This window comes from Pituophis catenifer, unplaced genomic scaffold (genome assembly GCF_029215685.1).
Source record: "Pituophis catenifer annectens isolate HBS135680 unplaced genomic scaffold, rPitCat1.0.hap2 SCAF_2, whole genome shotgun sequence".
Taxonomy (NCBI): Eukaryota; Metazoa; Chordata; class Lepidosauria; order Squamata; family Colubridae; genus Pituophis; species Pituophis catenifer.
The window spans coordinates 21853029-21925117 of NW_027256882.1; the positions used below are offsets into that span (position 1 = coordinate 21853029).

The following is a 72089-nucleotide window of genomic DNA, read 5'->3' on the forward strand; positions in this document are numbered from 1 at the left end:
TCTACCCCCAAAGCGACGCTACAGGGCACTGCACACCAGAACAACAAGACACAAGGACAATTTTTTCCTGAATGCCATCACTCTGCTAAACAACTAATTCCCACAACACTGTCAAATTAACTACTAAGACTGTATTACTATTCTTCTTATCATTCTTCCTAGTATCTATTTCTTCCCACTTATGGCTATATCCATGTTTCTTGTATCTTTACAACTTGTATAGTTTTTACTGTTTCCTAGTATGATTTGATTGCTTATTAGTATCCTATGACTATCACTAAGTGTTGTATCTTATGATTCTTGACAAATATATTTTATTTTCTCTTTATGTACACTGAGAGCATATGCATCAAAGACAAATTCCTTGTGTGGCAAAATCACATTTGGCCAATAAAAATTTCTATTCTATTCTATCTTCCATTCTTAGAAACTGCCGGGAAAGGTTCCTGCAGTTTTCTTGGCAAAGTTTCTCAGAAGCTGCTTCCCATGGCCTCCTCCATAGGGCTGAGAGAAAGTGACCGTTCCAAGATCACCCAGTTGGATTTCTGCCCAAAGCTGCTCTACAGCTCATGATATCCTGGTTTTTTAGCCTGATGCCTTAACTACTAGACCAAACTGGCTCTACAGCAAAGTCTTTGTCTGTAAACCAATTTGTTCTTCAATGTAGTTTGGTCTCTCATTCAAGTGTGCTTATGGCAAAATTCTACACACTCAAATAAATCACACATTTTTCTCTATCCTCAAATAGCAAACAAGAAACGGAAATGAAAACAGAATGTTTTTTTAAAAAAATAATTAACTGGAATTTGAGAGAAACACCCATCAAAATCAACAAATATTCTTTTGTATTCAGGTCTGATCTTAGGAAAATAATGTAACATTTGGGAATGAAAATGAATCCCAATAGGCTAGCACTGGGAGTCAAAATAGAGAAGACCTGCACAGCCACCATTTACTTTCCCTTGATGCTCAGGTAGCTGGGCAGGAAGGACACCCAAACACTGTAGAGGACCAGCATGCTGAAGGTGATCAGCTTGGCTTCATTGTAAGCTCCTGTAAATATGTCACTCCCAAGACATGGATGGCTTTAAAGCTCAAAACCAACACTGAATTGCAATCAGAAGCTGCTAATGATGCCAATGCAGGGCAGCAGCCATTCCTATTCCTTTTCTAATTATTAAAATCATGGCTATTTATTCCACTTTGAAAAAAGCTTATGAAAGTTCCCCAGGACTGTGGAGAAAATCCATTCTTTGATTAGTGCAATAGATTAAATCAAGTTTATATAGAGAAATATGAGCCAAAATTTATTATTTCCTTAGAACAAAGATTTGGAATTTGGAATTCTTTTTCTTTTTGGTGTCTGGTATTCTCAAACTGCCTCCTTCTCTTTTTTTATGGGATACGTTTTCCTCCCTGTTTTTCTGTATTGACATTTAAACAGAATAACAAAATAACAGAGTAATAAAATTAGAAAATACTTTTCAGGTCTTCTAATATTTTATTAAAAATCATTTTATATTTTATATCTACTAAAAATAATTTTATATTTTATTTTGACATCACATGTTCTTTTGTATTGAGGTCTGATCTTAGGAAAATAATGTAACATTTGGAGAAGAAAATGAATCCCAGCAGACTAGCACTGGAAGCCAAAATGGAGAAGAGCTGCACGGCCACCATGTACTTCCCCTTAGTGCTCAGGTAGGTGGGCACGAAGGACACCCAAATGCTGCAGAAGACCAGCATGTTGAAGTTGATGAGCTTGGCCATTCCTTAATATCAAAGAAGACATTGTCCTCATGAACATCTCCCCCTGGTCAGTTTCTGGAGCAATCAGCCCAACCAAGGTCCACCTGAAATAGAGGAGCCGCTTGACTATTCCTGGATACTGGACTCCTTCAGCTGGGAGCACCGGGTTGAAGAAAGGAAACTGAGTTTTATCTCTCTGGATCTTAGAACCAAAACTGTAACTGATCTGAAAGGAATGGAAGATGGTGGGATTTTATTTTTAAAAAGCAGAATGAAATTGCTCTCATTTCTATGAATGAATAAATAAATAAATAATTTTATTTCTATACCGCCCTTCTCCCGAAGGACTCAGGGCGGTGTACAGGTCTTCATTACTGGACCCAATGAAAGGCCAAGCTATGCCTATCATGGGAGACGTTAAGGTATATGATATTTCCAAGAGTCTGTGAAGAAAAAGACTCTTTTTTTCTGGAATCATCTACCCTCCCGCCTTCCCTGTGTGTATATGGTATCTGGTAAACTGTTTTCCTTCTGCAGAATGAAGTCTGTCATAGTAGCAGATGGGCTTCCCTTTGTCAAGTTCCTTCACAAATCATCGACAATAGCTTTCCATACACTGGGAAGGAGGCAAGGTCTGAGCAGAGAGAGAAAAAGTGAACTTATTATCAGAAATTTTTATGTATTTATTTTGTTTTTTGTGTTACTGTATATCCCACCTTTATTATTTTGATAAGCAACCAAAGGAGCAATCAAATCTAATGCTTCTTCTTTCTCCTATTTTCCTCACAATAACAACCCTGTGAGGTGAGTTGGGCTGAGAAAGAGTGACTGCCCAAGGTCAACCATCTGGCTTTTATGGCTAAGGCAGGACTTGAACTCACCGTTTTCCAGTTTCTAGCCTGATGCCTTAACCTGTACACCAATCTGACTCTCTGTTAAATAAAATTTAACATTTAATATTTCAATAATATTTACTTTTATTTGCAAAGCCTCTGGCCCTTCCTGACCTCCTGGAAGGAATTTCAGTAGAGGAACTACCCCCTTTCCCCCCTTCCATTCAATCATCAAACCTTCCATTGAGGATCTGTCTACTGAACGAGTCAAAAAGAGGGCTGTGAAAATATCTACAGACCCCTTTTGCCCTGCATAAATTATTATATACCCCTTATGTACATAAATTGTTACAACTTCTACCCCCAAAACGACGCTACAGGGCACTGCACACCAGAACAACAAGACACAAGGACAATTTTTTCCTGAATGCCATCACTCTGCTAAACAACTAATTCCCACAACACTATCAAATTAACTACTAAGACTGTATTACTATTCTTCTTATCATTCTTCCTAGTATCTATTTCTTCCCACTTATGGCTATATCCATGTTTCTTGTATCTTTACAACTTGTATAGTTTTTATTGTTTCCTAGTATGATTTGATTGCTTATTAGTATCCTATGACTATCACTAAGTGTTGTATCTTATGATTCTTGACAAATATATTTTATTTTTTCTTTATGTACACTGAGAACATATGCATCAAAGACAAATTCCTTGAGTGTCCAATCACATTTGGCCAATAAAAAATTCTATTCTATTCTATTCTATCTTCCATTCTTGGAGACTGCCGGGAAAGGTTCCTGCAGTTTTCCTCCCTGTTTTTCTGTATTGATATTTAAACAGAATAACAAAATAACAGAGTAATAAAATTAGAAAATACTTTGGAGGTCTTCTAATATTTGGGAAAACACCTACTAAAAATAATTTTATATTTTATTTTGACATCACATGTTCTTTTGTATTGAGGTCTGATCTTAGGAAAATAATGTAACATTTGGAGAAGAAAATGAATCCCAGCAGACTAGCACTGGAAGCCAAAATGGAGAAGAGCTGCACGGCCACCATGTACTTCCCCTTAGTGCTCAGGTAGGTGGGCACGAAGGACACCCAAACGCTGCAGAAGACCAGCATGCTGAAGGTGATGAGCTTGGCTTCATTGAAGGCTGCAGGCAGATTCCTGGCCAAGAAAGCCACCGTGAAGCAGATGGCAGCTAGGAAGCCTATGTAGCCCAGGGCAACGTAAAACATGGTGACACTGCCTTCTTTGCATTTCAGAATAATTGCTCCAGATTGTGAGTGTATATCAAAGTCAGGGAATGGGGGAGAAGTCCCCAACCAAATGCTGCAGAGGACAATTTGGACACCAGAGCAAGAAAGGATGACAGAATTGGACAGGCTTTTCCCTAGCCATCTCTGAAATTTATTCCCTGGTTTTGTGGCCAAGAAGGCTAACACCACCATGAATGTTTTGGCCAAGATGGTAGAAATGGCAACTGAGAAGATGATGCTGAAGGCTGTTTGTTGGAGAAGGCAGGTGACTTTCCTTGGCTGGCCAATGAATAGGAAGGAGGTTAAGAAGGAGAGAAAAGGGGAGATGAGGAGGATATAGGAGAGATCCCGATTGTTTGCTTTGACTATGGGAGTTTCTCGGAACTTAATGAATATTCCCAAGACTAAACATGTTACTAAAGACAGGAACAAAGCAAGGGAAGCTAGGATGATCCCCAAATTTTCTTGATAGGATAGGAAAGTTTTAATCTTCAGCATACATTCATCTCTTTTGAAGTTTGGATGTTGGTCAGCTGGACATTTGGTACATTTTTCAGCATCTAAAAAAAACAAGATTAACATCTACCAGAATGCATGTTGTTCCATCAGATGCATATTTGGAGTGAAACAAGTGGTGATCTGGATGAATATATTTGGGGAAAGGTAATGTGCAGTAACAGACAGTAATTTTAAGCAGTGTAACAAAGAGGGAGTGCTAAAGGAAAATGTGAATCTCTGCAACAAATTCCCAGGACAATTCTGTCTGGCTTTATAGGTTGCATTATTTGCATCCCATATTGCAGGAACCATGTTTTAGGAATGAAGTCCAAATGACTCTGCGGCTTTCCCATTAATGACCCATGACCTCCTGTACTGGATTAGTTCAAGAAAAGGAAGGGGTAGAAGGTTGGATTGAAGGACTCAGTGACTGCACTGATTTTTTGTGGAAGGAAGATATAGATGCTGGTCTTTATATGTAAATTGGCTTTTAGGGAAGTTCTATTATTAAAACCTTCTTTGCAAATATCAATGCCCCTTCTTAATCTGGACCAAATAAATAATAAGGTCTTTCTGGGAATATGTTTCCCTGACTGGTGGATTTCCCTGTTTTTAATCTTCCCACCCATGCAACAGGCACCAAGTACTTCTTTGGGCATAATTTTTGAGGATGTATGAAAAAAAAACCAAAGCTTCCGTTTTACAGTCCTTTCTGTTATTCCATCTAGAAGGCAAATGTTTCTCAATCTCATCCTCTTAATAAAAACAAACTCCCTCGTTTATCAAAAGGAAGGGAGGGAGGGAGGAAGGGAGGGAAGGGAAGGGAAGGGAGGGAGGGAGGGAGGGAGGGAGGGAGGGAGGAAGGAAGGAAGGAAGGAAGGAAGGAAGGAAGGAAGGAAGGAAGGAAGGAAGGAAGGCGGGAGGCTCCAAGGGTGTTGCTTTATCTCTAAATGAAGAATTCCAGTCATGTATTAGTCAAAGAAATGGAAGGGAAGGGAAGCATCAGAAGTTTTCAATTTGTACAGAGACATCAAGAAATAAACTAGATATTCACCAGTAAAGGTGAAGAGTAAAAACTGCCACCTGCATTCTAATGCCAAGTTATCATTGATTCCCTATGGTTTGATATCCTGGTCCCCATTCAACCTCCAAAATTATTATCACTCCCTTGAAATCAATTAACCATATTAAAAAGTATTATATTTTTTTAAAAGCAAAGCTTAAAAATACCCACCAAAATGTCATTTTATTAAAATTTCCAGTGTCTGTTATCTTTCCAAAAGTCTGCCAGTTTTCTCTAGTGCCACCCACCTTCCATGGTGGAGATGGTTCCTTCTGCACAAGGATGGCAGTCGTAACAGCAGATGGGCCTCCCCTTCCTGAGGCACCTTCATGAATCCAGGATGGCAGCTTTCCACACACCTAGAAGGAGGCAGGGGCTGAGGATAGAGAAGAAAAATATCCAGAAAATGAATTTCTTTTTTTTTTAAATTATCTTCAAAAAAAAAGGGGGGGGAAATAAAGAAGGATTTAAGGAGCCACGATGGCACAGTGGTTAGAATACAATATTGCAGGTTCCACAGTTACGAATTTGATCCTGACCAGCTCAAGGTTGACTCAGCCTTTTATCCTTCCGAGGTCAGTGAATTGAGGACCCAGATTGTTGGGGGCAATATGCTGACTCTGTAAAGCAGTTATAGAGGGCTGTAAAGCACTATAGAGCAGTATATACCGTGTTTTTCCAAAAATAAGACCCTGTCTTATATTTGTTTGAACCCTGAAGTAAGGCTTGGCCTTATTTTTGGAGCGGTCTTATTATTTTGGGGGGCATGGAGCAAGATGGGGCTCCTCTTGCTGTCTTACCTGATTTCCAGCTCTATCTCCCTAACCTTAACCAGAGGAAATGGCGGGGACAGGCTGTGCATGCGTTTAAATATTTTCGGGGAGGGCTTATTTTATGGAGGGGCTTATTTTAGTGCATGCGCTCAAAAGCCCAATTGGGCTTATTATCAGGGGATGTATTTATTTTCGGGAAAATCTAAGTGCTATTGCTATCTCAATTCAAAATCTGTATATGAAATGTGACGTTTCATATCAAACACATTGAACTGCTTATCTCTAGATCTCTTCCCGTTTTAGGTTTAAAACACATTACAGTTTTAGCTTTCCCTTTAAATTTGGGTATTATATTTCCTTTTAATTTAATACTGAATTCATTTAAATACTTAAATTTATGGGGGGGGGGAGGATGGATTCTTCCCTTTGAATAAGTAAACCACATTATTTGCATGACTGCCTCTGTCTACCTCACTTTGCATTGACTCCATGAATAGTGTTGTTTTTTTTTTAATTTGATTTATATGCCGCCCTTCTCCGGAGACTCAGGGAGGCTTACAATGTGTTAAGCAATAGCCTTCATACTTGTGTATATTTATACAAAGTCAGCTTATTGCCCCCATAATCTCGGTCCTCATTTTACCTACCTTAGAAAGGATGGAAGGCTGAGTCAACCTTGAGCCTGATGAGATTTGAACTTGCAGTAATTGCAGGCAGCAGATGTAAGTGGATGTTAATTAGTCTGCTGAGCCACCAGAGCTCCTATGAACATTAAAGACGATAGTTTTCGAGGCCACCTGAATGAGAGATAAAGAAGTTTGCACTCTTGAGTGCCTAATAAGCTGACATGAAAACTTAAAGACATTTCAAGCAAACCCCCCACCCAGTGTCATTTTGGCACTTTCAGTGGAACTAAAATAAATATTAGTCTCACCTTTTTCAGCCTTTCATGCATGATACTCTTTTGGTCAATGGTAATTTTAAAATCTTGGGATGCCTGTTTTTCTAGAGTCCCTGATTTCAGTCTCTTGAAAGATTTGTTGGGGAAAAGTACCCAGTTCACAATGTCCAGGTCAGCTGTCAGATCTCCTTTCTCATCCAAATATACTCCATCTATGGAATTATTGTGAAACTGAGAGCTTTGAAGGAAGGAGTGAAGCTGGAAAAGAAAGGAAGAGTTTAGGAAGGACATCTGGCATTCTTTGAAAAGATCCCTTGGTCTATGCTGGGAGGGATCTGAACTTTTCTCTCGGGGGTGGGGGGAGGGTGAAGATGAAGTTAAAGATATTAGATTTCCATGCACACCCTATCAGAACGGGCAGAATGGGGTTCTCTGGAACACAGAAACACTCTTGCTTGCACTGAAAAGAGTCAAAGAAGGAGACACATACATAGTATAATGTCTTGCCAAGAAAGCAATTATTAGAAGACATTTGAAAGAATGAGATCAAAGCAGAGGTGGGTTTCAGCCGGTTATGACCGGTTCTTGCAAACTGGTAGTGGAAATTTTAAGTAGTTCGGAGAACTGGTAAATACCACCTCTGCCTGGCCCACCCCCAATTTATTCGCTGTCTCACAGTCTCCCAGCTGATTGGCTAGAAGGAAAAAATCAGGGCTTGCTTTTCAGTGGGAAGATCGCTCAACAAAGAAGAGGGGAAAAAAAGACACCGTGGCTTTAAATTGACAAGCCAAGAAGCCTCCCAACTGATTGGCTAGAAGGAAAAAAATCAGGGCTCACTTTTCATCTGGGAGATCGCTTGGAGAAGGAGGAGGAGGAGGAGGAGGAGGAGGAGGAGGAGGAGGAGGAGGAGGAGGAGGAGGAGGAGGAGGAAAGATGCTGTTGCTTTAAATTGACAAGCCAAGAAGCAGCTGCTGGAAGGAGGTTTTACTTGCAGAAGTGACATTCAGCAGTTCGTTTCTGGTTCAGCTGAACAACAAACTGGATAAGAGAAGGGATTCTTATATGGTTCTATGTTTTTGAAGTTTTGGGGTTTGTGCAACATGAGCTTTGTGTTTCTAAAAGATTTGGGTGATTTCCATTGTGAAATATCCTGTCTTGAATGAGTTTTCTGCCTGTTTGTAAGTGGAGCTGAACTTCCGGCTTCCACTTTCTATTATCTCTAAGCACCGGTAGCTGTTTTCTTCTTATAAAGTTTGCTTTATGCAGCTGGCAGAAATGTGGAATGAGCCTCAGGCAGGTTCCTTTGTTAGCAGCTTGATTTTTCCTTGCTTTCTGAGAGCCTTTTCTTTTGAGTAATATTTTATTTGGGGAAATGAAGAGGGGGGAGTTTGATTCCTTCCCAGAGCAGGTTAGTGGGGTGGGGAGGGAATGGGGATTTTGAAGTAACCTTCCCCTGTCATGCCCACCAAGCCATGGCATGCCCACCAAGCCACACCCACAGTAAAAAATTTTAAAACTCACCACTGGATCAAAGGATGGCTGAACAATGAAGTAAAAGAATTCTGTCTGAAAAAAAATAATAAAAGAGGGGAAAAGGGATCAGAGTGAATGGGAATGAAAATGAAGGGAATGAAATTACATTGGATTTGAATTACAGGATAATTTATCTTTTCAGAAGAAGTGGCCAAGACATCCACTTATAAAACTGATTCTAATCGGCAGCAGAAGTATGTTTGATGGAAAAGAAATACCTGCCAGGCTTTTAGCTTTGGAGCTTCCATCTTCATACCTCTGTTCCTCGCTGATCTCTTGGCTGTGTTTTTATAAGCTGAATTTAAAGCCCTTGCCAGAGCCCAGACGATACTGTCAATAACTGTTCATAGCCAGGCTCCAGTCAATCTCCTCTTTCCTCAGAGCCATCAGTTCTTCTTGCTGTCTGCACCGTCTCCAGACTTTCACTGAAATATCATCCTTAGTGGATGAACATGCAAAGTTTTTCTTTACAAAGGTATGTAAGGCTATATAAAAGCGATTAAATGCCTCACATTTTGCCCATTTCCTTTTTTTGTATCAGAAATGAAAAAATGGTCCCAATGTATTTAAAGGAAACTAAACTATGCATGAATTCAAGGCTGAGATCCCAGTGAGCTGAGGTGATCCAGACCTTTTCTACAATAGGTCCCTGAATATGTTGGAGTAATGCTTGTATAACCTTGATTCCTACCTGGAACGAACCAGTCTCTGAACCGTAAACACAGACATCGATTTTTCTCCACTTGTAATACACTTTGAATTTTGAAATCAGGCGATAGGAATTTAGGGAAAAACGTGGATATTGAATTGCATAAATGCCATCCCTTAACATCAACATTATCCTCATGAACCTCTCCCCCTGGTCACTGTCGGGAGCAATCAGAGCAACCAAGGTCCACCTGAAATGGAGGAGCAGCTTGACCATTCCTGGATACTGGACTCCTTCAGCTGGGAGCACTGGGTTGAAGAAAGGAAACTGAGTTTTATCTCTCAGGACCTTAGAACCAAAACTGTAACTGATCTGAAAGGAATGGAAAATGGTGGGATTTTATTTTTAAAAAGCAGAATGCATTTGCTCACATTTCCATTATTAAACTCTGCTTTTTATTTGCAGCAAGGGACCACTTGCATGACTGAAACATGTCTTCCCAAGAAAGGGACACACCTGTGGGATTTTGTAGGTGCCCAACATGGTTGAAATCTGGATGGAGATGCCGGTCTCAGCCTCTTCCAGAACAGCCACTGTGTTTCTCTGCCTTCCACACCTGTAGTTGGGGACATTGGCTTCCCCGTCTGAAAGCAAGTCCAGCAAAGCCTCTGAAGTCATTTCTACCTTGAACAAGTTTTCGTAGATATTATAACCCAGTGTGAGGTTAGATAAGAGATTCTGGTTGATGTCCTCAGTGGTAAAAATGAAGGGTACAAGTTTCCAATAAAATTTGGATGCTTTACTGCAAGTAGAAAGATATCAGTGTATATAATATTTAGTTTTACTTCCCCAATAATACTTTTAATCAACTTGATCAAAATTATTCTTCCAAACAGTTTACAACATTCCAAATTATTACGATAGAAAAAATAAAATAAAAAACAATAGGAAAATTTGGATATTTCACTTTTTAAAAGGCATGCTCCCAGTTGGTTACACTAACATGGCTTCTATTTCATGCATTGATGTTGAAGTAATTATTTCTTTGTTTGTTTATTCAATTTCTGTAGCCACACATCTCTGGACACTGACAATTGAACATATATTACAATTAAAAATTTTAAATTTTAAAATAAAAACTGTAACAAGAATTACAGCATTAAAACTATTTCATCCTTTTTCCTCTATTTAATGAAAAGAAGGACTAGGGGAGACATGATAGCAGTGTTCCAGTATCTCAGGGGTTGCCACAAAGAAGAGGGAGTCAAACTATTCTCCAAAGCACCTGTGGGCAGGAGAAGAAGCAATGGGTGGAAACCAATTAAAGAGCCTTGGTGACGCAGCAGATTAAAGTGGTATTAAGTGACACCAGCTGCCTGCAATTACTGCAAGTTCGAACCTCACCAGGCTCAAGGTTGACTCAACCTTCCATCCTTTCGAGGTAGATAAAATGAGGACCCAGATTGTGGGGGCAATAAGATGACTTTGTATAAAAAAGAACACCGCTTGGGGGGGCGAAAGCCCTACTAAGCAGGTATATACAAAAGTATGAAGGCTATTGCTTAACTGCCATGAAGGCTATTGTAAACCGCCCTGAGTCTCCAGAGAAGGGCGGCATATAAATTGAACCAATAAATAAATAAATAAATAAATAATCAAGAAGAGAAGCAACTTAGAACTAAGGAGAAATTTCCTGACAGTTAGAACAATTAATCAGTGGAACAACTTGCCTCCAGAAGTTGTAAATGCTCCAACACTGGAGGTTTTTAAGAAGAGATTAGATAACCATTTGTCTGAACCGGTGTAGGGTTTCCTGCCTAAACTGGGGGTTGGACTAGAAGACCTCCAAGGTCCCTTCCAACTCTGTTATTCTATTCTATTCTCTGTCTTAATAAGGGAGGGTGATTTACCAGATAGCTAAAGAAAAGCTGGTTACTACTAGCATTTGTTTATTCTGGATGTGCAATAGGGACCCCAAAATAGAATCAGAAAGTAAGTTAGAAAAAGAAGAAGCTCAAGTTTTTTCTTGTTTTCTCAGAGGTTGGAACTATAGACGTTCGTTGGAAAGAGAGGGGGTCCAATTCAGTGCAGGAAAATTGACTTACTGTGTGAATTTTGTTGAAGGGCTTCTATCAAAGCTCAGTGATTCCCACGTTGCCTTCATCGCAGAGGCTATTCCACTAATGGAATAATCTCCTGGTTTGTAATGAATCTGTGGGTCTACTTCACCTTGTTCCAGAGTCAGGAGGCATTTGGCTTTGAGCATCCCACAGACTCGCTGTGGCCACAAAAGCAGCATAAATAGAAACCTCAGAAACATGACTTGTGCTCCAGATAGAACCTCCTCTGCGGCATCTGCTTTTGAACAAAGATCAAAAGATCTTATATCTCTTCAAACAAAGATGACGAGATCTAAGAAACCAAAACCTCTTCCAAAATAGTAGTTTCAGGTCTACATGCAGAACATCCGTGGAACAAAAACTCAGCTGCTGCTGGTTTTAAAACCAATTCAGCAACATGATTTGTGCTCCTGTCTGAACCTTCTCTTTGGAATCTGCTTTTCTCTTCCATCAAGAGGTAAGAGAATCCAAAATCTCTTCTAAGACAGGAGGTTCAGATCCAGACACAGACCAACAGAGCCCCTGCTTTTCTTAAAACCACCTTCCCAAATTCACTTTCTCTCTGTAGAACCGTTTATGAATCTGACATTTCTGAATCAGATTCAACCCAACATTGACTCTGAGTCCAATACTGACATTAAAACATCTTCTGACATGTTTTTCAGAATTGTCCCTAGGGAATTAACATAAAGTCAGCAAATAAATGGCTGTGATTTGGATAATGGAAAGGAAGAGAACCTGCACTTTTCTGAATCCTCAATGAGCAGGTGCCCAAAGGGAGAACTCTGAGATGTCATTCCAAACTTTGAAGGTGGGACAGTGAAGGAAAATTTGGCCCCAAAGCTTTCCAATAATTTTTTTTTTAAAAGAAAAATGAGAATCAAGGTTGATGTTTAAAGGCAAAGGTAAAGGTTCCCCTCGCACATATGTGCTGGTCATTCCTGATTCTATGGGGCGGTGCTCATCTCCGTTTCAAAGCCGAAGAGCCAGCACTGTCCGAAGACATCTCCGTGGTCATGTGGCTGGCATGACTCAATGCCAAAGGCGCATGAAACACCAATGGAACCTTCCCACCAAACATGGTCCTTATTTTTCTACTTGCATTTTTTACGTGCTTTCGAACTGCTAGGTTGGCAGAAGCTGTGACAAGTAATGGAAGCTCACCCCATTATGTGGCACTAGGGATTCGAACCGCTGAACTGCCAACCTTTCGATTGACAAGCTCAGCATCTTAGTCACTGAGCCGCCACATCCCTTACAGGGTGATGTTTAGAAGGATCATTAATACTGGCATATTTAAAATGGATTTGGTTTGGCTTTTCTTTCCCTAGGAGAATTTGTTGAAAGGTTTTTAGGTAGATTTCTGGCCAGAGAAAGAGCCAGGAAGCCCATGTAGTCAAGGCAAAGATAGAACATGCCAATAGAGTCTTCAATACATTCTAGCATAATATCTCCAGATTGTGAGTATATGTCCGACTTAAGGAATGATGGAGAAGTGCCCAACCAGATGTTGCAGAGGACAACTTGGACAACAATAAGAATGAGAAAGGATGATAGAATTGGCCATACTCTTCCCTGGTTATTCCTATACTCTATTCCCTAGTTTTTCATCCAACAATGCTAAAACACCATAACTGTTTTAACCATGGCAATAGGAATAGCTAATGAGAAGATGTTGCTAAATGCTGTTTGTTGGAGAAGGCAAGTGACTCTCCATGGCTGTGAAATTAATAGGAATGAGGTCAAGAAGGAAAGCAGGAGGGATGTGAAAAGGATGTATTTGTAAACTGCTCAGTATTACCTCACATCATGGGTTGAACAGCATAAAAATTTGATAGATAAATAAATACTGTATTTTTCGGAGTATAAGACACACCGGAGTATAAGACGCACCTTAGTTTTTGGGGAGGAAAATAAGAAAAAAGCTGATTGGCAGCTGGATCGGAATACCCTCAATCAGCTGTTCCCAGAGGTGAATTTTAGCAATAGGTTCCTTGGCTGTGAGCTCTGTGCCTTGCTTTTTTTTTTTTTTTTTTTTTTTTTGCTTTTTTTTCTGCCTCTGAATCTTCTGAAACTCTGTTTCAGAAAAAACTTTTTTTCCTGCCTCTGAAAGCCTCCGAAACAGAGCTTTAGAAAAAAAGCCTCTGAAGCTCTGTTTGGGGGCTTCTTTTCTGAAGCTTCGTTTCTGATGCTTTTTTCAATCTCTGAAACCTCCAACTGAGAAGTTGGGCGGAGCTACATTCGGAGTATAAGATGAACCCAGATTTTCACCCTCTTTTTTGGGGGGGAAAGGTGTGTCTTATACTCCAAAAAATATGGTACATAAATAAATAAAATAGAGGAGATCCTGATTGTTGGCTTTCAGTAAGTGAGTTTTTGGGAATTAAATGATTCCCAAGATTAAGCCTGTTACCAAAAATAGAAACAAGGCAAAGGGAAACTACAATGATCCCCAAACTTTCTTGATAGCAGAGATTCAAACATATCAGTTGATGTTTGAAGGGTGATCCACAGGAAATTTGGTGTATTTTTCAGTATTTGAAAAGAGCAAAATAGCGTTTACCATAATGCAGATGTCAGGATTCCAAATGATGCCCTAATTAAATCATGAGCCTTGAGCCAAGCTTCAAAAGAAATCCAGTTATTTATTAGGACCTTCATGTCGGCATGTTCCAAGTGAAGCCAACTTTGACCCCACGTAATTTACGTTCCAGCTCTGACCTTGTTTTTCCCCTCCCCCCAAGGTGTGTCATCAGTCACATTCTCCATCGAAGCAGTTTTGAGTGTTGTAGAGCTCGCTCCTCTCTGGCCACTGTGGATAACCATGGAGACGACCTTAACAGAGATATGGCTGGAATGTTCTTTTGTTTTGACTGACGTGCTGCCTCATCGCAGCTACAGAGTTCGTTTTCCCATCCCCATTGCCAATGGCAACTCAAGAGCAAGCCAGTGATGCTTAGTGAGCTGACAGCAGATTCTTCTTCTTCTTCTTCTTTTTTTTTTTTGCTTTAATTTATATGCCACCCTTCTCCGGAGACTCAGGGCAGCTTACAATGCGTTAAGAAATAGCCTTCATATTTTTGTATATTTATACAAAGTCAGCTTATTGCCCCCACAATGTGGGTCCTCATTTCACCTACCTTAGAAAGGATGGAAGGCTGAGTCAACCTTCAGCCTGGTGAGATTTGAACATGCAGTAATTGCAAGCAGCAGATGTTAATAACAGGGCATAAATCCACTGTGCTACCAAGGCTCTTCTTCCATCAGATTCACTGTTGGAGTGAAACTTTTGATGGAGTGGATGAAAGTGGACAATGATACGTACAGGAAAGAAGGGGAGGGGAGGAAAGAGGAGGGGAGGAAAGGGAGAGAAGGAAAGGGAAGGGAAGGGAAGGGAAGGGAAGGGAAGGAAAGGAAAGGAAAGGAAAGGAAAGGAAAGGAAAGGAAAGGAAAGGAAAGGAAAGGAAAGGAAAGGAAAATTGAGTTACATCGGGACTTTTTCAGTTGGATCCCAGTTCAACTTGCAGGGAGGACTTTGCAAAACTCCTACTTCCCCAGCTAATTATTAGAATGATAGTGATTTCTTTCTTGCCTTCTTGCTAAATGTCAAGGGATTCTTTTTTCCCTCTGGAAATTGTCTGAAGGAGGTCAACAGACTCAGCAGCAACACATTCAGCATCAGGAAAGTTAGTGTATAAGTTGTCTTGTTACCCTGGAAAGCTGGACTGAGCTTCATGGACACCAGGAGCTCTGCTTCTGCATTGGTCCAGTTTCCATCATTGGGGAAGTTCTCTCTGGACTTCATATTATATTAGAAAAGTCAGTCTTGCAGCAATCTGCTTTCAACGTCTCCAAATGCTTCTGCTCTATTGATTCTGAGATCAGATTCAAGGCAGGGGATTCCTTCGGCTAACCCAGAAATGAACCCACTGCTTCTGCTTCTGATGGAGCTTTTGTTGCCCCAGGCAGCCTGTGGGATGCTCGGCACCAAGTGCTTCTTGACTTTGGGAAGGGATGCAAGAGACCCACTCAATCATTACAGGCCAGGAGATCATCTCATCGGTGGGCTCTTCTCTGCAACAAACAATATAGAATCTGAGCTGCAGAATTTCAGTTTGAGTCCTTCTGAAACGGTTCATCGGTAAGTCTCATGATGTTGATTGATGTTATGTTACGTTGCCTTTAAGGAAAAATGGGGACGGAGGAAGGCAGGGAGGTTTTATTTTATTTTATTTTTATTTTATTATTTTATTTAGTTTGTCAAACAAGTACGAGAAAAGTGGTATAAGTATAGACATGAACACAGGAGATGAGTACAAATAAATGGGATGGTAGAACAGGGATGGTAGGCACGCTGGTGAGCTTATGCATGCCCCCATACAGACCTCTTAGGAATGGAGTGAGGTCCACGGTAGACAATTTAAGGTTAAAGGTTTGAGGGTTTGTGGAAGGAACCACAGAGTCAGGTAGTGCATTCCAGGCATTGACCACTCTGTTGCTGAAGTCGTATTTTCTGCAATCGAGTTTGGAGCAGTTCACCTTAAGTTTGTATCTATTGTTTGCCTGTGTATTATTGTGGTTGAAGCTGAAGTAGTCATTGACAGGATGGTATAGCAGACAATTTTGTTTACTACGCTTAGGTCAGACCGTAGCCGGCGTAGTTCTAGGTTGTCCAAGCCCAAAATTTCAAGCCAGGTGGAATAAGGTATTCTGTTGTGAGCAGAGGAGTGGAGGACTCTACTTGTGAAATACCTCTGGACTCGCTCAATTGTATTAATGTCCGATATACAGTGTGGATTCCAGGCAGACAAGCTGTATTCGAGAATTGGTCTGGCAAAGGTTTTGTATGCCCTAGTTAACAATTCGATGTTAATAAGAAGTTTCGCAAAATTAGGTTAACAACTCTTAATGCCTTTTTGGCAATGCTGTTACAGTGAGCTCTGGGGCTTAGATCATTTGAGATGAGTACTCCTAGGTCCTTGACAGAGTGAGGTTAATTAGTTACTTAGATCGACAGTCACATCTGTATACAAACAGCATGAAGTGGAACACATTCAGCAGATGAAACAAAAGCAAGCTTTAATGCTCAGCACCCTTATCCAACTGATCTCTATATGGACAACTTGCTTTCATCTTTCAAGGTGATTAGCTTGGGAGGTCATGGTTATGGTCTCAGCATGGCCATCAAAGAAAAGGACAGGAGGCTCTAATTGGTCAGTCCCAATTCAGAGAAAAGGCTGATTTCTTTTCTGAGTCTTTTCTAGAAGATAGCTATCAGAGTCTCCTTTGGACAAGATGGGTAGCACGTAAATCTAATATTATTATTAGCATCTGGTGTTGCTACAGTAGCCAGGAGACCACAATGCTATTGCATTGAATTGATTAAGTTGAATAAATAAATTTTCCAGAAAGATAGAACCCGCAATTCCAAAGACATCAGCAGTCAGCTCCTGGTTGCCTCCAGTCTTTCTCCCAAATTCTCTGCTATTGTTTTCTTCAATGATCCATGGATTTCTCAAAACTCGCCACAGCTAGTTGTTGATTCCCTGATGTGGACATGGGCATCTTCAGATGCTCCTACTTGACTCACCTCTGGTTCCACTGAGACTAAAGTGCTTTGAGCAGGCCCTCTGTTTTCTCTATCCACTCTCTCAAGCAAACAGGGATCGAGACCATTTACTCAAGAGAAAATGGGAAACCTGGTGCTTCTGTTCAATTCTTAAATGCTTTCTTTTCTGCCCCAACTTCATTCACACATTCAGGCTCATACACACCCATACATGCACACTTTAAAAATGCAATACATGCATAATGGCCCTTTGATGGAATCTCAAATCCTGGTTCCTACATGGTGAGGTCCATGCAGATTTCTGAGCTACATTTTCAGACATGGTTTGCCAAAATCTTTTCCTGGGATGTTTTTTGACTTCTCAAACTGAGGTTGAGTGAATAGTGCAAGTGACAGCAGTGCCCAGATTGTCTGGAGTGTGTCTGTTCTGACTTTCAAATAATCAAAGTAGAGAAGAGGAACTTTGGGGACAAAAACCTGTGCAGTCACAATAGCACATATGAAATGCATTAACAGAATAACAGAGTTGGATGGGAAGACCTTGGGGGACTTCTAGTCTAATCCCCTGTACAAGCAGGAGATCCTATGCCCGTGATGGCGAACCTATGGCATGTGTGCCACAGGTGGCACATGGAGCCATATCTGTGGGCATGCAACCATTGCCCTAGCTCAGCTCCAGCATGCATGCACATGCCAGCCAGGTGATTTTCAGGCCTTTCGGCCCCACTGGAAGTTGGGAAACTGGCTGTTTCCAGCCTCTGCAGAGCCTCCAAGGGGTAGGGCAGGCTTTTTTTGTCCTCCCCAGTCTCTTAGAAAGCCTCTGGAGCCTGGGGAGAGCAAAAAACTGGCCTAGTGGTCCGACCATGCCATCACGTGCCAAAGCAGGGGGAGCATTGGGGGGTCGCACGCACATGCACAGGGAGCAGAGTGCATTGAATTAGGGGTGTGGGAACGCACACAAGCGACCCTGCAGCTCTCCTTGCGTTTTTGGCACACGACAGCAAAAAGGTTAGCCATCACTGTCCTATACCATTCCGGAAAAAATAGCTGTCCAATCCCTTCTTAAAAACCTCCAGTGTTGGAGCATCCACAACTTCAGGAAGGAAGCCCTTCCACCGGTTAATTGCTTTCACTGTCAGGAAATTTCTCCTTAGTTCTAGGTTGGTAATTTCACTGAGTGTAACATCATGGCAAAATCCATGTATCTTTTTAGGAAAACAAGTGCATTGTACTGGAAAATTCTGTCCTTCCTTTTTGCCATTCAGGAAATCAACAAAGATCCTCTTCTCTTGCCCAACCTCACCCTGGGTTATAACCTCCATGACAACTTTCGGGACAGAATGTTGACATTGGATGGTCTGTTGGATTTGCTTTCGACTGGAGAGGCCAATGTTCCCAACTTCAGCTGCGGAAGGAAGAGAAACATGCTGGTTCTCCTGGAAGAGACCAACTCTGATATATCCATCCTTATGGCTGCCATATTGGGCATCTACAAAATCCCACAGGTATAGAGCCAGTGAATGACTGCAAGTAGTTCAAGGAGATTTTCTCCTTAGAAACGTTAATTAAGCATGGATTAAGATGCAAAATTAATCTTTATGTCATCTTTCAGTCTCCCAGAGAGACAAGAACAAATATTGATACAACCATAATTAACAGTTATAAATTGAGTATAAATATTAATTAGTAATATTTCACATTGCTCAGATCTTGCACTATGCAGGCTCTGAGGAAGCATCAGCTTTTCAGAAAATGAGATCTGGATTTCTTCTTAACATCCATTGTTGACTTTTACGTTTTCTGCATTTCTGATCCCCTATTAAATCCACCAAGGTAGGCTGGAATCTTCCAGCCACTACCTAACCTCTGACATTATCTTTTCAGGATCTAATAGGTCTTCTTCTTCTGCCATATCCTTCATCGGACATTGGTGATCATGTTGGCAAATCCTATTTTTGTCAACAGCAACATGAAAAAGTGCTGCTGATTTTTGTCCAAACCAGTCTGTTAGGTTTTGAAGCCACGATGTTCTCCTTCTGCTTGGACCTCGTTTGCCTTCAATCTTTCCCTGGAGGATTAAGTGAAGGATGCCGCATTTTTCTGGGTGTCACATCACATGTCCAAAATATTCTAACATTCGCTTTTTAATGGCTTTGATGATTTTCCTTGGCTTTCCCAGGTGTCTTATCACCTCCTCATTTGTCATTTTTGTTAACCCAGTTTATACGTAACAGCCGTCTGTAAATCTACATTTCAAATGCTTCTCATTTCTTCAAGTGGTTTTCTGTCAGAGACCAACTCTCTATTCCATAGAGCAGGATAGTAAAAGCCCCAAATAAAACATAAATCTCCTTTTTTTTAACTCCAGATCAGCTACACTTATATTTCACCGATCCTGAGTGATAAAACTCAGTTACCTTTTTTCTACCGGACCGTCCCCAAAGAAGGTGCTCAAAACCTGGGAATTGTTAAACTGCTGCTCTATTTTCGATGGACATTCATTGGCGTCTTTGCCGCAGACACCGATAACGGAGAACATTTCATTAAGACCTTCGTTCCTGTGCTGGCTCAGAATGGCATCTGTGTTGTTTTTTCACAAATTGTATTATTAAATGATGAGAACTTCAAGTATCTGATTTCTGTTTTCAACCTGTGGGCCCAAATCAATGTATTTGTTTATTACTCAGAGTTTACGTTCATCGAGGGAGCCCTTTTCCTAGAAAACATATTAAAATCCTTGCGAAAGCCTATTAAAGGGAAAGTTTGGATCACAACTGCTTTGTGGGATCTCACCATTGAATTATCATATAATACTCTCTCTTTCAGATACACCCATATCATTTTTTCTTTTCTTATCCAGACCAGCCAAAGGACCAAATTTGATGATTTCATGGATTTCTATTTTTTTATCGAAGCATTTATGACTAAGAAATTTCACTGTTCATATGGGAAGCCTGCCTTGTCTGTGAAAGGCTGGACAAGGTGTACAGAGAAAGAGAACTTGGAGACTCTACCTCAGCAGAAGATTGAAAAGACCTTCTCTCTAGATAGCTCCTTAACTTACAATGCCATCCAGATTGTGGCACATGCCTTAAATGTGGTCAATTCACCCAGATCCCAGAGGACAAGGATGGAGAGAAAAGACAAGGTGGAAGTTGAAAACATACAACCATGGCAGGTATTTCCTTATCGGTTCCATGTATGTTACTAAGGGTGACATCTAGATGGTGAACATCGTATATGTCAAATACATTGAGAAAAAAGTACATTTTATGAATGATTTTCTTTCATAGGATCCCTTGTCTTCCTCTTTCTTTTTTTCATTTGGCTTCCAGCATTGCTGAATGGCAAATTGTACCTTGGTTGTCTTGTTACACACCACTACAATTATTTTATCTCATGTGCTTTGAGCTTTTCTTTCTTCAGATTCTAGAATTTGATGCTTGTGGAAAGGGATTTTGGATTCTCTCCCAATTTATTATAATGTAACACAACATTGTACTTAATATTACAATTAGCAGTGTATATCCTTGTAAAATCACCCGAAGAGTGCCAGAATCAATATTCAAGATTTCTCTTAGAATCAGTGTTCAAGCTTTCTTCAGATAACCAGCAGACGAAAGAATCAATTACAAATATTGACATTTGCTTCCCAATTTCCTAAAGCCAATTCATATTTCCAGGACTGAGTTGTACAAACTGATGCTGTGTCTTCTACATTGCTCCATCTTCTCACTTGTGGAATCAAAACACAGGACTCAAAATAAATAATCAAGGCTCACTGCGGTGTTGGTTATTCAATGTGCACAGGAGAAACTCTCCAAATAATGTTAAAATAAAACTCTGTAGACAAAAGGATGAATCTATAATTATACAGGACATCTCAGGGAGGAGGGGGAAACTCATGCATAAGCATGAGAAAGAAAACCTGAAGAACAAATCTATACAAATTGTCCTGAGAAGAAAACAGGCTGCAGCTCAATAAGCCAAATTCCTTATATCTCTGTACATCAGCTTGTTTAGATGATTCCAGTTGTGTAAAAACTTCTTTCCTTATATTCTGTAGCTTCACCATTTCCTGAAGAATCCTCAGATCTACAACAACACCATAGAAGGAATGTATTTGGATAGAAATGGAGATTTGATGGCTGACTTTGACATTGTGAGCTGGGTGTGGTTTCCTAATAAGTCGACCACCAGAGTGAAATTTGGGAGTCTAGACAGAGAAGGAACCATTGGAGTCAAATTCAGCATCAACAAGGAAGCCATCACGAGCCCTCAGTGGCTCAATCAGGTAGAGGAAGAGGAGTTCCATCTCTTTAGTTTTATCCATGATCTCAATCAATCCCCTCCATCCCAAACAATATGTAAGCCTGACTGCCTTCAAATTCATGCTTCAGGACTATATTCTTTCATTTATAACCAACAAAGAAAAAGATTGTGATTTATACAGCAAAAGACTGGTCTGCGAAAAAAATATTTATTTATTTATTTATTTATTAATCAAATTTCTATACCGCCCTACTCCCGAAGGACTCAGGGCAGTGAACAGCCAAGATAAAATACAGACAATACAAATATTAAAAATCCCTTAAAATTATTAAATATTTCGGCCGAAACACAGATTAAAACACCCAATTTATAAAATCACGAATTAAAAAATTTAAAATTTAAGAATTTAAAAGAGGGGAGTTAGGCCAGGCCAGCTTGCTGAAATAGAAAAGTTTTGAGAGCACGGCGAAACGTGCGCAGGTCCGGGATCCTCCGTATCTCTGGGGGGAGCTCGTTCCAGATGGTAGGTGCCCCCACAGAGAAGGCTCTCCCCCTGGGGGCCGCCAGTCGACACTGTTTGGCCGACGGCACCCTGAGGAGCCCCTCTCTATGGGAGCGTACTGGTCGGTGAGAGGCTATTGGTAGCAGAAGGCGGTCTCGTAGATACCCTGGTCCGATGCCATGGAGCGCTCTAAAGGTGGTAACCAAAACCTTGAAGCGCACCCGGAAGACCACCGGGAGCCAGTGCAGCTCGCGCAGGAGGGGGGTCACATGGGAGCGCCATGTCGCTCCCATAACCACCCGCGCAGCCGCATTCTGGACCAGCTGGAGCCTCCGGGTGCTCCTCAAGGGGAGCCCCATGTAGAGAGCATTGCAGTAGTCCAAGCGGGAAGTCACAAGAGCATGAGTGACCGTATTTAACGAGTCCTGATCCAGAAAGGGACGCAACTGGCGAATCAGGCGGACCTGATAAAAAGTCCCCCTGGCCACGGCCGTCATGTGCTCTTCTAAAGACAGCTGTGAGTCCAGGAGGACACCCAAGTTGCGAACCCTCTCCGTGGGGGCCAATGACTCGCCCCCAATAGTCAGTGATGGCGCCAACTGACTATATCGGGATGTCGGAAACCACAGCCACTCGGTCTTGGATGGGTTGAGCCTGAGTCTGTTTCTCCCCATCCAGATCCGCACGGCCTCCAGGCACCGGGACATCACTTCAAGGGCATCATTGGGGTGGTCCGGGGTGGAGATGTACAGCTGAGTATCGTCAGCGTACTGGTGGTACTTCACCCCGAAACCACGGATGATCTCACCCAGCGGCTTCACATAAATGTTGAACAGAAGGGGCGAGAGGACCAACCCTTGTGGCACCCCACATACAAGGGGCCTCGGGGTCGACCTCTGCCCCCCTGTCAACACAGATTGCGACCGGTCAGAGAGAAAGGAGGAGAACCACCGTAGGACGGTGCCCCCCACCCCTAACTCCTCTAGCCGGTGCAGCATGATACTATGGTCGATGGTATCAAAAGCCACTGAGAGGTCTAATAGGACCAGGACAGAGGAACAACCCCTGTCCCGAGCCCTCCAGAGATCATCAACCAACGCAACCAATGCCGTTTCCGTGCTGTACCCAGGCCTGAAGCCCGACTGGAACGGATCCAGATACGACGATTCATCCAGGTACTGGGGGAGCTGTCGCGCTACCACACTCTCAACAACCTTCGCAATGAAGCGAAGGTTGGAGACTGGACGATAATTTGCCAACACTGCCGGGTCCAGGGAAGGTTTCTTGAGGAGAGGCCTCACCACCGCCTCTTTCAAGGCGGCAGGGAAGACACCCTCACTCAAGGAAGCATTTATAATCCCCTGGAGCCAGCCTCGTGTAACCTCCCGAGAGGCCAGCACCAACCAGGAGGGACACGGGTCCAGTAAACATGTGGCTGCGCTCAGTCTACCCAGTATCCTGTCCACGTCTTCGGGCGCCACAGAATCAAACTCTTCCCAGATAATACTCACAAGACCTGCCTCTGTCCTCCCCGCTGAATCTACCCAGTCAGAGTCCAGATGTTCCCGAATCTGAGCGATTTTGTCATACAGATACTGTACAAAATCCTCGGCTCTACCCTCCAAGGGGTCCTCCCGTGCTTCCTGGTGGAGCAGGGAGCGGGTCACCCTAAACAGGGCAGCCGGGCAATTATCTGATGACGCAATAAGAGTGGCAAAATAGTTATACTTCGCCACTTTTATCGCCACCAGGTAGGTCCTAATATGAGACCTTACCAGTGTTCGGTCAGATTCAGAATGGCTGGCCCTCCAACCACTCTCCAGGCGTCTTTTCCGGCGCTTCATCTCCCTCAGCTCCTCAGTGAACCAAGGAGCCAGGCGAGATCGATGTGGGGATAGAGGGAAATGGAAACAGGAATTAAGAGGAAGGGAGAAGTAAAATCAATTAAGTTAACCATGTTCATTTGGACATCCCATTCCAACACTATAATTCATTTCTTAACTAATCAGTTTTGCAGATGCTTCTGAATGCAAATTCTGTTCACTTTCAGCCCTTGCCTTACTCCCAGTGTGTGGAGCCTTGTCAGCCTGGATATTTCAGGGTGGTCCAGGAAGGAAAACCAATCTGTTGCTACAACTGCGTCCCGTGTGCAGAAGGGAGCATTTCCACCCAAGAAGGTGGGTGAATGGGAATCAAAACAGCCCTTGGGATAGGAGCAAAGGTTCCTGCAGACCTTTTCTAAGAAGATATTTCTAATTTGGGTATTGGAGTGGGAGGGAGTATTAATTTAACTATCAGAATTAATTTCACCAAGGATATAACAATAATATGAGCTGGGAGAATTCATTGGAATGAGAGGTTAAGTGTAGAAAAAGCCAAGCAGCTATCAAGAAGCGTATGTGACTTTGTGAAGGATCAGTTCAAGTGACATGAAGCAGCCCGTTGTTTCACCATGACAAACAGAATGATGTTGCTTCTACAGTATGAAGCTCTCCATTGAGATAAATAAATCTCCAATGTCAGGGTTCCAAGTAACACCCCCAATGAAAGAAAACTCCGAGGCTCGACTTTCCTCAAAGTTACATTTTATTGAATATGTCATATTGGCACATCTGGGAAAACCCAAATCTGAAAGTTTACAGGTTTTCCTCACCCAAAGGAAAGTTCAAGTCCCTGCCCAACACCCACATGTCCATCACATGGCCCAATCCAAACACCATGCTGACTGGAGATGCCTCCCATTTCTAACCCTCCAGCTGCAGGTAAAGATGTCCTTGACTTTCTGAAAAAGGAATGTTATTATGACTACCGGTATATATCACCCATGCTCCATACAATAACCCCCTTCACAGTAAATAGTAAATGTGGCAGGCCTGAAGATGCAATGAAAAAGCTGGCTTCCAGGCCTAACAGCCAACTCACACAGGACCTAGCCAGTAATCTTGCCATCTCCTCCATTCCAGGGTGGACTCGGGATAGACACATTTCTGCCTAACCATCTTCCTCCAAAGTATCCAAGGAGTATTTATTCATTTTATTTATTTATTTATTTATTTATTTATTTATTTATTTATTTATTTATTTATTTATTTATTTCAATTTCTATACCGCCCTTCTCCTTTCGGACTCAGGGTGGTGAACAGCCAAAATAAAACATTTATACACAAATACTCTGTGTTTCCTGTGGAGAATCTATTTGGGGGAATACATTGCTACCAGAGAGGAACCTCTCCTCATTATGGCGATTAGAGAGAGAACCAGACAACTTTATCTGCCCCTTTTTAATCATTAACCATTGGGATTTGGTGGGACAAAATGAAAGCAAAAATAGTTGAACAATATCATTACTGAATTTCAAATTTATCTTCCAATTAATGGGTAATGGGACGAATCAAACTCCATTTTGGAAAACCAGAATATTCCAACCTTGTCAAATTGGCTAGTCCTAGTCCATTAGAAACCTCCCTACATGATGTAGATCAGGGGTGTCAAACTCAAGGCCCATGGTAAATATTACATTTGTCCTCTATAGATGCAGACCACTGCACCAGATGTCCAGACAATCAGTATCAGAACAAGCATCGAGATCAGTGTATCCTCAAAACTGTCACTTTTTTGTCCCATCAAGAGTATTTGGGAATTATTCTTACTTTCTTTGCCCTATTCCTGATCTTAACCACAGTTTTAGTCTTGGGAATCTTCATTAAATTCCAAGAAACTCCAATTGTCAAAGCCAACAACCGGGACCTCTCCTATATCCTCCTGGTCTCCCTTCTTCTTTGCTTCTTGACTTCCTTTCTCTTCATTGGGTGGCCAAGGAGAACCACCTGCCTTCTCCGACAAACAATTTTCAGCATCATCTTCTCAATTGCCGTATCTACCGTCTTGGCCAAAACAGTCATGGTGGTGCTGGCCTTCCTGGCCACAAAGCCAGGAAACAGAGTGAGAGGGTGGCTGGGCAAGAGTCTGACCAACACCATCATCATTTCTTGTTCCAGTGTCCAGGTTGTCATTTGTTTCACCTGGTTAGGAGTCTTTCCTTCATTCCCTGATTCTGACATGTATTCCCAGCCTAGAGAGATTGTTCTGCAGTGCAATGAAGGCTCTGTCACTATGTTTTATGTTGCCCTTGGTTACATGGGTTTTCAGGCTGCCATTTGCTTCATAGTGGCCTTCCTGGCCAGGAATCTACCTGGGTCCTTCAACGAAGCCAAGCTGATCACCTTCAGCATGCTGGTCTTTTGCAGTGTCTGGATCTCCTTTGTGCCTACCTATCTCAGCACCAAAGGGAAATTCATGGTTGCTGTGCAGGTCTTCTCCATCTTGGCTTCCAGTGCTGGGCTGCTGGTTTGCATCTTCATCCCTAAGTGTTACATCATTTTGCTGAGGCCAGATCTGAATACAAAGGAACATCTGATGTTCAAAAGTGAAGTAAAAAAGTGATGCTGCTGGATGTTCTGGGGATATAATTCCCACCCAATATAATTCTCACCCATTGGGTACTTTTCAGGAGAAAACACTATCAGGCTGCTTTTTGAAGTGATCTCCTGCTTAAGCCTAATTTCCATGTTTTTATGTTTCTGTGTCTGGTAGTATTATTTAGCATTTTGGGCTTCATTATTAGCCTTTAAGTGAGGATGTTATTAGAATTTTAGTCTGGCAGTGTTGACCTCCTTTCAGATTTTAGGAAAACATGTTTTTCTTCTGTTTTTTCATGGGGCAAAAACAGCCTTTTCAAAACTGAATCTTAGTCAGTGTATTCTGAAAGTAATTGAATACACTTGCAAGTTTTAAGTAAGATACTAATCCATCTTGGAAAGAGCATGATGTAACCCATAAATTTACCATATGTGGAAAGTAATCTCTAATCAATGTTTTCTATTGTTCACTTGTCAAATGTAATAAATGTCTTTTGTTATTTCATTGGTTTCTTTCTGATGTATCACATTTACCAAATTTTTTCATCATTTGTTTCTGTACCCTATTAAAAGACTTGGACATCCCCCATTCCATAAATGCTTTTCACTGTGCCTGCAATTTGTGTTTTTGGGTAGGGCTGAACCAGTGGTGGGATTCAATTTTTTTTTCTACCGGTTCTGTGGGTGTGGCTTGGTGGGCATGGCAGGGGAAGGATACTGTAAAATCTCCATTCCCTTTCCACTCCAGAGGAAGGTTACTGCAAAATCCCCATTTCCTCCCGATCAGCTGGGATTTAGGAGGCAGAGAATAGATGGGGGTGGGGCCAGTCAGAGGTGGTATTTACTGGTTCTCCAAACTACTCAAAATTTCCCCTACTGGTTCTCCAGAACTGGTCAGAACCTGCTGAAACCCACCTCTGGAGTGAACAGATTACTTTTACAAAAGGAAAAGTGTTTTTAATGTCTCAGAATCAGAGAAATAAGGCTAAAAAATTGGGCAAAATAAAGCTGCAACATAAATGGTTGTAACCTTTTTTTTTTATCCAAGGGACATTAATTCACTAATAAAATATTTATAATTATTAAGATCTACCAAACAGGTAGAAGAAAGTATTTTCCCCCTATAATCTATTCTGTCTAACAATCAAAACTATAGATCAGAAGTTCATTTCTTTTTATTTGTGGGGTCCTTGGTGCTCCCTATGTTTCATGTCCCAAACTAGGTAACATAGAATAGAATTCTTTATTGGCCTAGTGCGATTGGACACTCAAGGAATTTGTCTTAGGTGCATATGCTCTCAGGGTACATAAGGAGAATAAAAAATATTCACCAAGAATTAATGTAGATCATTTCCTTTCTCTAATGAAAGAAATTAATTTATCCATTTCAGCTACTCTACAAAATTCACCAGCCATTCCTCCATAGTGGGTTGAGTGGGAGGTGTCAGCCTTATCAGCGGAGAGTTGAGACTAATAGACCCCACAATGGAACTAAGAGGCCAGGATTGTGTGGGAGATGGTGGTATGATGTTCCTGCTTGCAAAGAGAAAGGTGACAGGAGAGATTATGTAAGCAAAGCAATGAATTGACCAAGAAACCCTGATTGGGTTGGCAGGATAGGAAATATTTGATTGAAAGGGGAAAGGATGGCTAAGCACTGAAGATACCTACACATTTTTTTTTTCCAAAATGAAATTGGAAAAGAGAATCTATTGCACAAGAAAGGAAATTTTTGGAAACATTCCAAATCTCTGGATTCAGTGCTGGTATGCAAGGCCCAATAAAACACCCTGAGGATGGAGATAATAATAAAATATTTACTTCTGACCAAAAAAAGATGCTCAGGAATATTTTACGCCTCAAGCACAACAGCTCTCAAACCAACAAGTTTTACATACATTTTTGCAACAAGATACAAAGTAAAAACAAAGCTTTAAATTGTACAGCCTTCAGCCATAAAGTGATAAAGTAGGCATAATTCAGGATTCCCAGAATCCAAGATTCCCAGTCAATGATATGCTTGCCCTGCCTTTAACTCTATATCTACACTAAGTTCATGTAGTTACAAAACAAAAAGGCAACTGAACATCCCATCTACATCAGCTTCAGTCAGTCAGTCAGTCAGTCAGTCAGTCAGTCAGTCAGTCAGTCAGTCAGTCAGTTAGAATGCAGTTCTCAATTGTCCCATTGGGTTAGACAGCAAAAGAAACTCCTGGGACATTTTTTTACGAAGAGTATATCATATTTTTTGGAGTATAAGATGCTCCACAGTTTAAGAGGCACCTTAGTTTTTGGGAAGGAAAATAGAAAAAAAAAAATCTGCCTCTGCCTACCAGGTATTCATCTGGCTAGCTTCCTTAGCCTGGTCAGCTTTAGCACACATTACTTGGCTGGTTGTGAGCATGCACTGGGGCTTATAAACAGCTTAAGAAGCACAGCTGATTGTCAGAGAGAGCTCCATTTAGTAAAGCAGGCGAAGCGTGGAAGCAGTAAGACAAGGCAATAGCTTTGGCAAAATGGGTTGCCATTTTGGGCTCCGCGCCTCGCGTTTTCAGCCTTCAAACACTCCATTTGAGAGCCGTTCATGGCTGCAGGGATCGTAAAAAGCACATTGTCGCCCATCGATACCCAAAAACATGATGTGCAGAAGCCAAAAATGGGGCATGCTGTGTCACTGCGTTATTTTATTTGCCAGCTGAGCTAATTATTTCTGGACTGTCAGACTTTCCGTACCTTGCCAAGAATTGTTATCAAAAGCTACTACGCATGTCCATCCACCCACATTCTTTCACACATCTCTTCCCTTTGTTCTCATGCCACGGCTGCCGGTTGCTGGAAAGAAACTGGTCCGAAATATTTCAAAATGTAACCATTATCTTTCTTAGTTAGTGAGGTGTTTTATTTTCTTTATAACAAATAAATGAGTTTTATTAGAGAACTTTTCTTCGGGTTTTCTTATCAGAATATTGCAACTTGGAGGAAGCCTCGATCCATCCTCTAATTAAATCAGGGTGATTGTCCCAGACCCAAACATGGGATTAATCAATGCCCTGACATGTTGAAGCCTAAAACGCGATGCACAGAGGCCAAAAACACAATGTGCATAGGCAGCAATAAGCGGCGAGCGTTTTGGCAATCCCTGCAGCCTTGAACGGCTCTCAAACGGAGCGTTTGGAGGCTGAAAATGAGAGCCATTGTCTGTGGCAATCTCTGCAGCCAGGAAGAGGATGTGCTGAGGCTGAAGGATGGGGGCCGGATGGTGGGTGGGGCTACATCCGGAGTATATGATGCACCCAAGTTATCAGCCTCTTTTAGGTGGGGGAAGTGAATCTTATACTCGGAAAAATAAGGTAACTTTACTGAAGATTCCATGTAGGTACAGGAGAAAAGCCAGTTCTAATGATTTCCTGTCAAAATAACATAGCAAAACTTTCCCTCCCCACCCCCACCCCCACCACCCCGGACCTCCCATTGTCCATTGTCCACCATGCATTTGCACTTCCTTTGTTTTGGGAACAGTCTGTCTGCCTCGGACTTCCCCAGCTGGTGACCTTGAGATATTGGATCTGTCTCAGACTTCCAGTTGACACACTTGCATTCCAAATTTCCTTCCCAAGCCTCCCTTAGATTCCAAGGCCTTCCCTTCCCCCTCCTGTTATAGTTGTCTGGTTGCAAGCAAGGCCAGATCATGAAGATGAAACTCAAATACTTTGGCCACCTAATGAGAAGGAAGAACTCACTGGAGAAGAGCCTAATGCTAGGAACGATTGAGGGCAAAAGGAGAAGGGGATGACAGAGAACGAGGTGGCTAGATGGAGTCACTGAAGCAGTAGGAGTGAGCTTAAATGGACTCCAGAGGATGGTAGAGGACAGGAAGACCTGGAGGAAGATTGTCCATGGGGTCACGATGGGTCAGACACGACTTCACAACTAACAACAAAAGAGCAAGATTGCGTAGCGAATCAACCATGACAGCAGTATTGCAGGCGAACTCACTGCTCATTCAGCAAGAGTTCGATCCTGACTGGCTCAAGGATGATTCAGCCTTGCATCCTTGTGAGGTCAGTAAAAGGATTATTGGGAGCAAGATGGTGACTCTGTAAATCATGTTTCAGAAAAAACTTTTTTTCCTGCCTCTGAAAGCCTCCAAAACAGGTTCAGAAAAAAAAGCCTCTGAAGCTGTTTGGGGGCTTCTTTTCTGAAGCTTCGTTTCTGATGCTTTTTTCAGCCTCTGAAACCTCCATTTGAAAAGCTGGGTGGGGCTACATTCAGAGTATAAGAAGAACCCAGATTTTCACCCTCTTTTTTGGTGGAAAAAGGTGTGCCTTATACTCCAAAAAAGAGTCATCAGTCACATTCTCCATCGAAGCAATTTTGCTTGTTGTAGAGATCACTCCTCTCTGGTCACTGTGGATAACCATGGAGACAGCCTTAACAGAGATATGGCTGGAATGTGCTTTTGTTTTGACTTACATGCTGTGTCACCGCAGCTACGGAGTTAGTTTGCCCATCCCTCTTGCCAATGGCAACTCAAGAGCAGATCAGAGATGCTTTCTGAGTTGACAGCAGATTTTTCTTCCATCAGATTCACTGTTGGAGTTAAACTTTTGATGGAGTGGATGAAAGTGGACAAAGATACATACAGGAAAGAAGGGAAGGAGAGGAAAGAGGAGAGGAGGGGAGAGGAGGAGAGGGGAAGGAAGGGAAGGGAGGGAAAGTAAAGTAAAGTAAAGTAAAGTAAAGTAAAGGAAAGGAAAGGAAAGGAAAGGAAAGGAAAGGAAAGGAAAGGAAAGGAAAGGAAAGGAAAGGAAAGGAAAGGAAAGGATGAGGTTTTCTTGGAATCTTCTTTCCTGGATGGAACCATTTCTAGGGACAATCAAAATTCATGATTTGCAGGAGATATTTATGGAAACAAAGTATTTAAGACTCAGGGTGAAATGCTACTCATTAGATTTTCATTTTGGCAGAGGGGTACAGATAGACTTTTCTACCTGTTGGATCAGTATGAAAGAACCAGAGATGTCTCATGTTGAGCATCTCTGTTTGAGGTTACATAGCATGGGAGAAATTTCTTACAAACTTTTTGACTATTTTCTTTGACTCTTCCAGGTAGAAAAGGGACATCCATGGATGGATGGATGGATGGATGGATGGATGGATGGATGGATGGACATCTGGACATCTATTTGATTTGTTTGCATTCAATTCCAGATAGATGCACAGCAGCTCACAATAAAAAAATGAAGTATCCACCCTAAAACATAAAGTTCTGAATAATAAGGAATGCACAGTAAGTCTAAGGTCACATCAGCATCATAATGTTCAAAAGTCCACAGTAAGAAAACAGCAAATTCATCACGTCAAAAGCACAACTTTATAAAATAAACCAGTCACATATAATAGTATAAAAGAAAAGCAACTGGAAATCAACCCAGCAGAATGATAGGCGTCCCAAATACCCACAGAACAATTTGGTTGTGGATGCTTTCTGGGAATCCACTACGTTGAGTTACATTGGGACTTTTTCAGTTGGATCCCAGTTCACCCTGCAGGGAGGACTTTTCAAAATTCCTACTTCCCCAGCTAATTATTAGAATGATAGTGATTTCTCTCTTGCCTTCTTGCTAAATGTCAAGGGATTCTTTTTCCCTCTGGAAATTGTCTGAAGGAGGTCAACAGACTCAGCAGCAACACATTCAGCATCAGGAAAATTAGTGTATAAGTTGTCTTGTCACCCTGGAAAGCTGGACTGAGCTTCATGGACACCAGGAGCTCTGCTTCTGCGTTGGTCCAGTTTCCATCATTGGGGAAATTCTCTCTGGACTTCATATTATATTAGAAAAGTCAGTCTTGCAGCAATCTACTTTCAACGTCTCCAAATGCTTCTGCTCTCCTGATTCTGAAATCAGATTCAAGGCAGGAGATTCCTTCGGCTAACCCAGAAATGAACCCACTGCTTCTGCTTCTGATGGAGCTTTTGTTACCCCAGGCAGCCTGTGGGATGCTCGGCACCAAGTGCTTCTTGACTTTGGGAAGGGATGCAAGAGACCCATTCAATCATTACAGGCCAGGAGATCATCTCATCGGTGGGCTCTTCTCTGCAACAAATATTCAAGATCCTGAGCTGCAGAATTTCAGTTTGAATCCTTCTAAAAGGGTTTATCAGTAAGTCTCATGATGTTGATTGATGTTATGTTACGTTGCCTTTAAGGAAAAATGGGGATGGAGGAAGGCAGTGAGGTTTTATTTTATTTTATTTTATTATTTTATTTAGTTTGTCAAACATGTACGAGAAAAGTGGTATAAGTATAGACATGAACACAGGAGATGAGTACAAATAAATGGGGATGGTAGGACAGGGATGGTAGGCACGCTGGTGCGCTTATGCATGCCCCCGTACAGACCTCTTAGGAATGGAGTGAGGTCCACAGTAGACAATTTAAGGTTAAAGGTTTGGGGTTTTGGGGAAGTAACCACAGAGTCAGGTAGTGCACTCCAGGCATTGACCACTCTGTTGCTGAAGTCGTATTTTCTGCAATCCAGTTTGGAGCAGTTTACTTTAAGTTTGTATCTATTGTTTGCCTGTGTATTATTGTGGTTGAAGCTGAAGCAATCATTGACAGGTAGGACTTTGTAGCAGACAATTTTGTTTACTATGCTTAGGTCAGACCGTAGCCGGCGTAGTTCTAGATTGTCCAAGCCCAAAATTTCAAGCCTGGTGGCATAAGGTATTCCGTTGTGAGCAGAGGAGTGGAGGACTCTTCTTGTGAAATACCTCTGGACTCGCTCAATTGTATTAATGTCCAATATACAGTGTGGATTCCAGGCAGACAAGCTGTATTTGAGAATTGGTCAGGCAAAGATTTTGAATGCACTAGTTAACAATTCGATGTTAATAAGAAGTTTCACAAAATTAGGTTAACAACTCTTAATGCCTTTTTGGCAATGCTGTTACAGTGAGCTCTAGGGCATAGATCATTTGAGATGTGTACTTCTAGGTCCTTGACAGAGTGAGGTTAGTTAGTTACTTAGATCGACAGTCACATCTGTATACAAACAGCATGAAGTGGAACACATTCAGCAGATGAAACAAAAGGAAGCTTTAATGCTCAGCACCCTTGTCCAACTGATCCCTACATGGACAACTTGCTTTCATCTTTCAGGGTGATTAGCTTGGGAGGTCATGGTTATGATCTCAGCATGGCCATCAAAGAAAAGGACAGGAGGCTCTAATTGGTCAGTCCCAATTCAGAGAAAAGGCTGATTTCTTTTCTGAGTCTTTTCTAGAAGATAGCTATCAGGGTCTCCTTTGGACAAGAGGGGCGGCACATAAACCTCATATTATTATTAGCATCTCGTATTGCTACAGTAGCCAGGAGACCACAATGCTATTGCATTGAATTGATTACATTGAATGAATAAATTTTCCAGAAAGATAGAACCGCAATTCCAAAGACATCAGCAGTCAGCTCCTGGTTGCCTCCAGTCTTTCTAGCAAATTCTCTGCTATTGTTTTCTTCAATGATCCATGGATTTCTCAAAACTCGTCACAGCTAGTTGTTGTTTCCCTGATGTGGTGATGGGCATCTTCAGATGTTTCTTCTTGACTCACCTCTGGTTCCACTGATACCAAAGTGATTTGAACAGGCCCTCTGTTTTCTCTATCCACTCTCTCAAGCAAACAGGGATCGAGACCATTTACAAAAGAGAAAATGGGAAAGCTGGTACTTCTGTTCAATTCTTAAATGCTTTCTTTTCTGCCCCAACTTCATTCACACATTCAGTCTCATACATACCCATACATGCACACTTTAAAAATGTAATACATGCATAATGGCCCTTTGATGGAATCTCAAATCCTGGTTCCTACATGGTGAGGTCCATGCAGATTTCTGAGCTACATTTTCAGACATGGTTTGCCAAAATCTTTTCCTGGGATATTTTTTGACTTCTCAAACTGAGATTGAGCGAATAGTGCAAGTGACAACAGTGCCCAGATTGTCTGGAGTGTGTCTGTTTTGACTTTCAAATAATCTAAGTAGAGAAGAGGAACTTTGGGGACAAAAACCTGTGCAGTCACAATAGCACATATGAAATGCATTAACAGAAGAACAGAGTTGGATGGGAAGAACTTGGAGGTCTTCTAGTCTAATCCCTTGTACAAGTAGGAGATCCTATACCATTCCAGACAAATGGCTGTCCAATCTCTTCTTAAAAACCTCCAGTGATGGAGCATCCACAACTTCGGGAAGGAAGCTCTTCCACCAGTTAATTGCTTTCACTGTCAGGAAATTTCTCCTTAGTTCTAGGTTGGTGGTTTCACTGAATGTAACATCATGGCAAAATCCATGTATCTTTTCAGGAAAGCAAGTGTGTTGTACCGGAAAATTCTGTCCTTCCTTTTTGCCGTTCAGGAAATCAACAAAGATCCTCTTCTCTTGCCCAACCTCACCCTGGGTTATAACCTCCATGACAACTTTCGAGACAGAATGTTGACATTGGATGGTCTGTTGGATTTGCTTTCCACTGGAGAGGCCAATGTTCCCAACTACAGCTGTGGAAGGAAGAGAAACATGCTGGTTCTCCTGGAAGAGACCAGCTCTGATATATCCATCCTCATGGCTGCCATGTTGGGCATCTACAAAATCCCACAGGTAAAGAGCCAGTGAATGGCTGAAAGTTTATGCCAGAGCAGTTCAAGGAGATTTTCTCCTTAGAAATGTTAATTAAGCATGGATTAAGATGAAGAATTAATCTTTATGTCATCTTTCAGTTTCCCAGAGAGACAAGAACAAATATTGATATCTTGGCTAATCCCCATTCTCTGTCTGTCTCTCGTGTATTTACTACTAATTTGCATGTACTATTTGTCTCTTGTGTATTTGGGACCCCTAATCCACCTTGTTCTTTCGGTTTCTGCATCACCTTCAACTTAATTCGAGGCTTCTTGCCCTGCCAAATAAATCTATTTGTGGCCCTGTCCAAATTTTTAAAGAAGGTTTTATCCAACCTAACTGGGGCTGTTTGAAAGAGAAATACCATTCTGGGCACTGCGTAGGTCTTAATTAAGGCTATCGGTCCCATTAGTGACAGTTGTATCTTCCCCCATTTCTCCAAATCTTTGTCTAGTTGTTCAATTAATTTTAAATGGTTATCCACCTTTATTGATGAACATCTATCAGACGGCCAAATCCCTAAATATTTGACTTTACAAACTACCTGTAGGCCCGAAGTATTTTGTAGTTCTAATTTTTGTCTTTCTGTCATATTCTTTGCTATAATATTTGTTTTTGTCCTATTTATTTATAATCCAGCTACTTCACCAAATTTCTGTATTATATCGATAAGTCGCCCTCCAGAGATTAGTGGATCTTCCAGGACAAAGATCAGGTCATCCACGTACGCCTGGACCTTATATTCTTGTTCTCGGATCCTTAGTCCTCTTATGCTCACCTCTTATCTTATTATCCTAAGCAGAGGTTCTAGCGTGAATATAAACAGTAATGGGGAGAGTGGGCAGCCTTGTCTCATTCCCTTCGCTATCGTCACCTCCTCCGACTCTTCTCCATTAACCAAAATCTTGGCCTTCTGTTGATTATAAATTGCCTGGATTGTATTAATGAAATAATCGCCAGCCTCCATCTGTTTCAGTTGTAATATTAGATAATTCCAGTTGACCCTATCGAAGTCTTTCTGGGTGTCCAAAAAGAGGAACACCACCTTCTTCTCAGGGTGGGCCTCGTAATATTCCAGGGCATCCATTATAATCCGTACATTATTTTTCAACTGTCTAGCTGGTAGGAAACCATTTTGATCTATGTGGATAAATTCACTAAGGTATTTCTTAAATCTAGCTGCCATTATAGCTGCAAAAATTTTATAGTAGACGTTTAAAAGTGAGATAGGTCTATAGTTATGTATAAGTGTTTGGTCCACTCCTTCCTTAGGTATTAGAGAGATATAGGCCTCTAGCCATGATTTGGGGGCCTTTGACTCCATCAACACCATATTAAAAATTTCCTTCATATATTTTATATACAAATCTGGAAAAGTTTTATAGATCTCTGCAGGCAAGCCATCAGTGCCAGGGGTTTTACCGGTCTTCTGCCTCTTGATCGCAATCTCTATCTCTCCTTCCGTAATCTCTTTATTCAACAACTCCTTGACTGATTCTGGGAATTTGGGAAGATCCAACTGTTCCAAATATATCTTAATTTTCTCATGCGGCACTTGCTCACTAGCATACAGTTGTGAAAAGAATTCCTGTGCGAACCCTTTTTTCCGTTCATTATCTACCCATACGACTCCCCTCCTGTCCTGTAATTGATCTATCCGTCTACTTTCCCTTACCTTCTTTAGTTTATAAGTAAGCCACCAGCCAGCCCTATTGGCATGTTCAAAGTGATGCTGTCTGGCCATTCTAATATTATGTGCTATTTCCTTCTTATCTAGTAATATGAGTTGATGTTTATTTGTGTCTACTGCTTCCTTAGCTTTAGCATCTAGTGGGTTAGTCTGTAAATTCCTCCTGCATTCCGCAGTTTCGTTGTCCATATTTCCCTCTCCATAAGTTTCTGTCTTTTCTTCCCCGCAGTGTATTTAATCACTAACCCTCTCATATAGGCTTTCGCTGTATCCCACAAAATCTGTATCGAGGTTTCCTTATTGTCATTGACCCTAAAGAAGGCTTCCATTTCTCTCTTTTCCATTTGTTGAAATTCCATCTCCGTTAAAATGCTTGCTCTCAACATCCACCTTTTATTTCTTTTAATTATATCCCTTTTCCACCTAACCAATAATGGACTATGGTCTGCCCAGGTATTGTTCTATCTCTATCGCTACAGTTCTGGTCTTTAAATCTGTATTTGCCCACATCATATCCAGCCTCGACCAAGATTTATGCCTGGGAGAGAAGAAGGCATATTGATTTGTCTGAGGGTGGAACGTTCGCCATAGATCCGTAAGACCTAACTTATCCTTCATATCTGCATATACTTTGGGAAATATTCTCCTATTTTCTCTCTTTTGAGTATTTCCCGGTAAGTAGTCCAAATCCCTGTCAATTACTGCATTAAAATCACCCAGTATGGTTATATGATCATATTGCAACTCAATAAGTTTTTGATACACCTTTCGATAGAAATCAGACTGTCCATTATTTGGGGTATATATTCCTACCAAGAGGACCGTAGCTGGCCTATACAGATCTCCAGCATTAGAATTCTGCCCTCGTCATCCATATAGATTAATTTAGATTCCAGGCAATTCCTAACATAGAAGGCCACACCTCTTTGCTTCTCGTCAGCTAACGTAGCATACAGGTTACCAAGTTCAGGACATTGCAAAATGCATTCACATTGTTTTTTTAATATGCATTTCCTGGAGGCATATGACATCCATTTTTAGTTTTATTAAATTCTTAAAAACCCGCCCTCTCTTCACCTGTGCATTCAAACCATTTATATTTAGTGAAAACAAACATATTTCCTCCTCCATCTTTACTTATCTGCATTCTTTGCTCTAGTTGTCTGTCTAGTTACCCGTTGGTTAATCTCCTCTTCTTCGTCTCTTACTCCTGCTGCTCCTTTCTCCTCCTGCCCTCCTTCCTGACCCTTACTATCTGCCACATATTCACTTTCCCTTCCTCCTTCCCTTTCCCAAGTTGCAAATTCACTTACAAGAAATTCATCAGCTTCTTGCGGGGTCTCAAGACATACTCTCTTCCCCTGCCATGTCACCATCAGCTCATCTGGAAGTAGCCATTTATATCTCACATTATATTTCCTTAGTTGTGTTGTCAACGCTTGGTAGTTTCGTCTTCGATCTCGCACCTTCTTCAGCACCTGTCTCAAAACAGTGACCTGTTGGCCAGCATATTTTATCACCTGGTCCTTCTATCTCTGATATACATCCTCTCGTAACGATTTCTTACTAAATTTTACATGAACTTCCTTCGGGAGATTCTGTCTCCTGTTAAATGATGTAAAAATCCGGAAATATTCGTTAATGCCATTGTGTACCATTTGCATGTCTTTCTGCAGGATCCCTGCAACCATCTCAACCATCTTATCTTCCAAGTTTTCTTCTGGCTCCTCCCTAATATTTTGAAATCTCAGGATGTGGGCAGACTTCTCCATCTCAAGCTAAACTATATCATCTTCAAGCTATTGACCAATAGCTGTTGTAACTCACGCCTCTCTATCACCGCCTCCACCTTCTCCACATTTGTAGCTACCTCCTGGATCTGGCCCTCATGCTTTTCCATTGTCACACACACTTCATTCAATCTCTCAGAGATTTGTTTCACTTCCCATCTCCTGTTTCAATTCAGCCAAGTCCTTCGCTGTGGCCTCCTGGTTTTTTGTCATAGTTTCCTGTATGGCATATAGTAAATTCTGAATTCCTTGAAGGATAGAGGTCTTCTCGGCTGCAGCTACTGCCTCCATAGATTTATGCGGAGTAGGAGGAGTCGTGATTGGTGCCATAGCTGCTGTTGATATTGGGAGCTTCTTTCTGGTCTTAATTGAGGATCTAGACATTTATGTTAAGCAGAGGAGCCTCCTCCAAAGTAGCATATAACTAAGATGAACCCAAGGGTATTAATTATTACTCTACCCTGTCCCAATAGGTAATAGATATTCTAGTCTATTAATGAATTATTTTGGTATTTAGTCACTTATCTACGTTGCTCCCTATCCCCCCTTCAATATTCTGAAGCCGTTAATAGTAATTAGTCAATTTAATGTAGTAATCAATTAATCTGTTTAGTATTAGAATAATGTTAGATCAGTTAATTATCTAATTGGTACTTTAGAATTAATTAATACTCTAAACAAATCAGTTAGTCCACTTAAACTTAAATCACACTTATAAATTTAACACTTAGTTTTCCAAAGCCAATAAATCCCAATAAGTTACTTATACTTTCAATCAGTCCATTAAGAGAAATGATCTAAGAATCAGTAGGTAGAGCAAAGTTACTCTTGACAAAGTAGTTCAAAAGAAGAAGTGCTGTTCACATTGAAATATCAACATGCTCAGATCTTACACTATGCAGGTTCTGAGGAAGCATCAGCTTTTCAGAAAATGGGATCTGGATTTCTTCTTAACATCCATTGTTGACAGTTACGTTTTCTGCATTTGAAAAAATGTGACACCCCCCCCTTTTTTTTTTTAGTTTGTTAGTTGTTTAGCTTTTAATCTGTCAATGGGTTTTAATTTGAATTGTTTTAAATTTGGGCCAAAGTATATAATTGTTTTAATAATTTTAAATTTTGTATTGTTATGTGTTTTAGTTCTGGCTGTGCACTGCCCTGAGTCCAGGAGAAGGGCAGTATATAAATTGAATAAATAAATAAATAAATAAATAAATAAATAAATAAATAAATAAATTTCTGATCCCCTATTAAATCCACCAAGGTAGGCTGGAATCTTCCAGCCACTACCTAAGCTCTGACATTATCTTTTCAGGATCTAATAGGTCTTCTTCTTCTGCCATATCCGTCATCGGATGTTGGTGATCATGTTGGCAAATCCTATTTTTGTCAACAGCCACATGAAGAAATGCTGCTGAGTTTGTCCACACCAGTCCCTTAGGTTTTGAAGCCACAATGTTCTTCTTCTGCCTGGACCTCATTTGCCTTCAATCTTTCCCTGGAGGATTAAGTGAAGGATGCCCTATTTTCCTGGGTTTCACATCACATGTCCAAAATATTCCAACTTTCACTGTTTAATGGCTTTGATGATTTCCCTTTGCTTTCCCAGGCAGCTTATCACCTCCTCATTTGTGATTATTGTTAACCCAGTTTATACAAAACAGCCATCTGTAAATCCATCTTTCTTTTTTTTTATTTTAAAAACAGGCTTTATTAAACATAAAAAGATAAAATACCATATCATGTACACATAAAATACATTTGTGTTAATACAAACAACATTACATACTAAAAACAAGAAACAACAACAACAACAACAACAACAACTACAACAACAACAAAAGAAGAAAGTCACACATCCGTTATCTTGTTAAGGGTGCCTATTTGTTAATTTTATTGTCATACAGAATTTTACATTTATTCTCATTTCTTTGAGTTATCCAATTGTATCATCTATGGATAAATTAACATTTGAGTTAAAAGATAAGGTAGACTCAAAATATTATACGGCATGGAATAAATGGTAAATCCACATTTCAAATGCTTCTCATTTCTTCAAGTGGTTTTCTGTCAGAGACCAACTCTCTACTCCATAGAGCAGAATAGAAAAAACCCCAAATAAAACATAAATCTCCTTTTTTCCCTCCAGATCAGCTACACTTTTATTTCACCGGTCCTGAGTGATAAAACTCAGTTTCCTTTTTTCTACCGGACCGTCCCCAAAGAAGGTGCTCAAAACCTGGGGATTGTTAAACTGCTGCTCTATTTTCGATGGACATTCATTGGCGTCTTTGCTGTAGACACAGATAATGGAGAACATTTCCTTAGGACCTTCGTTCCTGTGCTGGCTCAGAATGGCATCTGTGTTGTTTTTTCACAAATCGTATTATTAGAAGATGAGAACTTCAAGCATCTGATTTCTGTTTTCAACCTGTGGGCCCAAATCAATGTATTTGTTTATTACTCAGAGTTTACGTTCGTCGAAGGAGCCCTTTTCCTAGAAAACATATTAAATTCCTTGCGAAAGCCTATTGAAGGGATAGTTTGGATCACAACCGCTTTGTGGGATCTCACCATTGAATTATCATATAATACTCTCTCTTTCAGATACACCCATATCATTTTTTCTTTTCTTATCCAGACCAGCCAAAGGACCAAATTTGATGATATCATGGATTTCTATCTTTTTATCGAAGCATTTATGACTAAGAAATTTCACTGTTCATATGAGAAGCCTGCCTTGTCTGTGAAAGGCTGGACAAGGTGTACAGAGAAAGAGAACTTGGAGACTCTACCTCAGCAGAAGATTGACAGGATCTTTTCTCTAGATAGCTCTTTAACTTACAATGCCATCCAGATTGTGGCACATGCCTTAAATGTGGTCAACTCACCCAGATCCCAGAGGACAAGGATGGAGAGAAAAGACAAGGTGGAAGTTGAAAACATTCAACCATGGCAGGTATTTCCTTTTCGGTTCCATGTATGTTGCTAAGGGCGACATCTAGATGATGAACATTGTGAAACACTCTTTGAGAAATGTCATATACATTGAGAAAAAAATACCTTTTATGAATCATTTTCTTTCATAAGATCTCTTATATATATATACTATATATATATACTATATATAACAAATATATATATATATATTTGTTTTCTGAAATTTTTGTGGGTTATATTATGTTTATTATATTTATATACCGCCCCTCTCCTGAAGGACTGGGGGAGGGGACAGCCAGCAAATAAAATACAGAAATACAAAATTTAAAACAGTATTAAAATCCAATTAAATCAATTTGGCCCATAGTTAAAAGCCCTATATTAAAACCCGTAATTTTAGTAATTGAGTTAAAACAGTTTTTTTAAAAGAGTAGGTCAGGCCAGCCCGGCTTGCTGAAACAAAAACCTCTTTAGGGCAGTTCGGAAAGCGCGAAGGTCAGGGATCCACCGTATCTCTGGGGGCAACTCGTTCCAGAGGGTAGGTGCCCCCACAGAGAATGCTCTCCCCCTGGGGGCTGCCAGCCGGCATTGTCTGGCCAACGGCACCCTGACGAGGCCCCCTCTGTGGGAGCGTACTGGTTGGTGGGAGGCTACCGGTGGCAAAAGATTGTCTTGTAAGTACCCGGGTCCTAAGCCATAGAGCGCTCTAAAGGTGGTAACCAGTACTTTGAAGCGCACCCGGAAGACCACTGGGAGCTAGTGCAGCTCGCACAGGAGAGGTGTTACATGGGAGCGCCAAGTCACCCCCATAACCACCCACGCAGCCGAATTCTGGACCAGTTGGACCAGTGACGAGGGCATGAGTGACTGTGCGTAAGGCATCCCGATCCAGAAAGGCCCCCCTGGCCACAGCCGTCATATGTTCTTCCAAGGACAGCCATGTATCCAGGAGGACACCCAAGTTGCGAGCCCTCTCTGTGGGGCCCAGCAATTCGCCCCCAAAAGTCAGCGCTGGTACCAACTGACTATATCGGGATGCCGGAAGCCACAGCCACTCGGTCTTGGACGGGTTGAGCCTGAGCCTGTTTCTCCCCATCCAGATCCACACGGCTTCCAGACACTGGGACATCACATCAAGGGCATCGTTGGGGTGGTCCGGGGTGGAGATGAACAGCTGAGTATCATCAGCGTACAGATGACACTTCACCCCGAAACCACAGATGACCTCACCCAGCGGCTTCACATAAATGTTGAACAGGAGGGGCAAGAGAACTGACCCTTGTGGCACCCCACACACAAGCGCCTCGAGGTCTATCTCTGTCCCCCCGTCAACACAAACTGCGACCAGTCAGAGAGGAAGGAGGAGAACCACCGTAAGATGGTGCCCCCTAACCCCAAACCCTCCAATCGGCGCCGCATGATACCATGGTTGATGGTATCAAAAGCCACCGAGAGATCTAATAGGACCAGGACAGAGGAACAACCCCTGTCCCGAGCCCTCCAGAGATCATCCACCAACGCGACCAATGCCGTTTCTGTGCTGTGCCCAGGCCTGAATCCTGACTGGAACAGATCTAAGTAAACTGTTTTATCCAGGTACCTGGGAAACTGTCGCGCCACCACACTCTCAACAACCTTCGCCACAAAGCGAAGGTTGGAGACAAGATGATAATTATCTAATAAAGCCAGGTCCAGGGAAGGCTTCTTAAGGAGGGGCCTCATGACCGCCTCCTTCAAAGCGGCGTGGAAGTTACCCTCACTCAAAGAAGCATTGATAATCCCCTGGAGCCAGCCTCGTGTAACCTACCGGGAGGCCAGTACCAACCAGGAGGGACACGGGTCCAGTAAACATGTGGCCTCGCTAAATCTACCCAGAATCCTGTCCACATCCTCAGGAGCCACAGGGTCAAACTCCTCCCAAATGACATTCTCAAGGCCTGCCTCCATCACCCTGTCTGAAACTACCCAGTCAGAGTCCAATCCTTCCCGAATCTGAGCGATTTTGTCATACAGATATTGAGCAAAGTCCTCAGCTCTCCCCTGCAAAGGGTCTTCCCTCGCTCCCTGATGGAGGAGGGAGTGGGTCACCCTAAACAGGGTGGCTGGGCGATTATCTGATGACGTGATAAGAGCAGAAAAATACTCCAATTTTGCCGCTTTTATCATCACTAGGTAGGTCTTAATATAAGACCTCACCAGTGTTCGGTCAGATTTGGATCGGCTGGCCCTCCAAGCGCTCTCTAGGCGTCTTTTCCGGTGCTTCATTTCCCTAAACTCCTCAGAAAACCAGGGAGCCACACGGGATCGGCACCAGGTCAGAGGCTGCAAAGGCACACCTGATTCAAGGCTCCAGTGGCCACCCTATCCCAGGCAGCCACAAGGTCCTCAGTTGAATTGTTAGCCAGAACCTCAGGGAATGGCCCAAGCTCCCTCTGGAATCCCTCAGGATCCATCAGGCACCTGGGGCGGAACCACCTGAATGGTTCCGCCTCCCTGTGGCAGGGGGAAGTGGTACAGAAGTCCAGTCGGAGGAGCGAATGATCAGACCATGACAAGGGTTCAAAGACTACATCCCCTATACATAGATCATTCAGCCACTGACCTGAGACAAAAATCAAGTCCAGAGTGTGTCCCCCAATGTGTGTTGGGCCATGAACTACCTGGGTCAGGTCCAAAGCTGTCATGGAAGCTATGAACTCCTGAGCCACTTCTGACGTCTCGCCGACAGATGGCAGGTTGAAATCCTCCATGACCATATTGCTGAGCACATTGTAAGCCACCCTGAGTCTTCGGAGAAGGGCGGCATATAAATCAAATTTAAAAATTAAAAAAAAAATGACCATAAGTCTGGGGGTCTCTACCGCCAACCCGGCTATCACATCAAGCAGCTCAGGCAGGGCCGCTGCTACGTGGCAGGGAGCCAGGTACACAGTCAGCAGGCCCATCTGAACCCCATGACCCCACTTCACAAGAAGGGACTCACATCTGGCTATCTGAGGAACAGTGGCCTCTCTCGGACTTAGATCTTCTTTAATAATGACCGCCACCCCACTGCCCCTACCCTGAGCCCTTGACCAATGGAACGCACAGAAACCCGGTGGACACAGTTCAGCGAGGGGAACCCCCCCTCCTGCCCCAACCAGGTCTCTGTAACACCCACCAGGTCCACACACCCCTCCTGTATAAGATTGCAAATGAGGGGGGCTTTATTTATCATGGACCTGGCGTTGCATAACATCAGCCGAAAACCCGGGCCTTGAGGGTCCGGACTACCCAGGGAACAAGAGGAGCCTTGGGGGCCGGAGCACGCAATCACCTGGAGATGGCGAGTGCGCACTCCCCGAACATGATATGGCCCCCTGCTCCCACCATATCTGCCCCTCCCAACCACAGTACCGATGGAACAACCCTCCACAATATGGACTTTAGGTGTTTGTTTGGGTCTTTGGTTATTCAGGTTTTCTCCCAGGTAAAATTGGAAATGTCTTAGTGACGTTTTGACGAAGTCTCATTCATTATCTTCAGGCTGGTGTTTTCGGCTTCGTGCTTCTAGGAGCAATGTGTGATCACAGCTGTTTCTTCCTTTTAACTGCTAGTGGGGGTGTGAACTGTTTGGGTGGGAGCTTGGTTGTGTTCTGATTGGGTGGAGGTGTGTTCTGATTGGTTGGGGGCTTGGCTGTGCTCTGATTGGATGGGGGTGTGTTCTGTTTGGATGGGGCTTGGTTGTGCTCAGGTTAGTCAGAGTTGCAGGGGGATTTGAGCTGGTGAGCTGCATTGCTGTTGTTTGGCTTCGTGTTCGTGGTCGTGCCACATCTTCATGGTGGCTGTCAGTCTGCTTCATGTATGGATTGGAGGGGTTTAAAGTGGCTAATGATGCAGCTGCAGTCTAGCTTCTGGTCTGTGGTCATGCCTTATCATCAGTGTAGGTTTGAGTCTGCTTTCCACGTGTATGTGTGGTGGGGACATCCTGTGTGGCCCTCATGAGTGTGGGTCTGGTGTCATTCCTCATGTTAGGGACGCATTTGTCAATAAGGGCAGGTTTCCAAATGGCTGGTAGGCAGGAGGTATCATCTCATTTATTCATGCTGTGTGGGCGTTTTTCTATCTCGATGGCTTCTCTGATTATTCTGTTGCTAAAGTGTTCAGTTTTGGTGATAGTTCTGGTCTTTTTAAAGTCAATTTCATACCCTGTGGCTTTAAGGTGTTGGACCAGGGAAGAAGTTGGTTCCTCTTTTCTGACTGAGTTCTTGTGTTCTTCAATGCGTGCACTTATTCGTCTGTTGGTTTGTCCGATGTATATGGTGGGGCAGGTGGTGCATGGGATTTCATATACTCCTTGATTTTCACAAACCGCTATCTGCACCCACTCTCACACCACCTCCCAGCACAGATCAACTCCGTAGCCAAGACACTCATCTCCAGAACAAAACGCTTAGCTGACAAACAACACCTGAAAAACGAGCTACACACTCTCACTAACGTACTAACATCCAATGGATTCCAAAGAAATAAGATTACCAACCGAATCCAAAAAGAAACCCCCACTAAAATCCAAGACAGAGAACAAGAAAACAGCAAAGCCCTCCTCCCATACATAAAAGGCACCACAGACAGAATCAGCAAGATCTTCCACAAACGCAACATTAAGACAGCATTGTGCACAAACTGGAAAATATCCACCATCTTAAGAAACCCCAAAGACAAAATTGAGTTAGAAAATTAAGGAGTTTTATACCAAATTTATATTTTGCTGATAAAGAAATGAAGGGAGACTAGTATAGATTTATTTCAAGCTTTTAGCTTTCATCAGCTAGCCATACCCTTACGAACTTGGATTCCTGCATGTTAGGCAGTTGAATTAACCTTCTGAGCCACAAGTTATATATATTAATTATACCAAATTTATATTTTTGCTGATAAAGAAATAAAGGGAGACTAGCTGATGAGAGCTAAATAGCTTGAAATAGATCTATACTAGTCTACCTTTTAAAAATATAAATTTGGTATAAAATGGTTTGTCATGAATGCGGCTGCTTGAGGGCTCCTGGATTGGACCTGAAAGGCGAAAGGATATACCGGTTGTATCAGCACCTTTATAAATATATATAATGTTATACATCCTAATTACGACCATTTTTCTCTTAATCATACAGTATAGTGTCCTGGGTGTCCTGCCGCCTGCCTTGAAAGAGGCGGTGGTGAGGCCTCTCCTCAAGAAGCCATCCCTGGATCCGGCTGTTTTGGCTAACTATCGTCCAGTCTCCAACCTTCGCTTTATTGCGAAGGTTGTTGAGAGTGTGGTGGCGCGACAGCTTCCCCAGTACCTGGATGAAGCTGTCTATCTGGATCCGCTCCAGTCCGGCTTCAGACCTGGGTACAGCACGGAAACGGCATTGGTCGCATTGGTGGATGATCTCTGGAGGGCCCGGGATAGGGGTTCTTCCTCTATCCTGGTCCTATTAGACCTCTCAGCGGCTTTTGATACCATCGACCATGGTATCATGTTGCGCCGGCTGGAGGGATTGGGAGTGGGGGGCACCGTTTTGCGGTGGTTCTCCTCCTATCTCTCCGACCGGTCGCAATCCGTGTTGACAGGGGGGCAGCGGTCGACCCCAAGGCGCCTTGTTTGTGGGGTGCCGCAAGGGTCGGTCCTCTCGCCCCTCCTGTTCAACATTTATGTGAAGCCGCTGGGTGAGATCATCCGTGGTTTTGGGGTGGAGTTCCATCAGTACGCTGATGATACTCAGCTGTACATTTCCACCCCAGACCATCCCAATGATGCCTTGGAAGTGATGTCCCAGTGCCTGGAGGCCGTGCGGGTCTGGATGGGGAGAAACAGGCTTCGACTCAACCCTTCCAAGACCGAGTGGCTGTGGCTGCCGGCGTCCCGGTATAGCCAGCTGACGCCATCGCTGGTTATTGGGGGCGAATCATTGGCCCCCACGGAGAGGGCCCGCAACTTGGGTGTCCTCCTGGATGCGCGGCTGTCTTTAGAAGGGCATATGACAGCCGTGGCCAGGGGGGCTTTTTGTCAGGTTCGCCTGATACGCCAGTTGCGCCCCTTTCTGGACCGGGACTCCCTACGCACGGTCACTCAAGCACTCGTCACTTCTCGTCTGGACTATTGTAACGCTCTCTACATGGGGCTCCCCTTGGGGTACACCCGGAGGCTCCAACTGGTGCAGAATGCGGCTGCGCGGGGGATTATGGGAGCGACGGGGCGCTCCCATGTGACTCCTCTCCTGCGCGAGCTGCATTGGCTTCCGGTGGACTTCCGGGTGCGCTTCAAGGTGTTGGTGATCACCTTTAAAGCGCTCCATGGCTTAGGGCCAGGGTACTTACGGGACCGCCTTCTGCCACCAATAGCCTCCCACCGGCCGGTTCGCTCCCACAGAGAGGGCCTCCTCAGGGTGCCGTCGGCCAGACAATGCCGGCTGACGACCCCCAGGAGGAGAGCCTTCTCTGTGGTGGCACCTACCCTATGGAACAATCTACCCCCAGAGATACGAGTGATCTCCGACCTTCGGATTTTTCGTCGGGCCCTAAAAACTCATTTTTTCCAGTTAGCCGGTCTGTCTTGATTTTAGGGTTAGTTTTTAAAATTTTAATATTGATTTTAATTGATAAGTTTTAAATTATGGGCCAAATTATAAATTATTTTAACTTTATTTTTAAACTGTGATGTTTTGTATAGATGTTTTTATCTTGGCTGTTCACCGCCCTGAGTCCGAAAGGAGAAGGGCGGTATAGAAATTTGAATAAATAAATAAATAAATAAATATAGTCCATAGAAAAAAAAGAAACTTGATATTATATAACATACTTATATCTCTTGTTTGCATAGTTATAACATAATTCTCTATACATTTAGCACTCTATATATTTTAATTTGCAGTTATCTACAGTCTAATAATCATATTGCTTGCAATACGTATTCTTCTATATAGTTTTATACCTGTATTCTTTTCTAGTTTATTGACCCTCTTTCATCATTAATTTTCTAAACTTTGCATCTATTATCTAGCCAATAGGCCCCATATTTTAGTAATAGGCTGTTTCTCCTTTGTCTTTAATTTCCATCGTTAACCTGTCCATTTTGGCACATTCTAATATTTTCTTTATTACCATTTCCTTGTCGGTATACTTTCGTTTTTCCAATTTTGTGCATACGTAATTCTGTTGCCGCTGTTATTACATGTAACATTAATTTTTTTAAAAAACAAAACAAAAGTTTTTATTTTTTTTAATATTCAAGCAACCAAACATTACACAATCAATTATCATACTTCATTTTGTCCCCACTGAACCCCCCCTCCCCCATTCCCTCCCCCAACTTCCCAGAGCAAAAACAGGATATAGCATTTAACAAACATAAGCTAAAATATGCTATTACAGAATTCAAAACTCTCTCACACTTGTTAACTCCCCTTTTAAAAAATATACTTCAACCTTCCTTTTATAAATTATCTTATCACATTTCACATTTATATAAAAAAGAGAGAAAAAAACCCAAAACCATAATCTTATTTTAAACATTTTAAAATCTCTTAATACATTAGCAAAATGTTCTCCCAAATATAAGTTTCAAAACTTTCAAAAAATTATTCATTAAATTTTGAGTTATCCACCTTTAAACTTCAATACTTTAAAACTACAATAAAATTCAGAAAGTTATCCAACTTTAATTAAATCTTTTAACATCATGAAACAATCTTCAAAATATGACCGTCTTTCTTTCTTTCTATATTTTTTCCAGTCCTTCTTCAATAATACTTTCTTCTTCAGCATTGCTCCTCCACCTGCTTTTATTTTGAAAAATTTTTGGGTTTGAAATTGTATTGGTGTATCTTAGGAATTCATTCTCTTCTTGGGGTTGTTTCCTTTAATTTGAACCCCCATTTCGACTCTTCCTGCATTTATAGTCCATCAGTTCGTTCCTTATATATTGATTCTGTCTGTAGAGCCAAAACTTGTCAGAATATTTATCAGTCTGAGGTAAAGAGTCTTCTTGCTGTTTCTCAGTTAATTGAATGGAAACCTCTTCCAGAGCCTGTGTTTTCTGTATAATAACCTCCATTTTAGCCCCAACAATGTCTCTTTTATCCTGCAAAGCACATTGTCCTGATTAATTTCTTCCTCTTTTCCAGCCAGCAAATCATTATTATTCCCCAAGTTAAAATCTTGAATAGTTCTTTTAATTATCTGTCTTATCTCAGCAATAAAAGATTTTAGAAAGTCTTTTAAGTCCTTCAGAGTCACTACTTGTAAGTTTCCTGACTCATATAATCCATCTTTAATTTCAGCCATTTTTCAATTGTCTCTTTATGTTTATATTAATTCAGCGATCAGGTCATTAACTCCAATTATTTTGACGCAAATTAAGGATGTAAATTAGTTAAAATCAATACCACAGTCTTTTCCATTCCACTTCCACTTTAAATCTTTTTCTTGAATAACCCGATAGCTTGAACAATGTTATTGATGTTAATAAGGACTTTCACTTATAAGTTTCGTTTTCACGCCCTAAGGCACCATCTTTCCCTTTTTAAACAGGGTTAACATACAATACTTGCATTTTTAATCTCCTGGATTAACTCTGCCAGCATCCAAAATCCAAAATCCAAATTCTTTATAATCTTTCTGGTTGCTATGCAGGTGTGGTCGCAATGCTTCGGTCTCCTTTAAGCAGACTCGTCCCGGCTCCGGAGCTTTGAAGGGCTTTCAGGGAGTTCTCACCCTGCAAACCTCAGGCTTAAAAAAAGAAAGCCTGGGGGTCTAGGGGAGCTCTACCCAGACCCTTCTGCTCTACTCTCTCCCTTTTCACTGGGAGAGAGTTTTTAAGCCGCTAGACAGCTGATTTTCGCTGTTCTAGCGGCTATATGGAGTCATGGAGCTGAAGCCCCTAAAAGGAGCTCCGTCGGTGTTTCACGGAGCCACTGGAAGTCCATGAAACATTAAATATTGAATTACTCTTTCTTTTTACATTTGCCTCCAGCATTGTTGAATGGCAAATTATACCTTGGCTATGTTGTCACACACCACTATAATTATTTTATTCCATGTATTTTGCTTCATGTGCTTTGAGCTTTTCTTTCTTCAGATGCTAGAATTTGATGCTTGTAAAAAGGAATTTTGGATTATCTTCCAATTTATTATAATGTAACACAACATTGTATTTAATATTAAAATTATCAGTGTATATTCTTGTAAAATCACCTGAACACTGCCAGAATCAATATTCAAGCTTTTCCTCAGAATCAGCGTTCAAGCTTTCTTCAGATAATGAGCAGATTAAAGAGTCAATTATAAATATTGACATTTGCTTCCCAATTTCCTAAAGCCAATTCATAACACAGGAAGTTTATAAGAAGAGATTAGATAACCATTTGTCTGAAGTAGTGTAGGGTTTCCTGCCTAAGCAGGCGGTTGGACTAGAAGACCTCTAAGGTCCCTTCCAACTTTGTTAAATTATAATTATAATTATAATTATTAAAATAATATATTTCCAGGACTGAGTTGTACAAACTAATGCTGTGTCTTCTATAATAAGGAGACATTTTCTGACAGTGTGAACAATCAACCAATGGAACAGCTTGCCTTCAGAAGTTGTGGGAACTTCATCATTGGAAGCCTTCAAGAAGAGATTGGACTGCCATTTCTCAGAAATGGTGTAGGATCTCCTGCTTGGGCAGGGGGTTGGACTAGATGACCTACAAGGTCCCTTCCAACTCTGTTAATCTATCTCTCTTGTGGAATCAAAACACAGGACCCAAAATAAATAATCAAGGCTCACTGCGGTGTTTGATATTCAATGTGCACAGGAGAAACTCTCCAAATAATATTAAGATAAATCTCTGTAGACAAAACGATGTATCTATAGCTATGCAGGACATCTCAGGGAGGAGGGGAAAACTCATGGATAAGCAACAGATAATGTAAGCAAATATATTTGTAGGTAATGGATTTCCCATCTCCTGGCCTTCTGCCATCTGCTTATCTTCAAGAGAATTAAGGGGAGAAATAAAACCAGAAAACAAGAAAATATGGGCTAGTTGGGAATGCCAGATGTTGGAAAGAAAACATCCGCCATTGGTACCTGAAGGTCCTGAGAAGAAAATAGGCTGTAGCTCAATAAGCCAAATTCCTTCTCTGTACATCAGCTTGTTTAGATGATTCCAGTTGTGTAAAAACCTCTTTCCTTATATAATGTAGCTTCACCATTTCCTGAAGAATCCTCAGATCTACAACAACACCATAGAAGGACTGTATTTGGGTAGAAATGGAGATTTGATGGCTGACTTTGACATTGTGAACTGGGTGTTGTTTCCTAATAAGTCGACCACCAGAGTGAAATTTGGGAGTCTAGACAGAGAAGGAACCATTGGAGTCAAATTCAGCATCAACAAGGAAGCCATCACGAGCCCTCAGTGGCTCAATCAGGTAGAGGAAGAGGTGTCCCATCTCTTTATTGTGTTTCCGTGAAAATAAGACATTCCCTGATAATAAGTCCATTCAGGTTTTTGAGTGCATGCACTAAAATAAGTCCCCCCCCAAAAAATAAGCTCTCCCCAAAAATATTTAAGCGCATGTGCAGCCAGTCCCCGCCATTTCCTCTAGTTAGGGTTAGGGAGACAGAGCTGGAAATCAGCAAGAGGAGTCTCGTCTTGCTCCACACACACCAACATAATAAGACCTCCCCAAAAATAAGGCCAAGCTGATTTCAGGGTTCAAAAAATATAAGACAGGGTCTTATTTTGGGGAAAACACAGTAGTTTTGTCCATCATCTCAATTAGGGTACCCCACGATCCCAAACTATCGACTGCCTTCAAATTCATGCTTCAGAATTATATTCTTTCATTTATAACCAGCAAAGGAAAAGATGCTTTATGACTTATACAGTAGAAGACTTTGGTCTGGGAACATAGAGGGAAAAAATGTGGATATGGGGGGAAATGGAATCAGGATTTAAGAGGAGGGGAGAAGTAAAATCAATTGAGTTACTCATGTTCATTTGGACATATATACATTCAAGAATTTGACCTTATTTGGTAGAAGAAAAGTGCAAAACCCATCATGCTGAAGAAATCCAGAATTCTAATTTCTCCTCCATATGATCTGTTTTTCCAAAAGTTTCTCTGACAGCCTTCCAGAAACAGTCCTCCAAAATGGAAGCATGTCTGACTATCATGCTTCCAGTTTCAAGAGTAACTTTCTAGAAAATTCTCTGGGGTGGCCACCACAACATGGCCCAGAGGAGAAACAGAATGGTCCACTTCTAGTCCATTTTGCACATGCCTCTTGTTTTTCCCTGTAAAGTCCTGCCTCTCCAGTCCTCTCAAAAAAGCAGTACTCATTAAACAAAAGCCATTTCAAAAGGAAACTTTTATTGGAAGATTGTGATAGCAAGAGATCTAGGCAGGAATTAAGTTTTCCACTCAAAACAGTAAAGTGCAGACAGAGCCCCTCCCAAAGCCCAATACATCACCAAGCCAATCTCGAAGTATAAACATATTATGAGATACTCAGGCTGAGGAAGGATAAATGCCGGTCTCCAAGGCAACGCTGCTGCTCTTCTCTGGAGACAAGATAAGCTATGGGACCTGACAATCCCATTCCAACACAATAATTCATTTCATAACTAATCAGTTTTGCAGATGCTTCTGAATGCAAATGCTGTTCACTTTCAGCCCTTGCCTCACTCCCAGTGTGTGGAGCCTTGTCAACCTGGCTATTTCAAGGTGGTCCAGGAAGGAAAACCAATCTGTTGCTATGACTGCATCCCTTGTGCAGAAGGGAGCATTTCCACCAAAGAAGGTGGGTGAATGGGAATCAGAACAGCCCTTGGGATAGGAGCAAAGGTTCCTGCAGACCTTTTCTAAGAAGATATTTCTAATTCGGGTATTGGAGTGGGAGGGAGTATTAATTTAACTCTCAGAATTAATTTCACCAAGGATATAACAATAATATGAGCTTGGAGAATTCATTGGAATGAGAGGTTAAGTGTAGAAGAAGCCAAGCAGCTATCAAGAAGCATATGTGACTTTGTGAAGGATCAGTTGAAGTGACATGAAGCAGCCCATTGTTTCACCATGACAAACAGAATGATGTTGCTTCTACAGTATGAAGCTCTCCATTGAGGTAAATTAATCTCCAATGTCAGGGTTCCAAGTAACACCCCCAATGAAAGAAAACTTCAAGGCTCAACTTTCCCCAAAATTACATGTTATTGAAGATGTCATATTGGCACATCTGGGAAAACTCAAATCTGAAAGCTTCCAGGTTTTCCCCACTCAAAGGAAAGTTCAATTCCCTGCCCAACACCCACAAGTCCATCACGTGGCCCAATCCAAACACCATGCTGACTGGAGATGTCTCCCAGTTCTAACCCTCTAGCTGCAGGTAAAGATGTCCTTGACTTTCTGAGAAAGGAATGTTATTATGACTACCGGTATATTTATTTATTATTATTTATTATTTAAATTTCTATACCGCCCTTCTCCTTTTGGACTCAGGGCTCCATACAATCCCCCCATTACAGTTTCCCACAGTAGTAAATGTGGCAGGCCTGAAGATGCAACGAAAAAGATGGTTCCCAGGCCTGACAGCCAACTCACACAGGACCTAGTCAGTAATCTTGCCATCTCCTCCATTCCAGGGTGGAATCAGGATAGACACATTTCTGCCTAACCATCTTCCTCGAAAGTATCCAAGGAGTAGGCAAGCATGATCTGTGTTTCCTGTAGAGTAGCTATTTGGGGGAATACATTGCTACCGGAGAGGAACCTCTCCTCATTATGGTGATTAGAGAGAAAACCAGACAACTTTATCTGCCCCTTTTTAATCATTAACCATTGGGATTTGGTGGGACAAAATGAAAGCAAAAATAGTTGAAAAATATTGTTATTGAATTTAAATTTTATGCTCCAGTTAATGGGTAATGGGACAAATCAAACTCTATTTTGGAAAACCAGTATATTCCAACCTTGTCAAATTGGCTAGTCCTAGTCTATATTCCTACATGATGCAGATCAGGGGTGTCTCAATTCAAGGCCCATGGTAAATATTACATTTGTCCTCTATAGATGCAGACCACTGCACCAGATGTCCAGACAATCAGTATCAGAACAAGCATCGAGATCAATGTATCCTCAAAATTGTCACTTTTTTGTCCCATCAAGAGTATTTGGGAAATATTCTTACTTTCTTTGCCCTATTCCTGATCTTAACCACAGTTTTAGTCTTGGGAATCTTCATTAAATTCCAAGAAACTCCAATTGTCAAAGCCAACAACCGGGACCTCTCCTATATCCTCCTGGTCTCCCTTCTTCTTTGCTTCTTGACTTCCTTTCTCTTCATTGGACGGCCAAGGAGAACCACCTGCCTTCTCCGACAAACAATTTTCAGCATCATCTTCTCAATTGCCGTGTCTTCCGTCTTGGCCAAAACAGTCATGGTGGTGCTGGCCTTCCTGGCCACAAAGCCAGGGAACAGAGTGAGAGGGTGGCTGGGCAAGAGTCTGACCAACACCATCATCATTTCTTGTTCCAGTGTCCAGGTTGTCATTTGTTTCACCTGGTTAGGAGTCTTTCCTTCATTCCCTGATTCTGACATGTACTCCCAGCCTAGAGAGATTGTTCTGCAGTGCAATGAAGGCTCTGTCACTATGTTTTATGTTGCCCTTGGTTACATGGGTTTTCAGGCTGCCATTTGCTTCATAGTGGCCTTCCTGGCCAGGAATCTACCTGGGTCCTTCAACGAAGCCAAGCTGATCACCTTCAGCATGCTGGTCTTTTGCAGTGTCTGGATCTCCTTTGTGCCTACCTATCTCAGCACCAAAGGGAAATTCACGGTTGCTGTGCAGGTCTTCTCCATCTTGGCTTCCAGTGCTGGGCTGCTGGGCTGCATCTTCATCCCTAAGTGTTACATCATTTTGCTGAGGCCAGATCTGAATACAAAGGAACAACTGATGTTCAAAAGTGAAGTAAAAAAGTGAGGCTGATGGATGTTCTGGGGATATAATTCCCACCCAATATAATTCTCACCCATTGGGTTCTTTTCAGGAGAAAACACTATCAGGCTGCTTTTTGAAGTGATTTCCTGCTTAAGCCAAATTTCCATGCTTTTAAGTTTCTGTTTCTGGTAGTATTATTTAGCATTTTGGGCTTCATTATCAGCCTTTAAGTGAGGATGTTATTAGAATTTTAGTCTGGCAGTGTTGACCTCCTTTCAGATTTTAGGAAAGCATGTTTTTCTTCTGTTTTTTCATGGGGAAAAAACAGCCTTTTCAACAACTGAATCTTAGTCAGTGTATTCTGAAAGTAATTGAATACACTTGCAAGTTGTAAGTAAGATACTAATCCATCTTGGAAAGAGCATGATGTAACCCATAAATTTACCACATGTGGAAAGTAATCTCTAATCAATGTTTTCTATTGTTCACTTGTCAAATGTAATAAATGTCTTTTGTTATTTCATTGGTTTCTTTCTGATCTATCACAGGTACCAAATTTTTGTATCATTTGTTTCTGTACCCTATTAAAAGACTTGGACTTCCCCCATTCCATAAATGCCTTTCACTGTGCCTGCTATTTGTGTTTTTGGGTAGGGCTGAACCAGTGGTAGGATTCAAATTTTTTTTTCTACTGGTTCTGTGGGTGTGGCTTGGTGGGTGTGGCTTGGTGGGCATGGCAGGGGAAGGATACTGTAAAATCTCCATTTCCTCCCGATCAGATGGGACTCAGGAGGCAGAGAATAGATGGGAACGGGGCCAGTCAGAAGTGGTATTTACTGGTTCTCCAAACTACTCAAAATTTCCCCTACTGGTTCTCCAAACAGGTAGAAGAAAGTATTTTTTCCCTATAATCTATTCTGTCTAACAATCAAAACTATAGATCAGAAGTTCATTTCTTTTTATTTGTGGGGTCCTTGGTGCTCTCTATGCGTGCTCGTTTTCTTGCAGAAGTTTCATGTCCCAAACTAGGTAATATAGAATAGAATTCTTTATTGGCCAAGTGCGATTGGACACTCAAGGAATTTGTCTTAGGTGCATAGGCTCTCAGTGTACATAAGGAGAATAAAAGACATTCACCAAGAATTAATGTAGATCATTTTCTTTCTCCAATCAAAGAAGTTAATTTATCCATTTCAGCTACTCTACAAAATTCACCAGCCATTCCTCCATAGTGGGTTGAGTGTGAGGCGGGAGCATTATCAGCGGAGAGTTGAGACTAATAGACCCCACAATGGAACTAAGAGGCCAGGATTGTGTGGGAGATGGTGGTATGATGTTCCTGCTTGCAAAGAGAAAGGTGACAGGAGAGATTATGTAAGCAAAGCAATGAATTGACCAAGAAACCCTGATTGGGTTGGCAGGATAGGAAATATTTGATTGAAAGGGGAAAGGATGGCTAAGCACTGAAGATACCTAGACATTTTTTTTCCCAAAATTAAATTGAAAAAAGAGAATCTATTGCACAAGAAAGGAAATTTTTGGAAACATTCCAAATCTCTGGATTCAGGGCTGGTATGCAAGGCCCAATAAAACACACTGAGGATGGAGATAATAATAAAATATTTACTTCTGACCAAAAAAAGATCCTCAGGAATATTTTACGCCTCAAGCACAACAGCTCTCAAACCAACAAACTTTACATACATTTTTGCAACAAGGTAAAAAGAAAGCTTTAAATTGTACAGCCTTCAGCCATAAAATGATAAAGTAGGAATAACTCAGGATTCCCAGAATCCAAGATTCCCAGTCAATGATATGTTTGCCCTGCCTTTAACTCTATATCTACACTAATTTCATGTAGCTACAAAACAAAAAGGCAACTGAACATCCCATCTACATCAGCTTCAGTCATTCATTCATTCATTCATTCATTCATTCATTCAGTCAGTCAGTCAGTCAGTCAGTCAGTCAGTCAGTCAGTCAGTCAGTCAGTCAGTTAGAATGCAGTTGTCAATTGTCCCATTGGGTTAGACAGCAAAAGAAACTCCTGGGAAATATTTTACCAAGAGTATATCATATTTTTTGGAGTATAAGATGCTCCCGAGTATAAGAGGCACCTTAGTTTTGGGGAAGGGAAATAGAAAAAAAAATTCTGCCTCTCCTATCAGGTATTCATCTGGCTAGCTTTCTTAGCCTGATCAGCTTTAGCACACATTATTTCGCTGGTTGTGAGCACGCGCTGGGGCTGATAAACAGCCGAAAAAGCACAGCTGATTGTCAAAGAGAGCTCCATTTAGTAAAGCAGGTGAAGTGCGGAAGCAGTAAGACAAGGCAGTAGCTTTGGCAAAATGGGTTGCCATTTTGGGCTCCGCGCCTCGCGTTTTCAGGCTCCAAATGCTCCATTTGAGAGTCGTTCATGGCTGCGGGGATCAGAAAAAGCACATTGCCGCCCATCGCTACCCGAAAACATGATGTGCAGAAGACAAAAATGGGGCATGCTGAAGCCTAAAACACGATGCACAGAGGCCAAAAACACAATGTTCACAGGCAGCGATAAGCGGTGAGTGTTTTGGCAATCCCCGCAGCCTTGAATGGCTCTCAAATGGAGCGTTTGGAGGCTGAAAATGAGAGCCATTATCTGTGGCAATCTCTGCAGCCAGGAAGAGGATGTGCTGAGGCTGAAGGGTGGGGTCCGGCTGGTGGGTGGGGCTACATCCGGAGTATATGATGCACCCAAGTTATCAGCCTTTTTTTTTGGGGGGGAAGTGAATCTTATACTCCGAAAAATAAGGTAACTTTACTGAAGATTCCATGTAGGTACAAGAGAAAAGCCAGTTCTAATGATTTCCTGTCAAAATAGCATAGGAAAACTGTCCCTTCCCCCCCCCCCCTGGATCTCCCATTTTCCATTGTCCACCATGCATTTGCACTTTCTTTGTTTTGGGAACAGTCTGTCTGCCTCGGACTTCCCCAGCTGGTGTACTTGAGATGTTGGATCTGTCTCAGACTTCCAGTTGACACACTTGCATTCCAAATTTCCTTCCCAAGCCTCCCTTAGATTCCAATGCCTTCCCTTCCCCCTCCTGTTATAGTTGTCTGGTTGGCCACCTGATGAGAAGGAAGGACTCACTGGAGAAGAGCCTAATGCTGGGAATGATTGAGGGCAAAAGGAGAAGGGGATGACAGAGAACAAGGTGGCTAGATGGAGTCACTGAAGCAGTAGGAGTGAGCTTAAATGGACTCCAGAGGATGGTAGAGGACAGGAAGACCTGGAGGAACATTGTCCGTGGGGTCACGATGGGTCAGACACAACTTCACAACTAACAACAAAAAAGCATAGCGAGCGTAGTTGTGTAGGGAGTCAACCATGACAGCAGTATTGCAGGCTAACTCACTGCTCATTCAGCAGGAGTTCGATCCTGACTGGCTCAAGGATGACTCAGCCTTGCATCCTTCTGAAGTCAGTAAAAGGATTATTGGGAGCAAGATGGTGACTCTGTAAATCATGTTTCAGAAAAAACTTTTTTTCCTGCCTCTGAAAGCCTCCAAAACAGGTTCAGAAAAAAAAGCCTCTGAAGCTGTTTGGGGGCTTCTTTTCTGAAGCTTCATTTCTGATGCTTTTTTCAGCCTCTGAAACCTCCGTTTGAGAAGCTGGGCGGGGCTACATTCAGAGTATAAGACGAACCCAGATTTTCACCCTCTTTTTTGGTGGAAAAAGGTGTGCCTTATACTCCAAAAAATAGTCATCAGTCACATTCTCCATCGAAACAATTTTGAGGGTTGTAGAGATCACTCCTCTCTGGTCACTGTGGATAACCATGGAGACAGCCTTAACAGAGATATGGCTGGAATGTGCTTTTGTTTTGACTTACATGCTGCGTCACCGCAGCTACGGAGTTAGTTTGCCCATCCCTCTTGCCAATGGCAACTCAAGAGCAGACCAGAGATGCTTTCTGAGTTGACAGCAGATTTTTCTTCCATCAGATTCACTGTTGGAGTGAAACTTTTTTTTTTTTTTTAATAAAAAAGTTTTTATTTTCTGATCAAACAAGTATACAATATAAACAATCATTCATACTATCATCAGAAAAAAAGAAAAAAAAATCAATTTGGTAAACTCAATCTTCAACCCCTCCTTACCACCCCCCACCCCCGACTTCCCAGAACAAAAACAGGGCATAGATTTCACCAAATATTCGCTAAAATAAACTAGCTAACTGCAAGATTTAATAACTCCCAAAACCCCTTAACTCCCCTTTTACAATTTCATCAACCTCCCTTTATATAAACACAAAGTAACATGTGATCCAATAACTCTAAGAATTTTAAAACCATTAACAAATCTTAAACATTCAAACCTAAAAACATTTTCCCCCTCCTATTTTTCTCAAAGTTCAGATATTTTGAAATCTCATAACAAAAAATAAACCTTAGATATTCACTAATTAAATTTCTACATTTTTATAATTAACCATTAGTACATTAACTAGAAAACCAAAAAAGATTAATCAACCATTAATACATCATATTTAAAAAATCAATATTCAACTTTATACTTTTTCCCCCTCAGTAGTAAACCATGAATAGAACAACTGCAAAGCCCAAAAAAAAAAAAAAAAAAATATTAATCTTCCATTCTTGGTTTCTTATTTTGAAATCTCATAACAAAAAATAAACTTTAGATATTCACTAATTAAATTTCTACATTTTTTAAGTTTCTAAATTTCCCCCCTTCATTATTCCTCCCTCCAATTTTTAAAATTTAAAAGATAATCAACAACATAATTAACCATTAATACATAAACTAAAAAACCAAAAAGGATTAATCAACCATTAGTACATCATATTTAAAAATCAATATTTAACTTTATACTTTTTCCCCCCTCAGTAGTTATAATACCTACAACATAATCATTTTTAACCATGAGTAGAACAACTACAAAGCCAAAAGAAAAGGTTAATCTTCCATTCTTGCTTTCTTTTTATATTTTTTCCAATCTTTCTGCATCCCTCCTACTTCTATTTTGAGGAGGTTTTTCATTTTAATTTGAGGTTGATATAACTGCAAAAATTGTCCCCTTTTTAAAAAAGTTTCCTCTGATTTAGAGCCCCCAAATCGCCTCTTCATGCTTATATAAATCAGTTCATTCCTTCGTCTGTAAAACCAAAGTTTGTCAAGAGTTTGTGAAGAAAAGTTCAATTGTTTCTTTTCTATTAAATGTATAGATGCCACTGACAAGTCTCCTTCATCTTCTGAAACTTCGAAAGTCTGGTCATTTACTACTTTTTTCCAAACCAAGTCATAATTTTGAAGGATTCTATCAATTTTTCCGAAAAGAGCAGAGAGTAAGCTCGAAAATTCTTGAGAGAATTCTTCCACCCTCTCTGCTGCAATATCTCCTGAGTTGTCATCATGCTCCGTAGTTGTTTTGGTTTCCTCAGTCATTTCTGTTGTTATCCCTTTAAGAATTGCTATTTGGTTACTTATAGCTGCAGTATGATTATTCATGGCTTCTTTTATAAATTCTGTAAGTTCTGCATCAAAATCCTTACAACTCTGTAAATCAGACAACTGTTTCGTTTCTGACACCTCCAAATAGCATCCAGCACTTTCAAGATCTCCTTTCTTAGAAGCCATTTTATTTTAAAGAAATTTTCTTTCTTCCCACAACCATAAAATCATAAAGTCAGAGCCATCCTTTTGAGCAGCATTCAGCAATTTCTTTATAAACAATCTTTTCCCAAACAGCTCTTCAAAATCTATTCCAGCAACTTAAAGCCAGTCTCTGAGCACGAGTCTGTTAGCAAAAACTTTTTCTAACTTTCCCTTTTAAAATCGCAACAAAGAAACGCCATCTTAACTTCCAGCTCAGAAAATCCAATTAGAAACATTGTATCCCCGGAGTTAAGTGTTATACTTGCAAAAAGCTTGTCCTCCTGCTTCTGTTCCGCCTGCTTTTTTGAAATCATTTAATCTTCTGTTTGACAGCAGAAATTGGACGCAACACCTAGCTCTGTAAAAAAAACAGAGTCCCCCCGGATCCGGAGCTTCAGTGGGCTGAACGGGGAGCTCTCACCCTCCTAACCGCTGGAATTAATCCAGGGGTTTTCAGGGAGCTCTACCCTCACCCACCTGCTCTCCTCCCCTTCTTTTCCCGAAGGGGAGATTTTCAAGCCGTTTGACAGCTGATTAACGCTGTCAGAACGGCTCAACGGAATCACGGGGGCGGCGGTCTAAAAAGACCGTCAATGGTGCTGCGGAGCCAACCCGGAAGTCCGTTGGAGTGAAACTTTTGATGGAGTGGATGAAAGTGGACAAAGATATGTACAGGAAAGAAGGGAAGGAGAGGAGAGGAGAGGAGAGGAGAGGAGAGGAGAGGAGAGGAGAGGAGAGGAGAGGAGAGGAGAGGAGGAGAGGGGAAGGAAGGGAACGGAAGGGAGGGAAAGTAAAGTAAAGTAAAGTAAAGTAAAGTAAAGTAAAGGAAAGGAAAGGAAAGGAAAGGAAAGGAAAGGAAAGGAAAGGAAAGGAAAGGAAAGGAAAGGAAAGGAAAGGATGAGTTTTTCTTGGAATCTCCTTTCCTGAATGGAATCATTTCTAGGGACAATCAAAATTCATGATTTGCAGGAGATATTTATGGAAGCAAAGTATTTAAGACTCAGGGTGAAATGCTACTCATTAGATTTTCATTTTGACAAAGGGGTACAGATAGACTTTTCTATCTGTTGGATCAGTATGAAAAAACCAGAGATGTCTCATGTTGAGCATCTTTGTTTGAGGTTGTACAGCAGGGAGAAATTTCTTAGAAACTCTTTGACTCTTTTCTTTGATTCTTCCAGGTAGAAAAGGGACATGTTACATGGATGGATGGATGGGTGTATGGATGGATAGATGGATGGATGGACGGACATCTGGACATATATTTGATTTGTATGCATTCAATTCCAGACAGATGCACAGCAGCTCACAATAAAAAAATGAAGTATCCACTCTAAAACATAACATTCTGAATAATAAGGAATGCACAGTAAATCTAAGGCCACATCAGCATCATAACGTTCAAAAGTCCACAGTAAGAAAACAGTAAATTCATCACGTCAAAAGCACAACTTTATAAAATAAACCAGTCACATATAATAGCATAAAAGAAAAACAATTGGAAATCAACCCAGCAGAATGATAGGTGTCCCAAATGCCCACAGAACAATTTGGTTGTGGATGCTTTCTGGGAATCCACTATGTTGAGTTACATTGGGACTTTTTCAGTTGGATCCCAGTTCAACCTGCAGGGAGGACTTTGCAAAACTCCTACTTCCCCAGCTAATTATTAGAATGATAGTGATTTCTTTCTTGCCTTGTTGCTAAATGTCAAGGGATTCTTTTTCCCTCTGGAAATTGTCTGAAGGAGGTCAACAGACTCAGCAGCAACACATTCAGCATCAGGAAAGTTAGTGTATAAGTTGTCTTGTCACCCTGGAAAGCTGGACTGAGCTTCATGGACACCAGGAGCTCTGCTGCTGCATTGGTCCAGTTTCCATCATTGGGGAAGTTCTCTCTGGACTTCATATTATATTAGAAAAGTCAGTCTTGCAGCAATCTGCTTTCAACACTTCCAAATGCTTCTGCTGTCCTGATTCTGAGATCAGATTCAAGGCAGGGGATTCCTTCGGCTAACCCAGAAATGAACCCACTGCTTCTGCTTCTGATGGAGCTTTTGTTGCCCCAGGCAGCCTGTGGGATGCTCAGCACCAAGTGCTTCTTGACTTTGGGAAGGGATGAAAGAGACCCACTCAATCATTACAGGCCAGGAGATCATCTGATCGGTGGGCTCTTCTCTGCAACAAATAATATACACCTTGAGCTGCAGAATTTCAGTTTGAGTCCTTCTAAAAAGGTTCATCAGTAAGTCTCAGGATGTTGATTGATGTTATATTATGTTGCCTTTGAGGAAAAATGGGGATGGAGGAAGGCAGTGAGCTTTTATTTTATTTTAATTTTTTATTTTATTTAGTTTGTCAAACATGTACAAGAAAAGTGGTATAAGTATAGACATGAACACAGGAGATGAGTACAAATAAGTGCGGATGGTAGGACAGGGATGGTAGGCACGCTGGTGCGCTTATGCATGCCCCCATACAGACCTCTTAGGAATGGAGTGAGGTCCACGGTAGACAGTTTAAGATTAAAGGTTTGGGGGTTTGGGGAAGTAACCACAGAGTCAGGTAGTGCATTCCAGGCATTGACCACTCTGTTGCTGAAGTCGTATTTTCTGCAATCGAGTTTGGAGCAGTTTACCTTAAGTTTGTATCTATTGTTTGCCTGTGTATTATTGTGGTTGAAGCTGAAGTAGTCATTGACAGTTAGGACTTTGTAACAGACAATTTTGTTTACTACGCTTAGGTCAGACCATAGTCGGCGTAGTTCTAGATTGTCCAAGCCCAAAATTTCAAGCCTGGTGGCATAAGGTATTCTGTTGTGGGCAGAGGAGTGGAGGACTCTTCTCGTGAAATACCTCTGGACTCGCTCAATTGTATTAATGTCTGATATACAGTGTGGATTCCAGGCAGACGAGCTGTATTCGAGAATTGGTCTGGCAAAGGTTTTGTATTCCCTAGTTAACAATTCAATGTCAGTAAGAAGTTTCGTAAAATTAGGTTAAAACTCTTAATGCCTTTTTGGCATTAAACCTGACAGCTGTTACAGTGAGCTCTAGGGCATAGCTTTGGAGGTCATGGTTATGGTCTTAGCATGGCCATCAAAGAAAAGGACAGGAGGCTCTAATTGGTCAGTCCAAATTCAGAGAAAAGGCTGATTTCTTTTCTGAGTCTTTCCTAGAAGATAGCTCTCTATCAGAGGCCACTTTGGATGAGATGGGTGGCAAATAAATATATTATTATTATTATTATTAGCATCTGGTGTTGCTACCGTAGCCAGGAAACTAAAATGCTATTTCAGAGTAGTAGTTTGGCATGCCTCATAAATCTAATAAATTGAATGAATAAATTTTCCAGAAAGATAGAACCAGCAGTTCCAAAGACATCAGCTGTGAGCTCCTGGGTGCTTCCAGTCTTTCTCCCAAATTCTCTGCTATTGTTTTCTTCAATGATCCATGGATTTCTCCAAACTCGCCACAACTAGTTGTTGTTTCCCTGATGTGGACATGGACATCTTCAGATGCTCCTTCTTGACTCACCTCTGGTTCCACTGATACCAAAGTGCTTTGAGCAGGCCCTCTGTTTTCTCTATCCACTCTCTCAAGCAAACAGAGATCGAGACCATTTATTCAAGAGAAAATGGGAAAGCTGGTACTTCTGTTCAATTCTTAAATGCCTTCTTTTCTGCCCCAACTTCATTCACACATTCAATCTCCCATACATGCACACTTTAAAAATGTAATACATGCATAATGGCCCTTTGATGGAAATCCTGGTTCCTACATGGTGAGGTCCATGCAGATTTCTGAGCTACATTTTCAGACATGGTTTGCCAAAATCTTTTCCTGGGATGTTTTTTGACTTCTCAAACTGAGGTTGAGCGAATAGTGCAAGTGACAACAGTGCCCAGATTGTCTGGAGTGTGTCTGTTTTGACTTTCAAATAATCTAAATAGAGAAAAGGAACTCTGGGGACAAAAACCTGTGCAGTCACAATAGCACATATGAAATGCATTAACAGAAGAACAGAGTTGGATGGGAAGATCTTGGAGGTCTTCTAGTCTAATCCCCTGCACAAGCAGGAGACTCTATACGCATGATGGTGAACCTATGGCACTTGTGCCACAGGTGGCATGTGTAGCCATATCGGTGGGTACATGAGCTCAGCTCTGGCGCACATGCACATGCCAGCCAGCTGATTTTTGGGCCTCATGGGCCCACCAGAAGTAGAGGAACAGGCTGTTTCATGCCTCCGGAGGGCCTCGAGGGGTGGGGAAGGCCCGTTTTTCTTTCTCACCTGGCTCAGGATCCTCTCTATGCATCTGGGGAGGGTGAAAACAGCCTTCCCCATTCCCTCAGAGGCCCTCCAGAGGCCTGAAATGGCCCATTTCCCAACTCCCGGTTGGACAGGAAGTGACATTTTTGCTGTCCCCAACCTCCAGAGACTCTTGAAGAGAGGACAGTAGCCATGGTGGTGGGGGGTTTCGTGCACATTCGTAGGGCAGGGTGCATAGAATTATGGGTGTGGGCACACACGCACATGGACTTCCCCCTCCTCCCCTTACTGGCACGCAATGGCAAAAAGGTTATCCATCACTGCCCTGTACCATTCCAGACGAATGGCTGTCCAATCTCTTCTTAAAAACCTCCAGTGATGGAACATCCACAACTTTGGGAAGGAAGCCCTTCTACCAGTTAATTGCTTTCACTGTCAGGAAATTTCTCCTTACTTCTAGGTTTATGATTTCACTGAATGTAACATCATGGCAAAATCCATGTATCTTTTCAGGAACACAGGTGTGATGTACTGGAAAATTCTGTCCTTCCTTTTTGCCATTCAGGAAATCAATAAAGATCCTCTTCTCTTGCCCAACCTCACCCTGGGTTATGACCTCCATGACAACTTTCGAGACAAAATGTTGACATTGGATGGTCTGTTGGATTTGCTTTCGACTGGAGAGGCCAATGTTCCCAACTACAGCTGCGGAAGGAAGAGAAACATGCTGGTTCTACTGGAAGAGACCAACTCTGATATATCCATCCTTATGGCTGCCATATTGGGCATCTACAAAATCCCACAGGTATAGAGCCAGGGAAAGGCTGCAAGTTTATTCCAGAGCAGTTCAAGGAGATTTTCTCCTTAGAAATGTTAATTAAGCATGGATTAAGATACAAGAGACAAGAACAATATTGATACAATCATAATTGAGTACAAATATTAATTTGTAATATTTCACATTGCTCAGATCTTGCACTGTGCAGGCTCTGAAGAAGCATCAGCATTTCAGAAAATGAGATCTGGATTTCTTCTTAACATCCATTGTTACGTTTTCTGCATTTCTGATCCCCTATTAAATCACCAAGATAGGCTGGAATCTTCCAGCCACTACCTAAGCTCTGACATTATCTTTTCAGGATCTAATAGGTTTTCTTCTTCTGCAATATCCGTCATTGGACGTTGGTGATCATGATGGCAAATCCTATTTTTGTCAACAGATACATGAAAAAGTGCTGCTGAGTTTTGTCCAAACCAGTCCGTTAGGTTTTGAAGCCACGATGTTCTTCATCTGCCTGGACCTCGTTTGCCTTCAATCTTTTCCTGGATGATTAAGTGAAGGATGCCATATTTTTCTGGGTGTCGCATTATGTGTCCAAAATATTCTAACATTCGCTTTTTAATGGCTTTGATGATTTCCCTTGGCTTTCCCAGGTGGCTTATCACCTCCTCATTTGTCATTTTTGTTAACCCAGTTTATACGTAAAAGCCATCTGTAAATCTACATTTCAAATGCTTCTCATTTCTTCAAGTGGTTTTCTGTCAGAGACCAACTCTCTACTCCATAGAGCAGAATAGTAAAAACCCCAAATAAAACATAAATCTCCTTTTTTTTCACTCCAGATCAGCTACACTTATATTTCACCGATCCTGAGTGATAAAACTCAGTTACCTTTTTTCTACCGGACTGTCCCCAAAGAAGGTGCTCAAAACCTGGGGATTGTTAAATTGCTGCTGTATTTTCGATGGACATTCATTGGCGTCTTTGCTGCAGACACTGATAACGGAGAACATTTCATTAGGACCTTTGTTCCTGTGCTGGCTCAGAATGGCATCTGTGTTGTTTTTTCACAAATCGTATTATTTAATGATGAGAACTTCAAGTATCTGATTTCTGTTTTCAACCTGTGGGCCCAAATCAATGTATTTGTTTATTACTCAGAGTTTACGTTCATCGAGGGAGCCTTTTTCCTAGAAAAGATATTAAATTCCTTGCGAAAGCCTATTGAAGGGATAGTTTGGATCACAACCGCTTTGTGGGATCTCACCATTGAATTATCATATAATACTTTCTCTTTCAGATACACCCATATTATTTTTTCTTTTCTTATCCAGACCAGCCAAAGGACCAAATTTGACGATATCATAGATTTCTATTATTTTATCGAAGCATTTATGACTAAGAAATTTCACTGTTCATATGGGAAGCCTGCCTTGTCTGTGAAAGGCTGGACAAGATGTACAGAGAAAGAGAACTTGGAGACTCTACCTCAGCAGAAGATTGAAAAGACCTTCTCTCTAGATAACTCCTTAACTTACAATGCCATCCTGATTGTGGCACATGCCTTAAATGTGGTCAATTCACCCCGATCCCAGAGGACAAGGATGGAGAGAAAAGACAAGGTGGAAGTTGAAAACATTCAACCATGGCAGGTATTTCCTTATCAGTTCCATGTATGTTGCTAAGGGCGACATCTACATGGTGAACATCACAAAATACTCTTTGAGAAATGTCATATACATTGAGAAAAAAATACCTTTTATGAATCATTTTCTTTCATAAGATCCCTTGTCCTCCTCTTACTTACATACATACATACATACATACATACATACATACATACATACATATATATATATATATATATATATATATATATATATATATATATAAGGTTTCTCTCCATGAAAACCTCAGAAACACACACACACACACACACACACACACACACACACACACATATATATATGCAAAAAATTAAAATCTCGGGTGTTTTCCCGTGTCATGTTAAATAAGTTAGTTAAAATATTTGAAATTCTGGTTAAAATCCTAGCTTAAAATCTTCCAAAAATCCTTACAGAGCACTCTACAAGCTCCTTTAAAATCCTACCAGTACCTTAAAAGTTTTTCTTTCTAGCAATGTTTCGACAGGCTCATAACCCTGTCATCTTCAGGCTCTTGTTTAGTTTAGAAGCTATGGGTGTGTTGCGAGGTTGGAGCTGTCGCTTTTCTATGTTTGCTGCTGCTGAGGTATGCTGGTTAGCCTGTAACTCTGTATCCTGATTGGAGGACAGCAGTTTTTCTTCCTTCTTCCTCATCCTGGCTGTTTGGCTACGTGTTACAGGCCTAGCTTTCTCAGGTTCTCTATTATTATCTGTCTGCCGTAGAGAGGAAAGGATTCTGGTAGGCATCCCAGATGTGTGTGTGTGTGTGTGTGTGTGTGTGTGTGTGTGTGTGTGTGTGTTTTCGTAGATTTTCACGGATACAAGTATGCACGTCTTGGTATATTCGGGTCTTTTCCCGTGTATGTATGTATATTTATCTCAAGTTTTCGCGGGTGTGTGTATGTAAAAAGTTAAAATCTCAGGTATTTTCCCAAAACATTTCCCGAAACGTTGCCAAAAAGCCTTTAAAGTGCTGGTTAGGATTTTAGCCGAAGTTTTTAAAAAACCTTACAAAGTGTTTTGTGGGGATTTTAGAGGATTTTAAGCTGGGATTTTAGCCAGGATTTTAAGTATTTTAACAGACTTTTAATGACGCGGGAAAACACCCGAGATTTTAACTTTATATATATGTATCTTGGCGACCTTTCAAGGAGGTCTCACTTGTCATATTCAGGCTGGTGCTTTCAGCTTCGTGCTTGTGTGAGCAAAGCATGATCGGAGCTGCCATCTCCCTATAAACATTGTTGGATAGGTGGGGAGTTCTGGCTTTGTTGCTGTAAGTGGGTTGGTTGGCTGTGTTGTTACATCTTGATTAGTTGATGGAGTTGATGTTTGCACATTAGTCAGCTGTTTCGTAGCATCCTGTGTGGGTGAGGTCCTGCCTATTAGTCTTTTGTATTATAACGACCTGGGTAATGGGTTGTGTAGTAGCATCCTGAGCTCTATTGTTGTGATGTCCTGAGTACTCTGCTGCAACATCCTGGGTAGTTGGCTGTGTTGTAGCATCCTGAGCTTTAGTGTTGTGGCATTCTGAGTTCTGTGATGTGATGTCCTGAGCAGATGGTTGTGATGCAGCATCCCGGGCTTAGGTTTGGCTTCGAGTTTGAGGTCTTGTCATGTGTTCATGGCGTGTGTCAGTTTGCTTTGTGTGGGGATCAGAGGGGGTGCAGCAGCTAGTGATGCCGCCATGGTCTGGCTTCTGGATGGTGGTTGTATTTCGTCTATGGGATGGGTTTGGGTTTGAATCTCGTGAGGATGATTGGTGGTGGCGTCATGTGTTGTCCTGGGTCCGGTGTCAATTTTCATGGCTGGGACTCGTTTGTTGACTAGGGCTGGTTTCCAGATGTCTGGTAGGCGGGAGGTATCATCACGTTTATTCATGTTATGGGGGTGTTTCTCTATTTCGATGACTTCCATAATTATTCTCTTGTTGAAGTGTTCAGTTTTGGAGATTAATTTGGTTCCTTCAAAATCAATTTCATGTCCTGTTGTTTTAAAGTGCTGGAAAAGGGAGGAAGTTTTTTCTTCTTTTCTGACTGCTTTCTTGTGTTCTGCGATGTGTGCATTTATTCTCCTATTGGTTTGTCCAATGTATGTGGCTGGGCAGATTTTGCATGGTATTTCACAGACTACTTGGTTTTCTAGCTGGATCTTGTCTTTGGGGTTTCTTAAGATGTTGGCTATTTTTTTGGTCAGGGCAGAAGGTTGTCTTGATGTTGTGTTTGTGGAGAATTTTGCTGATTTTATCTGTGGTGCCTTTGATATAAAGGAGGAGGGCGATGCCATTGTCCTGTTCTGTGTCTCAGTTCTTGGGGGGTGTCTCCCTTAGGATTAGGTTGGTAATTGTGTTTCTTTTGAATCCGTTAGAGATTAATACATTAGTGAGAGTGTGTAGTTCAGTTTTCAGGTGGTCTTTGTTGGCTAGGCGTTTGGTTCTGGAGATGAGAGTCTTGGCTACGGAGTTGATCTGTGCAGGGTGGTGATGTGATTGTGCGTTTAAGTAGTGGTTGGTGTGTGTTTTTTTCCAGTAGATGGTGTGTCCTAGGGAGCCGACATCCAGAAAGGGGAGTTGGTTGTTAGCTTATATTTCTATAGTAAATTGTATTTTGGGGTGTAGGCTGTTGAGATGTGTGAGGAAGTGGTCTAGTTTTTCCTTTTCCTGTGGCCAAATTATGAAAGTGCCATCTACATATCTAAGCCATTGTTTGGGTTTGTGTTCAGATTTATCTAAAGCATTGGTTTCAAAGTGTTCCATGTATAGGTTTGCGATGACAGGTGAGAGGGGTGATCCCATAGGTGCTCCTTCTATCTGTTTGTATCTTTGTCCATTGTGGATGAAGTATGTGTTGGTTAGGCAGTGGTTGGTCAGGTCTAGGATGTGTTTAGGGGGATTGTATGTGTTTTGGATAGCTGTCAAGGCTTCTTTAATAGGTACTTGGGTGAAGAGGGATATGACCTCGAAGCTCACGAGTAGGTCACTAGGTTTTAGGTTTTGTTTCTTTATTGTTTCTATGAAGTGGAATGAGTTTTGTACGTGTGAGGTGATGGATTCTGTGTAGGGCTGAAGTTGTTTGGCAAGAAATTTGGCAAGATTCTGTAGAGGTGAGCCTATGGAGCTGACTATGGGTCTGAGTGGTGTTCCTTCTTTGTGTATCTTGGGGAGGCCATAGAGCTTGGGGCATCTGGATGATTTCTCTCTGTAGATGATTCTTTGCTAGATCTCTTCACTGATGGGAGAGGCTTTTATTTTGGATTTGGTGGTTTTTTCCAGGTAGGTGGTGGGGTCTGTGTTTAGAGGTTTGTAAGCGGGGTCTTGGAGTAGGTTGGATAGTTTGGCTTGGTAGTCAGATGTGTTCATCACCCCTGTGGCATTACCTTTGTCTGCTGGGAGAATGATTATGTGATTGTCTTTCCTCAAGTTGGTGAGTGCTTTTTGGTCTTCTTTATGTAAGTTGCTTCTGGGTGGATTGCTGGAGCAGAGGACATTGGTGATTTCAAGTCTGATTTTATTGGCTTCATCTGGGTTGATTTTGGTGAGGCTAGCTTCAACTCCGCATATGATGTTTTCAGTAGGGATGCGTTTGGGGGCAACTGCAAAGTTGAATCCTTTGGAAAGGACATTGGTTTCTGTTATGGTGAAGATCCTGTCTGATATGTTATGTACTGTTTGTTTCATGAGTTGCTGTGGAGGGGGGTTGGGCTTCTGGCATTTTTCTAGTCTGTGGAGTTTGTTGGTATGTAAGATGGTAGCTCTTTGGACTTTGAGTTGCTCATAGGTCCTGGTCAGCAGGAAGGCTTTCTCCCCGTAGAGGTAAGATATTTGTTTTCGTAGATTTTCATGGGTACAAGTATACAAGTCTTGGCGTATTCGGGTTCTTTCCTGTGTAAGATTGAGAGTATCTTGGTGACGTTTCGATGAGGTCTCACTCGTCATCTTCAGGCTGGTGCTTTCGGCTTCATGCTTGTGTGAGCAAAGCATGATCGGAGCTGCCGTCTCTCTATAAATACTAGTGGGGAGGTGGGGAGTTCTGGCTTTGTTGCTGTAAGTGGGTTGGTTGGCTGTGTTGATCTCCAAATTAATCTCCAAAACTGAACACTTCAACAAGAGAATAATCATGGAAGCCATAGAAATAGAGAAACACCCCATAACATGAATAAACGTGATGATACCTCCTACCTACCAGACATCTGGAAACTAGCCCTAGTCAACAAACGAGTCCCAGCCACGAAAAGTGACACTGGACCCAAGACAACACATGACACCACCACCAATCATCCTCACCAGATTCAAACCCAAACCCGTGCGAAGACTTCGGTTCATGCCTGGGAAAAAAATCTAGGTCATTCAATAGAGCCTGAGAGGTGGAACGAAATCTGGACTAAGAATATTAAATTAACCCGGTCAATAGCATATAAAGAAAATATATATAAAATGACATATCGATGGCATTTACCACCGGCCAGACTCGCTAAAATGTTCCTGGGAACACCCTCAGTTTATTGGAAATGTGA

The 72089-nt window shown here is 41.7% G+C and overlaps 1 protein-coding gene across 1 annotated transcript; it reads left to right on the forward strand.

The window, feature by feature from the left end:
- Nucleotides 1-14221: 14221 nt before the first annotated feature.
- Nucleotides 14222-26153, forward strand: LOC139309989 (vomeronasal type-2 receptor 26-like; the record flags this gene model as incomplete). The annotated part of the gene is made up of 5 exons (XM_070934172.1): nt 14222-14299; nt 19335-19526; nt 21033-21260; nt 23791-23917; nt 25273-26153. Coding segments are annotated over exons 1-5 (1506 nt in total), but the record flags the coding sequence as incomplete, so codon positions are not given.
- Nucleotides 26154-72089: the final 45936 nt, after the last annotated feature.